A 72,089-nucleotide genomic window follows, 5' to 3' on the forward strand; every position below is an offset into this window, starting at 1 on the left:
CCCAGGATGATTTCACAAGTAAACACATTTAGTTCTGGAGGAATTTACTTAGCATTAATTTAGGAGTAGACTGTTACATGAATGTGTCTGGAATTTGATAATTAAGTGATGTTTGATCGTTTAATATTCCTAAGACAACAAAAAGGCGTGGCGCAGAAAGGATAGATAATGATGAATTGCATACTTTTCTCCCCGATCGCCTTATTTGTGTTAGCCATGGTAAATGTTGCTATATGCAAGCACGCAAGACATCGTATCACTTTTATCTTTTGCATTAAATATTCACTCGGATTTGCCGCTGTGTGTATTGGTGGGTGATGTAATCCGACTTCAGTCGGAAGACTGACTGGTGAACTTTCTTGAGTCATGGATTTGATTCAGGCTGAATGGATGTTTGTGAGCAGATGAGAAACTAAATTGACAAACTCACCCCTGTACTTTATTCAGTTGGTATTTTTTATTTGTAAAATTTAAAAATAATGTTTTAAGCAAATTCACCCACAACCAAGATTAAAAGGAAACAAGCACCAGGCAAGGAGTTCCAAATAGATGCGGACTTGAAAAACATTTTCTCCCTACCCCTCTCCCGCCTCTCTCTCTCTACATCACCTGTCACTTAAGAATGCCAACAGATGACCATCCCTTTAGCTTCTTGAATAATTGACCACATCCAAGTGCTGTTTGGTCAATACACGTTAAAAGTGTGTGCGTGTGCCGTCTCCCTCGAAAACATACGTCAATATAACGCTTGCAAGACGTGTCTACTCTTACACCTAACTGATGTCTATGGCACCAAGCACTGCATTGTTTACTACCAGTGTGGGGGTAAATTACCCCTGGGTGTCTACAGCATGTGCATTAGCACTGCATTGTTTACCCCCAGGGTGGGGGGACGATTACCCCTGGGTAGGGAATATGCAGTAGATAAATTCACACCTTCAACCAGTTTTGTAAGGGGTAGCCGTTTGTTTGATGATAAAGTATGGCTGTGGTGGATGTGATAAGGCTCACCATCCTTGAATTTGAAGTGTGAAGATTGCCTTGAGAGGAGACTAGAATTATCCAAATACAGTGGGGCGTTATAGATTATGAACTGAATTGTTTAAAGGGGAAGTGTACATTTGGTAAATACCCTTAAAATTAGTTGCAATAACAATTTATTAAGTTAGTTAGAATTACAGCAGCTCTAGATAGTATATAGCATTTTGAGAAACATTTTCACTTCGAAGTGATGTGGTCATGGAAAAGTTTTAATCATAGAATTTTTGTTTCTGTCGGATGCGTTTCTTAGATTGTGGATACAGTTTGCCAATTAGGGATTCATAAACCACTCCAGATTTCGGCAATATCACAAAATTGCTACTACCTTTTGAAATGAAATGTTGACAGGTTAGTTCATCAGCAGTTTTAACAATGTACCTTTTCAATATGATCATATACATTAAAAGCATCCCCAGGGATAAAGACTTCATAAAGAATAAGCTATAACCTTGTCGTTTTTGAACAAGCCTCGCTGCAGTAACACCATCTCTCACACGTTCAAAGGTCCCCGATAAGGTGCCAGAAACGGTGTCTAAATTAAAAATGATTTGGAAGTTGCTAAGATGAGTCACCATCCATCCGTCTCTACGTCAACTTTCACGCATCAACGAAGCATCTGCGGCCGGCGGACTGAAATGCAAATAGCAAATTTGATTTCTGGAGTTGATAACATACGAAGCCTCCAGTCTTATCTAGACATTCCGCGAAGCTGAAAACATTTAACCTTGGCGGAATTGCCTCGCACACTTTTAAGAAAGGGTGGATGCGTAATAATTTCCATGGTTTTTGGCGTGATATGGAATTGCGATAGATTTGTGTATGCTGCAAGGGAAAATTAAACAGAAACTCCAAGTGTAGAACTTGGGTTTTTACTCTACACTGAGGTGTGATAAGCTCAGCATACTCAGTGCTTTCTTGAGACCTGGGCGCAATTTCATAAAGCTGTTCAGTAAAAAATACTGCTTAGAAAATTTATTTGTTAAGCAAAAAAGTTAGTGGGGGACCAGTTGCAACAATTTTAACGTAATGATATTTGGCTGGTAACCTTGTTCTTTTGAGCAAAATATTTCTGTGCTAAGCAAGATGGTATGCTCCCCTTTGTTTTTAGGAGTAACAAATCCATCATTTAAATATATTTCATTTCCATCTCAAGAAAATTGCAATGGATCAGAAAGTCTCTCGGGCCGGACATCGAATCGATCTCCGCTTCATTTGAAATTCTTATAGAGTTATCCTCAATGAATATTGAGAGATTCTTCCAGCTTTATTTTCTGGGTGTATTGGAGCAAATTATAATAGATGTCATGAATGACAAATATTTTGTTTCGTTGAAGTGAGTGATGGCGTTCCATCTCAGAAAGACACCTCACCATGGTGGTCGAGCAAACTGACTACGATTAAGCTCTCGAATAAGGCTAATCGATCGTAAGACGGGAAAAGGTAGGAAGAAAAAAAAAAAATGCAAAGTTGGGTTAATACTTTTTTTCAGGTCAGGAGTAACATTGTGTCACCACATCAGGCGTGATGAGCAATGCCCTGATCAATAAATTACCCAGTTGTTTTTCCCCCCTGTCCATCCCGTCATTTCAACCGCTTTTCCGGGTTTGTTTCAACGTTTATTCACCGTACATTCCAGGACCCCATAGGCTTTTCCAGCATTAATGGTTCAACGAGCCCTCCGGATAGATAAAGGGAACCATGGATCTGAATGACTAATTTGTCGTTTTCTAAGTCAGCCTCAGAGCGGAGAGAGTGGGAAGATGAGAGAGAAAAAAAGAGGGAATTCTTGCTTTGCATATTGCCCAGACTCCTGAGATGTTTTCTTGCGAGAAGGTTGGATGCGAATCTTCCGTCATCTCGATAGATGTGAAGATGCTCCGATGAGGTGTTCCGAGACGCACTGAGGGCTGTCTCAACGGGACGGCTAGGGGGACGGACAATCCTCTTGTCCAATCTATTTGAAGTGGCGTGGACGACGTGACTTTGTGATCTTTTAAAGTTCCAAAGGGAAACGGCGAGCTGTGGCTTGTTTTGGAATTAACAATTATCCAGGCGATGTTTTGGCTGTCTTCAGGAAGAGTTGTTGTGGAGCTGGAGGTTTAGTCAATGGACATAAATGTGCTCTACAGGAGGAAGTTAATACAAATTAATCAATAACGTCTTCAAGAGGCTACATTATGTGACCTTTTTTTTGGGAGATTGATTCAGATTATAAAAGGCACAGTTTGACACGCTTCAGTGCAAAGTGCAGGTAAACTTCAGACTAGAAATCAACTTCAATGCAGGAGCATGTAGTAAGGGGTGTTAGTTGAGCAGTAGGAGAGAGTGAAAGCACTTTCCTTGTGTTAAGAGCACATCTTGTTCCAAAGATGGCAGACAAGAGAAATCAGCACTTACCTAAATCAGCACTGCTGTCTGCAAAATAACAGCGTTGACAAGAAACTAATCACAGTGTTGTAACAGTATCTTGTTGTAGCCTTCCAAGGGAGATCCAACTTATTGACAGATCGAAGTGGATTGAGAGAAAAAAACAATGAGTGTGGATAGAACTTAATCGCCGCAAGAGGCCCATTTTTGCTGTGAGGGAGAATTTTTCTGAAGTGGTGTCAGATAAAACTATTATTTGGAACTTCATGGATACCACACTCTAAAAGACTCTGTCCAATTTGTGTGGAATATTGCAGCTTTTAATATTGCTCTTCTCTATAGCTATGGATTTTGCTTGGGCCACTGCTCTCATGTGTACTCCGAAGAAAAAAGCAAGGTAGATTGATGTGATGTTGTTCTTGCTAAGTGTAGCAGTGAGTTTAATTTTTGATAGGTATTGTTTTGTTTTGTTGTTCATTCATCATTTGTAGGTGAGAAACTGACATTCCTTGATGTAAATTTACAGGTTGTGTAGATCCATCTTGAACAAAACAATTCATCTTAAAAATCAAAACATAAACCCCCCCCAAAAATAAATTAAAAATAAATTAATTAAAACTTAGTGATGAAAGCACTTTCAATAGAAGCTACACAAAAAATATTATACCTTATTATTACATTTAAAGTTGTTAATTACAGTTGTAAACAACTAAATCAAGCAACACTTAGAATTTCATTAAAAACTGCCACATCCTTGACTTGAGCATTTAAAGGGATTTGTTATGCATATCTGATTCACTGTGAATATCAATCCGCTGGCATGATTATTCAGTGCTGAGTTGAGTAATTTGCATATATATGCAAAATTCAGTAGTGGTATTTTGATTGGCTAGAAAAGTTTTTATCACTTTGCATATTAGGAGTCATTGTAAATTATTGTCAAAGGCAACCCAAAATGGCAGGGCTCAAATATCAAGTAATCTTGATTAGACCACATGAATTATACCTCAAATCTTTTATTTACTGGACCAGAAGTATATTTTGTTTTTTTGTCTAGATTTTACCTCTAAATTAAATATTTAGATTTCATCATCACCTGGAAAATATGTTGTGGAAATTTACTCTTGTACCTTTGAAGGACCGAGTTCAATTTCAGTGGTAATCCTGTCTATAGAAAATAAATTCTGTTCATAAATAAAATCCATTATCGTAGGATTAGTCTAGTATCATTGTGCATACATAAACATAAGCTTGCCAATATATAGACAGACACATTGGCATCAAATTAAATGAAAAATTGTCGAACGTTGCAATCTTCTTTGGTTTGAAGAAGTGAGCCCTCTTGTGTTAAGACAGTGTAATGCTTTCCTCATCAGTTGTCCTCTTGGAGGAGAATGAAATAATCAGATGAAGTTGCATCCACTGTGTTTCTGGAAGTGAGCCCTCTGTTGATTTGCAGTTCATCGTTGGTGTATTTCTGTGAAGATGAGATGGATTCTTGGTTGTGAGGGACATGATGACAGCTTTTCAGTCTTTCAAGAAATATTTTTTGAAGTTTTGTTTTTTAATCTTCAATGCAGATTTGGATTTGTTTGTTCATGTGGTGGACATTTAACATTCTTGTACACATTTCCTATTAGCATTGTTACAATGAAAAAGTCTACCACATAGAAGAATATGTATCTCCTCTGAGTAGTTTGTCAACGTAAAGCAAATAACCAACCCTGCTCCCAGAAAACCCTGAAACACCCCCCACCCTCCCCCCCAAAAAAAAAAATAAATAAATAAATAAAAATATCCAGAACACATATTTTAGTAATTCCTTTGCAACAGCCATAGCTGTATACACAAAGTGCAGATACGGCCTAATATTCAACTAGTGAGATTTGGTTACCTGACTTTGGGAAGATGTGATATAAAAGCTGATTTCCCAGATGAGATGTCTTAAAGATTTATGGCATGTAGCCATGGGATTATACCACATTATGCGATTAACAGCAGCTTGAATTACAGGCTCTTACCACAGTTGAAGGAGTCGGGGTGTGCATAGTAATGATACATTAATATCATTAAAAACAGTAACCCAAGGCAAAGATATTGATAATTATAAGGGATGACCAACATTAGAGTTAGATAACTAAGCGACCCAGAGATCGCCAGTTTATATCTTGCTTGAGTCAATTTTGCTTTGTTCAACCCAAAATTATAATTAAAAGAGATGAAAGCTAACAGTTTTTTATTTTTTTTATTTTATGTTTTATGTTTTTTTTTCCCTTTTCATATCATTTTGGTAACCAAGAACAACTTTAGTCAACAAGGTTTTTATTAAAAAGAAATTCAAAACATTTGTAGGGCATTCCTCCCCAAGGAGAAGGATGAAGAGAAAATAATAGATGATGAATTATTGATCAGTTTCCCAGGGTCGGAAGAAAGAACAAAAATGATAACACTAATGAGAAGCGCCTTGATCTAGTTTTGGGCAGTTATGTACGCTCTATATAAACCTAGGTCCAATTTCATAGCGCTGCTAAGCACAAAACTTTGCTTAGCATGAGATTTCTTCCTTGACAAAAACAGGATTGCCAACCAAATGTCCACGTGATTTTCAGGACAAGCAAACAACAGCTGAATACCAGTAAAGAGCAACATGCAATAACTGGAAATTTGGTTGGTAATCCTATTTTTATCAAGGAAGAAATTTCATGCTAAGCACATTTTTGCGCTTAGCACCTCTATGAAATTGGGCCCTGGTATTATTGTTGTCTCAGACAACAAGGCTTCCATTCCAAGCCAGTTTAACAGCCGGTTCATGGCTTGACTACTAATGGGGAGCTGCAGGCCCGAGGTGAGAATATTTACTCGGTGACCCAGATTGGAGTATGTTGGGATGGGGGGGGGTGAGGGGGGGGGGGCTGCTGACTTGAGGTGGAAATAAAAACATTCCAGATGAACTTTAAAGCTAGATGATTGAGATGAACTTTTGAATATTGCTTGCAAGGACAATTCGCTGTCATAAATTGAGAGATTTGACCATAGAGCACGGGCCAGGTCCCAATCTTATAGAGCTCGTTAAGCACAAAAAGTAGCTAAGCACAGCAAAAGTCAGCTTATACCGGAATAAGGTTACCAGCCAAATTACCATGTCACATGTACAATTTGTGATGGTATCCTGTTCATTTCTGCTTAACAGACAAATCTTAAGCAATACTTTCTTCTGCCAAGCAGCTCTATGAATTTGCTTTGTTTCTCCTATTATTGGGATATCCCCAATGTGTACACAAGATTGAACCGAGGACATTCCAGGTCTAGATGTTCAAGAATGCCACGGAAGCCCATGGCCTCTGTTGCCCTGGTCGTTGTCTTGTTCTTGATGCCCCTCACAAGTTTCCCAAAGACTTTTAAGATTTTCCAATGACAGCCCTTTGCAAAATAAAAATGGCCTTTCCCTTTCAAAGATGGATATCCAGGCCTGACGTTCTCATTCTGTCACACCATTGGGATGGATTCCTGGGATTAAAGTCCACTTTAATTATAGCTTGTACGAAGGAAAAACATTGCCTGGATTCAGTTGTTGTGTATTTTAATGATGTGGTATAGATTAGAACGCTCAAGGGCCAGCTCACTAATTACCTACAAGATGTACCTCATCTGTATGCAACCTTCACCTGACGGTCCAAAGGACAGACTAAATAAAATGAAAACTCCAAACGATTTTTATTCTTGCGGTCTTCCCTGGATGAGGAAGGATGGCGTTCTCTCGGCGTAGATTGCCCTTACCCGAGACGGATAAAGGAAGACAGTTGGATGCGTTTTTGATTTAAGGGTATTGATTTGAACGAGGCTGATGTGGAAGTTAAAAGAAGCCTGAGGCATTCTGGAATGGACTCTTGCACATTTTTTGTGTTGTGGGGAAACCGTCCATGTTCGTCGGAGTCTAAGGTTTTTTTTATTGAGGAAGTAAGGAGAGAATACAATTGGGGTAAATTGCTTCAGAGTGGAGTCATATTCTTTTTGAAAAAAGAGGGCAGATATGTGTTTACTGTTTGAGCGTGCTCTCATGTACTTTAAAACTTGTAAAACTTATTTTTCTCCTGAAGACGACTAGGGTAAGCTGGTTGAAATGTCAAGAAGAAACCAACCTGCTCTTTTCAGAGCCAACAGTCTGGGCCAAATTTCAGCCATGTATAATTTTTGTTTACTCGTCTTTGAAAACTTCTCAAAGACTAACTTTTCGATAAAAAAACAAAGGAGCTGCATCAACATTGGCTTTCTCGATGAGGAACAAAAGGTTTGCGTTTCTATAATGCTCTAATTGTCGAATTCAACTAAAAGTAGAAAAAATACGACACAAACAAGTCAACCTTCTCCTCGCACTGAGCATGTTTGCAACAATGCATGTTTTCCATTGTCATATGAGCCACATCAGCGAATTTACATGGAGGACACCCTGTATTTGTCATTGTGTTCTGACGGCATCCAGACATTGGTGACAAAATCCATGGCTCCGGCAGCCTTTGACGTCATTCGTGCCCTATACGTTGTTGTCAACATCTTTTGTTATCTTGAATTATGAAATAAATTTCAGAAATTGGTTGTTGTTTTTCTCCTTCCCCTTATAGGGCATATGTGAGCAGGCTACGTTGCCTGATAAGAGATATGACTGTTGTTCAACAAAAAATGATTTCTGGTCGGTGTTTTTGTGAGTAAATAAGGCTTTTAAGACCTTCACAAGAGAGATGACGTGTTTGAGTCTCCAGGCTCCCTGTGCAGTCAAAGACATTGAATTTCTAATCTCTAGCCATTGGATGTGTACAACCAATATATAGAACTTCTTGAGGAAAGACTATCCGGCATGCATTTTTTCAGCTGATCAGCTGATTTATTATTTTTTCTTTTCAAAACAGCTATAGAAAACACTTTGAGTGTGATCGGCCATTTCCGCTTTTTATTTTTTTAATTCGAAAGTTACATGTCTGAACTAAAGAGTAGAAGGAAAAACAAATCGCCAGTCTCATGATTATTAACATTGGCCAATATTTATTACTCTTTGGTTCAAATTCCGCTCTAGTAAAAATGTCTTTGTTTAACCCCAAATCATTTTAAATTTACCCAGTCAGTTTCCCTTGTGGTTTATTATTTGACAAGTGGTAGTTCAATTCAGTTTAGTTCCCTATATATTTTGCCTACACTATCGAGTTAAGGCTTATCTAGCAAAAACAATAAAATAATAGTAAATATAATTACAAGGCAGACAATTTAAATGCATGTGGAAGTAGTTTGGAAGTAGTGACTTACATTTGATTTATGAAAAACCCTTTGCAAATGATAACTACATTTTTAATATTACTCTTTGTAGAAATGAATTCTTCTTATGTCCGACATTTAGTCATTACAGACCACATTCAGGAAGCCGGTTTATATGATTTTCATTTTTTTTTTCATCTCAAGTTAATTTTAAGTACTTAGAGTCCAAACACCCAATGGACCAAAAAGAATTGAATGATCGTGCGTGGGAGTCAGGCCCCCTGATCTCCAACAATGGGAAAAACTAATTTACCATGGGCAAAAGGACGCGTGTACAGAGTCAATAATCAGACTTGGGGGGGGGGGGATGAATGCCGTTGCCGAGATGCAGACAAAGTCATTTATATCCCTCTCTAGTGCTTCCATCTAGTCCCATTTCAACTGGAGGGGAACAGAAAGCTCAAAGATTTCAATTTAATAGGAAGTTCTCTTTTCATCAACTGAATGGTAAACTCCCTCGTTGCAAGTTCACGTCCCCGTGAACAACAAAGACCTATTCAGCCTCATTTTTGTCGCTAGGGACTCCTGCAAAATTTTCTGACGTAATGAGTTATAATTTATTTGGATTTGTTGTTGAGAACGCAGTAGGAGCTATCAGAGATAAGAAACATCAATTTGAAGTTCATATTGACAGTTTCAACTTAATTGTTGTTTTTAATACATTTTTCGTGAAGTAGAGGAAATTGTTTCCCAAAGAAGAATTGCCCACAATTATAAGTAATCATAACTGATTCAGTAATTAAAGTATGTCCATATATGAAGAGGTTTCTAAGTCCCATTAAAAATAAAAATCTGGAAATAAGGGCAGTCAGGTTGATGTTCAGGTTTCTTTCATTGCTTTCTACTTATAAAGACCCTGTTTTGAATCCCACTGGGGCTTGGGTTTTCCCTGGAATAATTCTCTGGGGTTTTCCTCCCACATCTAAAACTGAAATTTCCTTTATTTTGTTCTTTCTAAAGGGTTCTTGGCTGTACAGTGATTAAGCTTGCTTTCTGAGAAGCCCTGGCTTAACAACCGGCATGAATAAATAAAATAAATAAATAAATATTTAATTTAAATTAAATCTAGAGTTCTGGATGAATCGCTTCAAGATGCAGAGTTCCAGACGCCTTCGCCATTTTCGGAGTTCACTCGTTCTCTTTTCCAAATCAATTTGACCAAATTGATGACACTTTTCCTCTAAGGCTGTTTTCTCAGAATAAAATGAGGAAGAAAAAGAGCAAGAGAAGTGAAAGTGACAAAACATGTTGCCCACACACCATAAAATGGAATTGGCTTGAAAGATCACGAAATTGTTTCCTTTTTTTCCTCCTGTAGCAGACGAAATTATATAGGACGCCATTCCCCAAGGTAGATGTCCATTTTACCAACTCATCTCCGCTAAAAACAAAAAATGGACAGCAATTCTCCCGAGGTGTATTTACCCGTCTCTTGCTTTCATCTTTTCGCAAATCATTTACAAATTGATATTCCTCTCTTGGAGTTGATGGGTTTTGGAAAGTTTTATTTTTAGAGAAGTGACTTCTCTTGTTACTTTTGTAGGGTTGGAGACTTGAGAGTAAAGACAACCCTGAGGCTAAAATATTGATTCTACTTTTTTTAAACTTCAATTGCTATTAGTGTGCTCAATTTGACATTATTGTTTACAGTCTCATATTTATCCATGTCTGTGGTGCCTGCTGTTTTTCACAGGTCTTCAAAAAGAGCGACCGCACCCCCACCCACAAAAATCTTCAAATATAATACTGGCAAGTGAGTGGACATAAATGTCAAGTTGAAAGAGGGAACAAAAAGTTTTGGGTTTTTCAATTAAAATAATTTCATTTATTGTTTACTCCTTCCTTGATAGTTTTTCTGAGATGAAAACTTTGCTTGGAATATGAATAATAACAAATATTAATATTATGCAATACTTTTATGAATATACTCTACTGCGCATGGTGTGCTTTTAGCTTTATGTTATGCATCTAAATCTTATGCATGGATGGCCAGAGGGAAAACATCGACCAGACTTTGATAACGTCATTAAAAAATTAATGTGCTAATAATGATAATGGTTGCTTAATGTTTTGTTAAAGCTCCTAAACGTCCTTTCTAAACTGTCTGGAGGGTAAACGTGGGAGATATTTCCACCATTATATGAAGTTTCTGATGTTCATATAATCCTATACTGACGATGCTTTTGAGAGTTGGAATGTGTGAGAGTAAACAACGCCCAATAATTTGTTTTTAATTCATCACTTTTACTCACTGAAAGGATGAACTCCCCTTGCCCTTGACTTTCCCAAATGGTAAAGGCTAAAAACAGATTGCGAAAAAGGTTACTATAGATAGCCGATGACGTATTTCTGTATGTAGTGTGTGAAGCATCAATTGTTGAAGGGTCAATGGGAAGAGCGGAATTATTGCTCTGTTTCCATAGCAACGCTGCATCGCAACTCTGGATGTCTCCATTATAACCCAGAGGGGTTTATCCTGGTGGAGTTAGAACTGCTGATATACGGGAAAAGTGTTTCTTTTATGACTGACATCCCTTCGTGATATGATTTGCACCATACACCCACGTTGTTTACAACGTTCGTGCCGTTGACGTTAGTGCTTCAACTTGTTTAGGAGCCGACAATTCAGGCACCGACTCTTGAAAGAGTTCTTCAGAGATTGCCACATTTTCCCTTGATAGAGGAACACTTTGTTGACACTTCTGCGTCTCCTTAAAAAGCAGCATCCAGCTTTTTGCAGACAACATCTTCAAAATATTCCATTTGGGTGCGGAAGATGTAAATTACACTAACGCTGTCTGCCGTTCAACTCTTTAAAATGCAAATCTATGGTTTGCACTCAGCGAACTTGAAATTGAACCTTAAAGTTTTTCAGTGGAGAAGGATATCTCTGAGATGATGTTTTCAGACAGCTGAAACAAACAGCCTATGTTTGCTTTTCAAGTTGTTTTGGAGGACATTGTGCAAACATTAAGCGGCTTTTCAAAGTTTGTGGTCATCGTATCAAACTCACGCCGAGCCGGCAAATGGAGTTCCAATCTGAGATGATTTGAATATCTGTGCATCAGTGGATTCAAGCTAATTAACCCAATTTAAGGAAAGTCACATGCGTATTTGGAAACCACATTTCTCGATTGTCGCTCTTACTTTCTTAAAGTGATTCGCCGCACGCTGGATGAAAGGTCGAGAGTCAATGGAACAAATGCATTTCTTAATGCCAAGTGATGATGTTCAATCAGTCCTGTGCTGAACAAAGTGAAGCCTCGTAAAGATACTCCAGCAGCTACACACGTACATCGCCAGCCTACACGATACCTTCGTCATCATTAAGAGAGAGAGAGAGAGAGAGAGAGAGAGAGAGAGAGAGAGAGAGAGATAGGAAGAAAAAAACAAAACACAAATGAATTTGAGATCAATGATCTATTAGGGGCATTTACGTTGTCTGAGCAAATTGCACCTAAGTGGTCCGGCTTCTGTGATTCATGCGAATATTAATGGATCCACGGAAGGAGAGCTTTCCACACTAACCAACACTCCACCAGTCTCGCTACAAACTAATCCCGACATAAGTGGGACTTTTTGACGGCGAAGAAGGGTATCATAGCTACATTTGTATCCGGGGGGAATTGTGCTCTTTCTCGGCGAAGCCATTAATTAGCTGTTTGAAGTCCTGTAATGGTATGTTTTAGCTGCCATTAAGAAGCTTCTTTTAGTGTCTTAGCGACTGAAGAGAGACCGTCTAAAGTGTGAAGACATACTTCAGATTTTACCCCCTGCATTTGACTTGTTCACCTGGGCACAGATTAGACTCTGTCCAATTTTCATCAGCCTCTGATGTTGTGCCGACAAATTCTCTGCTTTATAAGTGTGTCATCTCCAATAAATTCTTTCACTGGTCCCAACCGCTCGGCCAGACTTAGGAGCGCTCTGTTTCGGCTGGTTATTTTGTGCTGATATCTTGGACCATCTACTAAATCATCTTTATTGTTATTGGATCAGCATCTAGCTCGTCGACACGATCTGTTCAGTTAGAGACATCCATGATCAATACTTGTTAACCTGGGGTATTTCAGCACCTGCCCCTATCAATTAGTATTTGGATAGCCACTATTTTATAAACAATGTGGACTGACCATCAAACTTAAACAATTCTTATATCTGTCAGAGACCGTCTCTTACCATCATCTTGAAGCATCTACAAACAGTGGGACAGACAGACTGAGTAGTAGAAAGTTGAAGAAAAAAGACGATACCATTTTTTGAAATCACTCTGACGACTACAAAAGTGGCCCACCATTGATCTCAACTAACTTGACAATATATTACTGTTTTATATTGAATTGCCAAGTAAGGGGCCGCAGCCAGAAGCAAATTGAGCCTCAGTGCTTCACACTTCTCCAGTGCATTGAGGGTAACTTATCCTCTTCACATTTGAAAAGTGAGCCCCGCTGAATAGCAGTTACTCTTTCCTAAGAGAGCAATTGCCCCGATTGGATTCAGATCAGTGTGGAAGTGTTCAGGCCAGAAATAACTGAACTAAGCTGCTGGATTCGCTACTCGGGTTGACCTCTTGAACTTTTGTCCCACGGGGAGGTTTAAAGAGTTCACCATACAAGTCGTTTAACTGCCGTTTAGAAACTCAGAAACTATCTGCAGATACAGCTAGGGGTTGATGAGTGTTGCAGAAGTACAAGATTAACCAACTGGTAGCGGTAAATATTGACGTTCATCTTCGCCGCCGTTTATTCGTCCACTTCACTCTCTGCCTGGTTACAAATGTAACGGCTTCATTACACGGTTGAATCAATACTGTTATTGGAGTTGATTTTCCTGAAATCAATGCATGATGTAACTATATTGCATTAATGGACCAGCGAGTTGTTTTTTCTACGAAGATTTGTTCCGGGATCCTGTTGTAGTTACATATGAAACATTTACACAGTTGCTTTCAATTCGTGCATTAATGAGAGACAGGAGTTAATACTTAGTCTTACAACAAGATTTTAGTGTCGCACGTTTGTTTTGTCATCGTTGGAGGATAGATACTGAGTTTTGGATTTGAATTATTCATAAGGAATGAAGTATTTATGATAGTGAATTATTCATGAGGAAAACTATCCCCCATCTGTGAAAGGTCGTTCGGGTGGAGTTGACTCTCACCAGCCAACAGGATCTATGAATATTAATGAGCAGCTGGTTCTGAGAAGCCAATCAAGTGCCAGAGGTCAGACAATGCTCTGGAGTTGACTCTCACCAGCCAATGGGATCTATACATATTCATGAGTAGCTGGTTCTGAATAGCCAATCAAGCGGCAGAGGTCAAAGGTTGCTGGGATTGCTCCTGCACAGGTGTGTTGCATCATTGGGAGACAGCTGTAGACTGAGTGAGTCGAGAGAGAGAGAGAAACCTTCACGTCTGAGTGCTCGGACGACGAGGTATCACCAACAAGCTCTGCATGTAGGCTATACATCTCACCAGTCACTTTGATGCGGTGTCCTCTGTAGTTGGGCGTGTTATTTGTGAAACATCCCTTAATGAGCACAGACTACCAGGGTACTTTTTTTGTGACAGCTGTGGACGACGCCAATGATAAACTCTCATACTTCTTGCTTGTTGTCATGTCAGATGCATTTGCGGTGTAATTTGATCCTAGTGGTGTTTTAATGTGCAAAAAGGAAGCTAACTACACACCTGGTACTTCGAACACACTCATCAGAAGAATGTTCTCTTTTATAAGTCAGACTGGATTTCTGATATTTTTTTTCTTCTCTTTTCGTCGTCGCCAAATGATCTGCCCAGCTGTAGCCTGATGCATAGGGAGGCGTCGGTTTAATCAGAAACCATCTCAAAAATTGGCTGATAGAGTGCACAGATTGTCGAACACATAGAGCTAGAGGCATCATAATTTGTTATTACCATAACAACTCCCATACAATTGGGGCCTGGATAAAAACACACCATAAAGTAAGCCGTGTCTCAGTTCGTCCCCGAGCATTCGATGTGGACGCAACCTTTGTGTCATGGGCGACAAAATTGGGATATTGGACGTAAAATGTGCTGATAAATAAAGCTGAGCTAGAAGCATTTATTTGTTCTGCTTTTTACTCCAGAGACTCTTTTTCGTGTCTGATTTTACACTTTAAAAAGCGGGAAAGGAGAAGAAAGGAAAAAAAGGCGACAACGGTGCTGTTCTTGTTGAAGTGCTCGCTTAATGGAAAACTTCTGAAGGTGTTTTGTTCATAGTGAGTGCAGTGATATATTTCCAGGAACGCTGACGCATGGGATGTTTCAGTTGGCATAGAGATGGTTGGGGAGTGATGCTGAACTGATATGCATCCCTAAAACGGTGACATCTTAGTCGTTGCTTTTCTTCTATGATATGAAAATGGCCGCCACACTTGGATTGACAAACATTATTTGATTGACTAAATCCTACACCCTGTGTGCTGATTATTAAAAACCTGAAATTAATCTGGCTTCGGAGTTATTGGGTGGTGCATTCGCCGAAATTTGCATTTCCTTGTTTTCTGTAGCGTATTTAATCACTGCTAAGCTGACGGCTTATATTTGTTCTGGGACAGACGGAGCTGTTGTTGCCATTAATAGACTGTGGATTTGAATGTAGACATCGCTATACATCCTTGTCAACATTAGCTGAGTAACCGTTCATCAACGCAGACCCACAGCTTATGTGACTGACTGGATCCCAGTACTGGAGTAATCGTCTTTCATCGAGAACAAGAACATCAGAAGTTGTAATTTGATGTGCATCAACATTTGCTTGGTTTCCCCATAGCACTGCCTACTCATCTTGCCTTTGGCAAGACAGGGTTCCAGCTGTGGTTGAAGCCTGTGGTTTCTTATAACGCTGTCTCTTCGCCGAGAAAGGCTCGGTGAGAAAAACAGTCCAGGGCTGAGGAATTGATAGTGACACTGAGCTTACATTGTCACTGTGCTCCTTCATCGGAAAGATCCGATTCATTACAAACATCTGTCCGGACTTATTTCCCTGCTAAATATTAAGACGTTAAAGATCCCAGGGAACTCTATAGAACACTGGAAGAAAATTCTATACTGCTGTAGAAAAAAAGTACTTTTAAAATTTTTCAAAAACTGTGTGACAATGGACGGCTTTTCACCACTGAAGAAGTTCAGTCGTCGTTCTTGGCGAAGGGGTTCTGTTGCAAACTCCCCTCTACTTGAGCTGAGGAGGGATGCCAGCTATCAGGTGACAGCCATCGGCCCCCCGCGACCCAGAAAGAGGGCCCTCAGTCTGCCGGATGCCTTCAGCCCATGGAGGTGAAGTAACCATTTTATAGCTTTCTTTAAATTCCTTTCAGGTTTTAGTGTGAGTTTGTGTGTATTATAAAGTGAGATTAATTTTACAGTTGAAATATTCACTTGTGCTTTTTCATTCCGATTGCATTTTATGCCAATTGCAAGGTGCAAATGTTGGCAGCTTTGTTAATTTAGCAAACCCTTGAGATCTGGATCCAAGTTTATAACCTGCTGTTGTCACTTAGGGATGTAAAAAGACGACTCATACAGCGAAAACTCCCATTGTCTTTCAATAACCTGGTGGATTAAAGGCTCTTATTATTATCGCTATCAATTACCAAACACTCAGTGTGCCAGATAGCAAAGACTACAAAATACAGCTGCCCAGTTTATTGCTTAATCGTAGAAGTCACATCACACCAGTGTTATAGTCTTTATGTTGGCAACCTATACCTTCTAGAATTGTATTTAAGTTACTTTTGCTTGTTTTTCATTGCTTGCAAGGTTTGTTCATCAATATAATACTTATCTGTTCAAATATAATCCCTCTGGGAACATCTTTTTATATGGATTTTGGCGCATTACAGTTTCCTGGTATTATTATATTAAAGTTAAAACAAACTTTGGGCTGTTGGTTTCACTTTAATATTAAATAAACTGGCCTCTGCATTTCTGTGTATTCGTGTATGAAATATAACATGAGGTCGTCGGGAAAACAACTCAACCCAAAAGAGTGGTTCGATCGGCTAAGTAAACAGAAGATGAGAGAAAACAAGAATAATCAATGCGCTGTACGGAAAACTTCCATTAACCGTGATGCTAGGTTTCATCCTGTAAGGCTGTGTTCAAAACAAAATGAAAATATTAACATAGTAAGCTTTGCGGTAACACCATGTGATGATAATCTAGAACTGAGTGGTGGTGGTTTATTACCCACTATTTTTGTGTGACTTTTTAGATGACCGTTTGAGCTTAACAAACACAACGTTTGCTTATCTGAAATGCAGCTTAGGAATCGATGTTTGAATTAATTCTCTTCATCACAGGCCATAGAGGCCAACAGAAAAATAACAAGTAATAAACCAACCCATACTTCAAATTCATATTTTTCAATCATAAAGTGCTTTCCATTCTGTTTGTCAGCCCACTACTCGACCAATAATGGAAAGTGATATTTTGTCCGTTTCGGGAGCTAGCTTGAATTTTAATTTGACATTTAGACTGGAATTGATACAGCGTTTTTTGATAAGTTGGTACTTGTATAGATGTTATGCGTGCTCACTACACCTTCATACAGTCTAGGTATAATATGCAGCATCGGGGGGAGGGGGGGGGGTGTGGGGGGGGGTGTGGGGGGGGGGGGGTGTATCTAAAGGCCTCTTGAAATAAGTGGGCGTTGCAAGCCTCGTGTGTGGAATAGAACAAAGCCCTGGTATAAATCCTTGCATTACGTGAAGCAGCGTATAATTGTCTGTTTTGCCTCAGAATAAAGCGGAAGAAACTCGTTGCTAGATTTAATTTAAAGTAAGCTTAAACCTGTGTGTAGGTGGTGGGGGCGCTGTGTATAGTGTAGAAAAACAACCACAATATACAAAATATCATCTTGAAGAAAATGTCAGAGGTAAATCTCGATAAACCTCTGTTTTCAAGACATGACAGCAAAACTTCCAGAGTATGATTTTCCTCTTCTTCTCAAGATAATAATAAAAAAAAATTAAAAAATATTCAAGCAAGTAAACAAAGTGTTAAATATCTCACTTACTGAAATCCCAAACGCAGCTTTTTAAAAACTGTTTTCACTTGTCAATAGAAGAGTGGCTGTTGTTGTTATATATACACTTTAATACTTTGGCAGTGATCTTGCTTGATGATACAGAGGGTAATTCAAATCATCGAGGAAGAAACAAATATTCCTCTTTCCTTAAAATGTCCCAATCCCACATCTCCCAAGATGCTTTTAGTCGGATGAGCTTCTCCACTCGGAGTATTTCAATTTGAGGAAGTGTTGATCCGCTACGCTATCAGGAAGTTAAAAAACAACAACTCTCCAGCAACGGTCTATTTTGGGTATAAGCAAGTACTCTAATTTGTTTTGCAGTGCAGTTCTTGCACTTAGGGTTGGGGTCAGGTCTTTGTATGGTGGTGATGTCTCGATCGGGTTTGGTTTTCTTCTCGACGGGAGATTCGACTCCTCTTTCGTGTTGATCTGTCTGGGAGATGGTTTGACTTGTTAGATTGTTTTCTTTTTTTCTTGTTGGGTTTTTGGGGGGATGGTTTGTTTGCCCCCAGTCTGTGGTGTGCTCGGTATGAGGTTCATTGCTCAGTTCCATTAGGAGGGAAGCATCTGTCTGAATGGAGGACGTCTTAAAATGTTATGGCTCAGGTTTTTTTATATAAATATTTTTTAAACCATATCTCACGTTCACGTCTTTATTTCTGACGAACAAGTTCACAATAAACACAAAAGTGAGACACATAAAATTTTCCACCCCACTCTCTGGAAACTCTGAAAACCCCTTCTAGATAAAATATGTTTGTATAATTATCGGAATAAAAGATACTAACTGTCTATCATTCCAGTATAATTACACAGGACCACGTGACCTGTCTGTTCCCAAACCTAAGTTTATTGGCACAAAGCTAAAATGACTGGCCTAGGGCCAGGGCCCTATTTCATAGAGCTGCTAAGCACAGAAATTTGCTTAGCATGAAATTGCTTCCCCGATAAAAAACAGGGTTTCCAGCCAAATTTCCATTTGTTGCATAGTCAGTGCGTACTGGTATTCAGCTTTTGTTTGCTTATCCTGAAAATGACATGGAAATTTGGTTGGTAAACCTGTTTTTATCAAGGAAGAAATTTCTTGTTAAGCAATTCTTTTTGCTTAGCAGCTCTATGAAATTGGGCCCTGCTGTCCAGTGTAAATTTTGAGCCTTTTAGTAAGGCGTAATGCCATATCCATATTTGCCACTGTGGCAAGGATAGAGTGTTTTGTTTGTTTTCTAAAGGTCTTCTTTACCTGAGGATTTCTTCAAGTTTTTGACTGACCTAAAAACAAGTTGTCAAGAGTGGAATTTCAACCCACTTTGATTTCTAGAATTAGTTTGAGTTGTAATCCAGAAGCTGTTCAACTTTTAATGTGAAAAGAAGGACGGATATATTTCACGAGCTTGGTGATTTTAGAAGCTTATGGGTTTGTCATGTAGTCTTAATGTAGGTGGATACATTTCATGGTTTGTAAAAAAAATTGTTTGTCATTGAGGGGATCGGGGGGGGGGGGTGAAGTTTTTTCTGTACATTAAGATCTGATGATGGGGTGGAAGGGGATAAAAGAAGATGGGGGAAGCTTGGAGTTTTTGTAACCAAAGGTTGTGGTTTGTGGATGAATCAAAGAGTAGGTGAAAGTTACACCTCTCTGCGATTTCAAGTTTGCTTAGTGGTTTCGCCTCTACCTTTCAACCCTGTGAAATCGATTTACCCATTTGGTGCTTGGTATGGGTCATGTTGTTAAACACCCCACCCCCCTCTATTGTGTCTTTTGTATGCTTGAAATCTAAGGATATCTTCTGAGGGTTTTAGGGGGGGGGGCTTCTTTTAAAAAGGTAAAATAGTGTGTTAAACAATGTTTAGTACATTTTCTGTACTCATGGAAGTCTGGGCTGATGCAAACAGAAGTCAGTAAATCATTTTTAGAGTTATTTAATTTTTCTTGTGTTTGAATTCGCAAATTGTCAGAATTTTTTTTTTCTATACACAGCTGATTGTTCTATAAATAGACAAAGAGGCAATGTTTGCATAGTCATTAGGAAAAGTACGCAATTTGTTAAGACTTTCTGGTGAACCTCTTCATTAATGAAGGCTAAGCATACATAGTCAATTGTAACCAGCACTTGTATATAAATAGCAAACGTGGTAATTAGCAAATAGCAATTAATTCAGCGTAGGCACTCTCGCAACCTTCTCTAGTTTCTATGTACGATCGTCGTGTTTCCAAACACACCCGTATCGCATTCACTTGTGATCACTTAGCGCAATCATCTAAGCCCCCTAGCGATTAGAATGCAAAGGTCTTGTAACTTAGACCCAGGTGAAGACACCACCGCATCTGGATTCCTTACATCAATTAATTTCTCCACGGAGCGCAGTCGACGATAACTTTCTAAGCGGAATTCATGACATGGACCAGGACTTGTTCGTGGAATATTTTAAAATGATTTATCAATTAGGAGGCTTGCCCAGAGCAAGTAACCTTAGACATTGTTGGGAAATGCTTCGGCTTGACATTGAGAAACATTCTTTCTAATTAATGTCTCTCACACATGGAATGCAATGTTGTTGAGATCTGGAAGTAATTAGGGATGCATGCTCAACTTTGCACATGTACCGTGGGACTGTGTTACCACTAAACCCTTGCAGTGCACTGCGATAAATACATTTAATTCCTTGCATTTTGAGCTGTAAGTGTAAGTTACACACAAATTTTTTAAGTTAATAAAAAAATGGAAAAAAATATCATTGTAGTTATGGACGCGCTAGTTTTTTGCCGGACTTGTCCTGTCATAAGACAACTGGCCCGGGACTAAAACTACTGGCCACTGGCCGACACTAAGGCCACTGGCCTCAGTCCAGTGTAAAACAAATTCAAGCCCTGACCTGATGTAGTACATGCTCTTTGACAGCAATGGTATCGAAGGAAGATGGTGAAGATCTTCAGTAAGAGGATTAAAGGGACATTAAGTCTCCGAGCTTATCCTTTATTAACACTAAGAAAAGATACAGGATCTCTTTCCTCAAGTTCTGCACATTTTTCTGGCCCTACTTCCTGATTAAATACGCACATTTTATTTTAAGGATTCATAAGTTTTGTCTCCAGAACGATGTACAAGAAATAAACAAATGCAAAGCTGAGGAATAATTTTAGAGAGTGGATGTAGAAGGGGCACAGCAATTTTTCTCTGGTAAAGGGCACTGTTGGAACTTTGCAAAGGGCACCACAGCAAAAGCATGGGGCATCACAGCCCGAACTCCAGTGTATAATTTGTGCCCAGTGATGCAATAATGAACATTGAACCAATGGCATTCAGTTTTACGCTTCAAAAATACCCATTGTATCAAAGGTCTACAATTTGCATTTTGCTGTGCCACTTTTATCAATGCCCATATTAACCCAATTTTTTCAAATCTCGTGAAAAAAACTAAGTGGTCGAAACTTGTCAAGAATGCATTGCTCTCTCCTTCTGAACAGCAATTTATGTCAGGGAATCAATTCTTCATACAACAATACCCTCAATTTTCTCCTGTCTCCTTCCGACTCCGATATAAAAAGATTGACATCGGCAAATAGGACATCGTAAATGTCATCAGCGAGACAAAAAAGTAAAGAGAGAATCAAATGAAATCCCACGCACATGGCAGACTAAACATGAAGAGGGGGCACACTGTCAGAACCCGCGCAAACTCGTCATTTTCCTTCGTAGAATCTGCTGTTTGCAGAGCTTGCGTCGCTGAAAAATTCTATACCGGAATTGGTCGCACGTTGCACGTGTGTAAACACCCGAGGTGCTGGCTTTATGGTGACTATAACTTTACATCACGAATGCCCTCGAGATAGTTATATACGTGTCGGCCATGTTTTGCCATTTTGAGAAAGATAGATGGTTTTGTAGAATAGTGGGATCGTTTGTGTCTTTATTACTGTATTACAATAATACAAGGATAGATTAGAACTTTGTATGAGGCTCCAAAAACGTGACTCAATAGGTAGACGCAAATTGTTCAGGTTTTATACAAATTTAACTTTATTTATACTTCAAAGTGAGTATTCACAAAAAAATAGGAGCCACGAGCAGGGATGCAAAGTTCAGAGACCAGCTGGGAATGAATTTTTGTTTTTAGCCCCCCCCCCCTCCTCTTGCTTTCAGAAGCCTTGTTCAAATATTTTAGAGTGAAGAATTACCTCCTACTCAAAAAAACTTGAGGGAGTCGTTTCTCACAATGTTTTACACTATCAACAGCTCTCCATTGCTCGTTACCAAGTGAGTTATGCTAATATATATTTTGAGTAATTACCGAACGAGTCCAGTGCGCGCCTTTTAAAACGCACTATAATGAACCAATAGATGCTGTACTTAAAGGGTGATCATGACACAAAAATTATTTTAGCATGTTAAAACGTATTTTCATGACATTGTTTTACTCATTTTTCAAAAACTACAGCACCTCAGCAACTAATATTTTAAGGTATGCTTTCTACTATCATTATCTTCAAACGGTGTAAGTTTAATGTAAATCAGTGGACATTGTGTTTTGTGTTACAGAAAGTACCCAAATCCTTTAACGGATTGTTAGAAACTCAATCTACTGCACCATTGAGGCTTGATTATTACAAGCTTGTCAGGATCCCGCTGGTTTGATTAGTAAATTGTTACAGAATCATTCAAACCGTTGATGATGAATAGGTGATCATCTTGGTGTGGTTAAGCTCTAATGACTACATGCAATGCCCCTCATAAAAATACCAAAAACCAATTTATAAGCAGAAGTAAATGTGGTGTTGAAAACATGTAATTGTCCGATGGTGTAATTTTTACAGTGTCATTAACATATCTCAGAAAAGCAATTTATTTCTGGTGAGGGAAGTTATTTCTGCACGAAGTAAATTTTTGGGGCTTGCTGACAGCTTAATTATGTTGTCTTCATGACCGTTGTATCACCTTTATGGTCCAGTTAGCAGGTGATGTTTATGAAATGTAGTTATTGCAGAGAAATGGTTTAAAGTGCAGTAGAAGGGATTATTTTAGAAATTAAGGAAGTTTTGAGTTGTATGATTGCCCAAAACCTTCATCTTGAATTCTAGAACAAAAATTTGCAAACTAAGGGTTGCGACCCTACAGTGGGTGTGTCTGGAACAAATTTGTGACCATCCACCACAAATGGGCTGTAAAGTCGCACTTGCACATTGCAGAGCCTATTAAATTGTTTGGGTTTTCAAGAAAACTTTGAGAAATCTGAATAAAAAAATATGTGGCTTTGAGAAATCATAACTTTGTCAAGAAATATCTGATTTAAATGTGGATGGTATCATTTTGAAGCTGATTACACACTCTCTCAAAAAATGCATTAATCCCATAACAGTGAAAGTGTCAACTTTACAGCCCATTGGTGGTGGATGATCACATTTAGGGTTGTCACCAACTTTGTCAGAAGTGCTGAAAATGTATCGAGGAATTGGTGACAATCCCCAAAAGATTGTTTACAATCAATCTATCATCAAAATTTTATTTTTTCCCTCATCTCAAGTTTTATCATCAATTAAATGCATTTACTGACATAATATCAAACAAAATGTTTCAATAAATAATTTATGTTGTGGAGATTAGCCTCTTCATGACATTACTTTTCAATTGCTTCTCTAAGGGGGGATGGGGGTGGATCACAGTAGAAAGCCTTAATTTTTGATGGAGTCGCCGGCCTAACATTTATTGGACCTATCTGTCCCACAGGCTAAAATACATTCTCTGCTCATGTCCTGAATTGTTGAATTGTTAAGGTGTTATCTATCTTGATTAGGATATAACCTTTCCAGTGCTATCTTTGGTTTTCATTAGATCACGAATCAGACTCCAATTTTAGCGTTACTATAGTAATATGTGCCCCTCCTCAGTGTGAATTCACTCCAGAAAGTCCAGCGTATCCGGGATATTCTGAGGTATTCCATTAAGCGGAGCCTGTCACCGAGTCATGCAGTAATCCCCAATCCAAAAAGAGAGAAGGTCTCTGAATACGACACTGCTGATATTAACCTAGCAGGAATGTGATTTCTAAATTTTTACAAGAAATCCGTTTTTTTTTAAGCCACCACCCCCAAAAAAATTAATATTAAAAAAAAAGTAAAATAAGTTTTTATTATTTTTTATTAAAATATTTGAAATAATTTATAAATAAGATCAAACTCATAAGAAAATAAAGATAAAACCAAATGGAACACGCCAGATCGCAGCGTAGGGTTTTCAAAGCCAAAAATAAAAGTATCAGAAACTTTCGCGCTTGCAAGCATTCACGCTTTGCGATCATAGTTCAGATTTTTTGGTCAACAGCCTCTGTTAAAGACTGTCTCCGAATATTACACCATTACCCGGGGGAGAGTAAAAAGAAGAAGTAAGGGTTAAGAAGTATCGCATTGTATAATTTGTTAGACCTAGGGTCCCCTCACTTCAAAAATAAATAAATAAATAAAATGAAATACGAGGAAGGCTTTATTGCAGCTGGATCAATATGCACTGTGGATGCTCTGGAAAAGAAAGTTGCAATTAAATCACGTATCGAATCGTCAAACGTGTACTGTAATTCTGTGGAACTATATCCTGGTAGACTAATTAGCTTTTTTTCCTGAGGGAGGGTAAATATATATCATCGTTGTAAACGGCCAATTTGGAATTTTAACTTGGAAGGTATCGATCGGGTATGCCGAGATAATTGAGACATAGTAAATGTGTACACAGGTACTTTTGGGGGATGAGGGGGTGGGGAGAGAAACAGAGAGGGCGGGGGGTGAATGATGGAGGTGGAATGAAGTCTGGTTCCCTAAGGGTGAATACAAAGTAACTCTCATGAAATATTCATTTGAGAAATACCAGTCTGCTTTCCATTTGACCATTATACAAATATGGGAATTTTCATAGAGTTTTCGTTTATTTTGTTGGAAGTTGCCATATGTTGGTGTTTCAGTCTTCTGCCAGGAAAAGACCCTTTTTATATCCTGTCATAGTTGAAACAGCGCCCTCAATGAGTTCAAAGGAAGACCTATCATTGGGTGAGAGTTGTGCGTGGCGCGCACAGGCTTGCACATATTCATTGTTTTACCTCAGTGATGGCAGCCTTTGCAAAGGTTTATTACAACCAAAAAAGCTGCTTTGCTTTATTTAGTCAGCAGAATTTTTTTTTTTTAATTATGTGTAACTTCTGCTTATAAGCGCTGTAAGGAGAAAATATTTGCTGACCGGCTTGAGGAAATAGCCTTCTAGTGCTCTTACCGCTAAGTACACTGCCCTTGTACTGTCTTTAATCAGTCACAACATTATCATGTTTAGTAACAGTTCAACAAAGGTCAATGTCTCATAATTCAAATGAGTCCCACCTACCAGGAGTGCGTTTCGGCGACCCCAACCAAAGCCCAACCGAGTCATCAAGTCTGTTACCGGTTGGTCTGAACAGCATCGTCACCGCGCTCAACTGAACACTCAAAAACGCTCAACCAACGACCAATGTTTCTGGTTTGGTTGCCAAAATGCACTCCTTGCACGAATACTGTTTGTTACAGCGCCTTGAGCGTCACTGAATGACGGATCTGCGCACTATATAAGAAGCCACTATTTTTATTATTATAAGGTGAACTTTTTTCAATTCAAAGTACATAATCTACTGGAAGAATTAAAGACAATATTTGCATAGAATGATGTTAATTATTCATCCCTGAAGGTCAATAATCTGACCTTGCAATTTATTTTGTATTTTTGCTGGTTGGTCTTTTGCCATGCAAGTCATTAAAGGGTCAGTCATAGTTGATGGGTATTGTTAACTCTCGATGAATAAGAGACAATAACAACTCAGGTTTAAGCTTATTTCTATATCACTACAGACAATGAGAACAGCTACTTTGTAAGTATTCTTGGTTCTTTTGACTTGATGTTTGACTGTACATTGTAAATACAATCTTATTTTGTAGGAATCTAAACAACTATAAAGGATATTTAAATGTTTATGGCTCTATAGGAGTGTTTACTGTCTTTAGAAATATTCAACCTCAAACACTGCAATGCCAGTACGGGTGATGGAATCTTGAAGTTTAGGGTAAAATAGTCACATAATACTTTTTTCAGAAAAAATATTAGAGAAAAACAGTCAAAAGCATTTGTTTTTTGAATGGTACATATCATTACAAATTGGCTCTGTAGGGATAAGTTTTGTGTCTGTAGAAATAACTGTATACAACCAGAGACAATGCAATGCCATGGTGTGTGATGGAACTGTGAAGATCAAGGTAAAATAACCGATTTTTGTTTTGTTCAGAAGGATTATTAGAGAAAAACATTCGACAACATTTGTCTTTGGACAGGTACATGTTTGTGTAATTTGTTTTGCTTAAAGACACTGGACATTATGGTAACCATCAAATACCAGTATTCTCACTCGATGTATTTTAACACATGTATAAAATAGCTCTTAATTGCTCATGACCAAGTAAGTTTTTATGGCAACAATTATTTTGAGTAATTACCAATAGTGTCCTGTGCATTTTAAGGTATTTAAAAGGAATGGTAGAGCTGACAAAGTAGTAGCAGTGTTCATGTTTCATGTGGTCAAGTAAATAACAACTTGTAATAATGATCAACTGGTGTATAGTTTTACTCGGTCGAAAAAGCCAAGTACAAACTCACTGGATCCCAGCTACAGAAACACTCCAGTTGGCATCAGTCCAAACTATAGTTGGGACAATTCTATAATTGGGACTAAACATAGTCACTCGGTATAACCTAGTACCCTTTTATCTCTGACACTCTCATCCAATATTGTTTCCTGGAGTTGCCTTTTCCTTCCTGGTCTTTTGTTTCTGTTTGTGGTGTTTGGTCGGTAGGAAGGCCTAATAATACCGGAAAAATACATCAGGAAATGCTCTCTATTTTAATGGAAGTGGCTTTGTAGTTATTTTGCTTGTTCTGAAACCCCTGATGTATCTACCTAATGCTAAACCTAATCTAAACGTTAAGATTACAAGGGATTTTGGGAACATAGGGTTGTCTGAATATAGAGCAGTCACCATTTTTTTGGTAGAGATAGTCAAATGCCTCATTATTCAACAGGACATTGATACTGGAAACTTCGTTTTGAAAATAATTGTTTTAATTTTTAAATTTTTTGTATTACTGTAATTAACTTTAATTTGATAAATTTCATCGTCATAATGTGTATTTTAATCGGCATAGTATTTCTTTTGTAAGAGGGGAAAATTTTCGTGTTTGCCCCCCCCCCCCCCCAAAAAAAAAAAGATTGAAAAAGTCAAGTAGAGTAAGAACTATTTTTAACCATTTTCAGACCCCTTTTTTCAGGGAACAAAGCTTTCGTATAAATTATTTTAGGGGGGGGGGGCTGAAATTTTTATGAAATAAAAAACCTGTAAATAGAAAGTCTTGCTTCGTGTTAAAATTGCCATTAATTTTTTATTGGCAATAAAAAAAACTGTCAAGTCTACATCCGTGCATGAGTACATTGGTGTTTTGTCATTCCGCTTTCATAATTCATAATTCATAGTGAATTTCATACATTGATGATGTTTAGATCCAAAATCATTACTCATGTTCTGCTTTCAAGCCTAGTGAAGCCTTACGTTTGCGGCCATTCATGCCTTTCAATTTGGCTGCATGATTAATGGCACCCAGGAAACCCATTTTTAACACTCCCAGTTTTAACACTCCCAGTTGACTGAATAACAACTTAGAACCACAGCATTCAGTCAATGTCATCACAAGCCTGTGCCCCCCCCCCATACTCTTTTATAAAAACCTTTTATGTGGTCCCTGAAGTCCCTGAAATGTGGTTTTTAATGCTGAAATTGTGTTGATGATGTTTTGTGGTAAAGCAACACAGGTACAATGCAGTAGGGATAATTTTTAAGACCACAGACAAAAGTAAACACCCAAGTGAATGCAGCCGCAGCTATAGGAAAATATTAACGGGCTCTGTATTTATTTGGTAATTACTCTGAACATTAGGCTTAAAGGAACATTACAGAATTTGTTTTTGCTAACAAAACAGTTGGTGGCAGTGTAAGCACTTTATGTAATCCACCATATATATAAACTGACAAACCTGCAGAAGTTTGAGATCAATCGGCTATCTGGGTCACAAGAAAATAGGGAAAAACCGATTACCAATTTTGCATTGCATTGATGCCAAAATAAAAATGAATAAAACGCTCACTGAGCGGTAAACTCAAAACGCGAAGTTAGATTATTTATTTCTCATCAAATATGACATTTCAGACCGAAATATTTCAAGGGATGTTTTCAACTATCATCATCATTAGACCGTGTAAGTTTTACGTAAATCTGTGATCTTCACGATTTTTGTTTTTTACCAATTCTGTAACGTTCCTTTCATGGAAATGAAAACTTAATTGGTAAGAAGTACAGCAGCCTTGGATTGTAGTATGTAATTTGAGAAAATTTTCTCTTCAAAAAACTGTGGTTATGGTAAAAGATATAAATTTTAAAAACATTTGAGTCTTAGAAGCGTTGCTGAATCAGCGCTTACGGAAGCAGGGGATTACACACTTATGTTAAGCGTATTTCACGGGTTAGCAGGGAATGTTTGCTTTTGCGCGCGTACTCCACGATACTAGGCATTCTTAGCTTACACAGCTAGCGCAGCCATTTTGGTGATTGTGCAGTACGTGGAGTATGCTGATCATAACCCCATAATTCAAAGGTAGGCAGAGCCATGAAATAAGGCCCTGTTCATCAAACCCAGGCAACTTTATGGGATGTTATTTATGAGATCATCATTAAGTCATCTCTCAAATTGATGAGTCACTGAGAACTACTGGCTTTCTTCCTTTGATGCAGACAAAGATATTTCAATTGGCTGTCACTTGACGTCCATCGGACACTAAAAATACAAAAGAAAAAAGCTGCAAAAGTCCTTGACTGTTCCAATTGGTCCAGAAGACCATTTCATTGTATAAAGTGGTCATGATAAATTCTTTACATCTCCAGCAGTGCATGACTCGATGTTTTTTTTTTTGGGTAGCCTTCCGAATTCCGCACAGGAAAATGGCTGGGCTTGATGATTTCATTATCTCGATGATTGTGTCGTTAATATAGAAATACAGGAACCGGCTTCCCCACTTGACGTGTGTGCGCTGTGTTCACCCTGGGCCACGCTGTCTGGGTGCCTGTTATCGTAATTCTTGTAGATGACTTAACTGTTTTTGTGGTTTTGGTTTTGGTGTGGCCGTGTTTATGCACTAGGAGTTTCTTAGCGTGCCCTGTGCGTGACTAATTAGGAGTTACGAATGTGGTTTAGAAATTGTTTTGTGACAAACAAAGTTATGTGGGTGATCCTTTATTAGGGTAGAAGGGAATTTTGTTCATGTAAAGTTTTCATTTCTTCCCTTTTTTGCCAGCATTTGCTTTAACTTTGTCTTGACAGTTTATCTATCCCATAGTTGATGTAGATATTGATTTTAAGATTTTCAGCAACCCTTCTTTATCCCTTCATCCCAATGCTTGAACCTAACTTCAGAAGTTTTGACAAAGTACCAATGCTGTAACCTGTATGAACTTTGGCTAGATTTCATCACACTATAAACTTTACTTCCTTTATTAAAAATAAAATGTTGAAAGAAAAATCCTGATTTATTCTGATCCAAGCTTGAAAATCAACTCTCTCCGTTTGTTTCCCTTTTTACTTCTGTTACTTTAAACTTCAGTGACACTTTGTGGCTGTGAAGTCTGTCAAAGGCTTATCACAAAAATATCATAAAATGGCATTTTAATCCAGCTTTTCTTACCTCTAAATGTTTGATTAATTCCCCACTTCCTGAAAACAACTTGTCCTTTTGTTTTCGGGGAAGTTTGCGCAGCATCTACGTAAATAATTAACTCATCCTTGGGGGGTTCATGATATTAGAGATAAAACCTCGATGAATCTGGGCTAGGCTTTTTGTCTTTGAGGATACTTACCAGTCTCTCATGGTCAGTTATGTAATAATAGGCACACAACAACCCCCAATAATCTGTTAATGATCAACTGGATAACAATGTTTATGTATATTGTCACGAAGTACACAGTTGTATTCCAGCGATTATTGGCCTGTGATGCACTTCCTATTTGTGATGTCATTGGTTCGGATAAGAGCCCAATTCTATACTTGGAATTTGATTGACTGTTAGGGCACCATGGTTGGGCTTCTCCCAAAGAGTGACTCATAGTACAGTGTTGACGATCAGTCAGTGTATACTACTACTTAGCGTGGTTGTGGTCTCCCCACTGATCTCAATGACCTGTTCACCCTGTAGCGAGCGGTATACATGGTTCAATACCCAGGATTTCTTTAGTCATCATATGAGATTTCGTAGTAACAGGTAGTTTTTTTTTTTGTTGGAGTGGTAGTAGTACGTCCTTCCCGACAGAGAGTCCGTTTTTCATTCATAGAGTGGATGTGTCAACAGAAGCATTTTTATCAAAGTGTTTGAAAAACTTTGATAAAAGTTGTATGCATTGGATTGTTAGGGCGTTTATCAAATCATGAAGTTGAAGCACGGGCATAAAGCAAGGTACGATTCTGAATTAAGAATATTTCTCCTTCAAATCTTGTCCATTAACTTGTTATCTTTTTTTTCAGGGATTCTCTTTTTGTTAAAAAGAAAAGATAAGTGTCTGTGATGCTGTTTTTCCCTTTTCTTGCTTCTTAAAAGTTGTGGTCAAAACAACTTTGTTTGCATGAAAGGTACTTGACAGAAATTTCCAGCTTGACACTGCACAGGTTGCTTGAATTTTATTTCAGCAGAGTGTTTTAAACAATTTCTTCCACTTTTGTTTATCTTTGCTACAGGAGGCGGGAGATGGACGGACAGTTATTCTGTGAGGAACATGCTCCGAAAGACAAAGAGAAGGCGGTCAATGGAGAGGTAAGAAGTCATTTCTTTAATTGTATTTGATGATTTGTTTTAAGGTAAACTACACTTGATTAGTTTCAAATTAAGTCACTTTTGATGAAACTTGGATCACAGGTTTGAATCAGTCATTACCATTTTTTTAAAATAGCAAAATGAAAATGATTGAACCCTCACAAATTTCTTTTATACCACTTCACAATTCAGATAAAATGTGTTGATTCAAAAGTTCAAACAATTTTGGACATTTTTAAAAACAGCCAAAAAAAAAAAACAGGTTGTTGCTATTTTGAAAACATGCAGCAAAATGAAATCAAAGTTAAGATTCTGATCGAGTGTGAATACATATTAGAACAAGTTGTTTTTTGCCATTTTTGAAAACAGAAGAATGAAATAGTTTACTTTCAAAGTGTTGTGTCTTGTGTTCCCAAGATACACATAAAGTATTTACTGCTTAGATTTGAAAACTTTTGTCAAAGCTGGGGAGCTCCATTAGGAAACGAGAAACCTAAAGTGAAAGATGGACAACCACATATGTCATGAATCATCCATGAATATATTTTGCAACAACTGGGAATAATTAAAAAGACCTAACCCTAAGTCAGATAGGATGAATTAGCACTAAGCACATGATGGCCTAACCCACAGCACATGATTTCCTAAACCAAAATTGTAACCCCTATAAATAGTCGCACAGAAGTATTTATTTCAGAAGGTGTGAAGTGTTTAAAACCATGTGATTTACCTGAATCTCTTCAGTCGGAAACATTAATTGATTGAACTTGCTGCCTTTATTTTTCTCTGGGATCAAAATGCGACGACGGTTGTTTTCTCGCAAGCGTTTACGCCGAGTGAAGGTTAACATTTTTGTTTGTCTCTATAAGAAAGCTTAATTGAACTTCTTTTATGCTGATGTGTCTTAGGATTATTAATTTTTTTTTTTTTTTACCCATATACATGTAAACCGATGTGTGTTAGCACTGTTTACTTAGTACTTTCCTGAGCTCTTTGAGAAAAAAAACCCACACAGGCAAACTACTCAGGTGGGGTTCGAACCAACTTTTTCTTCACAGAGCTGGGGAAAGTACTGAGTATACAGTGCTACCACACATAGTGTATATGGGTAAAAATAAGTAGTATTCTTTATCCCTGATGCAAATTTCCATCTATCCTAGGATTGTTACCAGATTTGGGGTCTAAGCAGAAAATAAAACAAAATCACACTGGAAACTACTTTACAATTGGCAAGTTTGAAAAAGTTTTCAGAATCTGTCTGACTTTAATAGTCAGACACCTTATAAGGCTAAGTGCAAACAACGTAACAACATACCAAATTGCTTCTTCTTTTTTCTCAGGGAGATGTGCCTGTATTTGTGTCGTTGACACTCGTCAATTTATATTGAAGGTGTTTGCCTTCTCTGATTATGTTTGACTTTCTTGGAAAGCATATTTACTCTTCAGCTTTCAATCAGTATCTGATAAGGGACTGTAAACATGGCTGTCCTGATTATGCCACTTTGAGGGTTTGTATTTTATTTATTTTACCTTTTTTTGTCTCAGAGCGCCCAGGACCTTGACTTCTTTGAGCTTTTGCAGAAAATACAGGTATGTTGTCTTTTAAATTTTTGTCAAATAATAATCGTGTCTCTTTATTTTTTCAAATAATAATCTTTAATCTTTTACACAAGTTCAGAAGTTCAATGTCACAGTTTGTCAACACTTCAAAAATTATAGGCTTTAGAAGAAAACAAACAACAAAACTCTACTGGAACACTGCAACAAAAGTTTAAAGGTAGTACACTCCAGGATTGGTAGATATGACAAAATAGTCACAGACAGTGTTCATGTTTTTTTCTGTGATCAACCATTTACATGAAATGATAAGTGATAACTTGTGCTAAATCCGTTGTGTGAGATTAAATGATGATGTATTTTGAAATCCTGATAAGGTATAACACCTTTAAAACAGGAGTGAATGTGCACTGAACACCCAGCAGGGTGGATATGTGCTTATTACAAGTCTTTATTATTATTATTTATATATATATCCTATTTTTAACTTAAAGACCTGTTTGAACGAAAATGTCAAGTCGTGAACTTTGCTGAATTCCACTTAAAATGTTTTCGATGAGTAAGGAAATCGAGTCATATGATTATGAATAGGTTTCAATTGTGTAAAAAACAATCTTTTTGTATGCCCTTGTCCAGAGCTTTTCTGCGAGATTTGCGAAAAGCCCCGTTACGTAATCACTCTCAAAACGTCATAAGTAGATAAAGCCGCTTTGTTGCAGCGTGGATGTATGAAAAAGCAAACTCCCACAAATGACGTCAGCGGCATTGTCCTTTGACGCCCGCTCTCAACGGCAGAAGTGTTTTTAGTTTTTCAAAAAACCTTTAGGTAGGGGCCTGATTTTTTAGTCGATAATTACGAAAAGTTCAGAAGTGTACACATATCAAAATTACATTAAAATGGTGAACAAGTGCATTATAAACAAGTAAAAATACAATTTCTGTTGAAAACATTCCGCTCAGGTAGCTGTTTAAGAAATCATTTGTAATTTTATTACAGAGTGATCGATTAGATGAGCAAAGATGTTCCCTTCCCTTGGTACTACAGGTAAGACGATAAATATCTTGATCTTTTCCCCCAACTTCCTCTTTGCCGATAAAGAAAGTCTTCTAGAAAATTTATTTTGAGAGATTCTAGAGAGACATTGTTATTGACAAAGTAGATCAGTTTGTAAAGCACTAGCAAATTAATGTTGCAGGTCCAAATCCTGCTCTAGCGCCTTTTATTTTTTTATTTTTTTATTTTTTAGAAACCAACCATTCCATTCTAGAGCAGATAGGTGCACAATGTTGCAGTTGTCAGAATTAACATCCCCACCCTTACACAGGTTCAAATCCTGCTCTAGCGCCTTTTATTTTTTTATTTTTTATTTTTTAGAAACCAACCATTCCATTCTAGAGCAGATAGGTGCACAATGTTGCAGTTGTCACAATTAACATCCCCACCCTTACACAGGTTCAAATCCTGCTCTAGCGTCTTTTATTTTTTTATTTTTTTATTTTTTAGAAACCAACCATTCCATTCTAGAGCAGATAGGTGCACAATGTTGCAGTTGTCACAATTAACATCCCCACCCTTACACAGGTTCAAATCCTGCTCTAGCGCCTTTTATTTTTTTATTTTTTTATTTTTTAGAAACCAACCATTCCATTCTAGAGCAGATAGGTGCACAATGTTGCAGTTGTCACAATTAACATCCCCACCCTTACACAGGTTCAAATCCTGCTCTAGCGCCTTTTATTTTTTCATTTTATTATTTTTTAGAAACCAACCATTCCATTCTAGAGCAGATAGGTGCACAATGTTGCAGTTGTCACAATTAACATCCCCACCCTTACACAGGTTCAAATCCTGCTCTAGCGCCTTTTATTTTTTTATTTTTTTATTTTTTAGAAACCAACCATTCCATTCTAGAGCAGATAGGTGCACAATGTTGCAGTTGTCACAATTAACATCCCCACCCTTACACTTCCCCCTCGCCCCCGCCCTCCAGCAGGGGGGATAAGACAGTTAGCATGACCCATTAGTAGAAGTTGAATGTCCTGACACGCCCCTTTCCCTAATCCGAGGTCGCCCTAATCAGATCAGGATGCTTCGTTAGAAACAATAGAGATGTAATTAGGTCGGGTCTTTAGTGGTTACCTTTTAAAGTACTAATAAGATGAATGGTGGAAATACTTCATTATGTGCGTGCCATGGCTCTTTATCTTTACCTGTCAGTGATAGAGGGTTTGAAGTCATGAGATGTTACCATTTATTTTGTCATCAAGTACCCTGTGTGAAATAGCATAAACTAATGCTACTTCTTTTTATACCACAGAGGGATCAGACCATTTTATCCTGAGCCTCAGTTTGATTTGATTGGTATAAACAGGCAGAAAATACTGAAGTCATGATAATTTTGACTCTGAAAAAAAAAAAAAAAAAAAAAAAAAAAAAAATTGTTTCATTTAGAAAAACTGTGTCTCAGGTGCTCTCTTTGGTGGTTCCCTTATGTTTCATTCACAACTGTGTCTTTGAGTTGTGTTTTATATTTGTATGCATCCCAGTGAAAGAAAATCTCTTGGTTATAATAAACAAATAATATTCTCCAATTTGTTTATTTCTCCATCAAGATTTCTTGGGCTCTGAGGGTCGAAATCACCATAGTGTAATTCAATGTACAATGTGAATATTTTGTAGAGAGTCTATTCTGTGCAGATGTGTGTCTAAATAAACAGAGAGATATTTCAGAGGATATCCCAACAAAAAAGCAGCAGGAATTCCGAAGCCTTAAAGCTCACCTGATTACCCAAATAAGGAGATGATTTTTGCAAGGCTTGGAAAGGTACACAAACAATCGCTGATGCAATGAGCTCACCCAGCACCAGGGTTTCCAATATCAAGGCAGCGTGTTCGATGCGTGACAGCTGCGTCAACACAGGGGTGCCTGAGAAACCAAGAATTATTGTTAAGACGCGCACGCTTCTTAAAGTTCACCCTAGAGCTCTTGTCAAATGTTACGGAAAGTGAAATAGATTTTCACCTGGTTGAATGTTTTGCTTAGATTTGGCCTCGTCAGGTTCATATACCGCTGTTTCATGTGGTTTTTATTCGCTGTTGTAACTGATCATCATTATGCCAAGTCTCAGTCATGGGTTTATTTTTGTCTTGGCTATGGCCAGTCACAAGTTATTTTGGGTCTTGAGTTTTGTAGAGTCAACAAGTTATGTCAGCTCATGTCAAGTTAAAAGTCACATTAGCACATAAAGTCAAGTCTTTTGACTTGTATGCCCTTGAGGTCATTGCTAGGCCAGCCTCAATAAATTGTTCAGCTTCTTAAGCTAAGATGTACTCAAGGGAACGCTACAAATTGTGTTCCTGAAAATTGTTTTGTATATATTTTTTTTTTCGCCGAAGGCAATCTCAGAGACTTATTGCTGTCGAATCAAGTCAAGGTATGTTTTTGTTCATAGCACAGAATCAACTCAACAACCCAGAGACACTGTTTAAAACTTAAGTCATTGGGTTTTAGACTTAAGCAGGGTTAATCTGTTTATGTGACTAACTTTCTGTCTGTTTTTCAGAGCGCTGGTTCGTCCCCGGCTGCCATTAAAGAAAGACTCAAGACCAAAAACTCAAACACCTACAGGATAAAAGAGGTAATTACAAGCCATGGATGAGAGTTGACAAATGTGAAAATTCTTTAAAAAATTTCTAGCGGGATTTGGTTTCCCCTTATTCAAGACAAGAACCTCCCAGATTCTGCAGCATGCGGTTTGAAGACTCTGTGCATCACCAGAAACACACAACTACAGGTTCAAATAATGGACCCGGGGTGGATTTCACTAAGATTTAATAAAACTAGTCTTATCTCCAGTCACTCATCCTAACTTAGGACTAGCCTCGAGTTTGTTATAACCATTTAGAGAATCCCAGAACTAGTCCTAAGTTAAGATTATCTTTGTGAAATCGGCCCCCTGTTCCCTTCTCCCTTAATGACTGCTCTACTTCTTTCAAGAAAATTTGAAGGCACCAGGAGATTTTGAGAGTATCCTAAAAATAATATTTAAAAACTATTTCTTTTTTTCTTTTGCAGCTTTTAAAGAAAAATGGTCCCCATCCCAACATCATCCAGCCCCACAACGGCGGTTTCTGGATTGATGGTTTGGACATTGACCCATCAGGCGCTAACGACATTGTACCCGACCACTGCCCATTTACGTCAGATCGACTGGTACTCGAGTATGATGATACCAATGAAATGTACAGGAGACATTTCTATGGGAAGGTTAGTAATAGAACGGTTGAAAAAAAATACAAGGCAATCACAAAAGTAGATTTCTGATTTTCTCTCACTCACACTTCCTCCACACAATTTCATTTTTTTTTTTTGGGGGGGGGGGGTTGAGATATTGGTGAAAAACAAACAAGCTTGGTTAAGATTTTCACAAATAGGTTTTTCAAAATAAGTGACAAAATTGGAAAAAAAAACAATGTTTAGATTTTCAATCAAGTTTCTCAGGTAATTCTTCTTTTCCCAACCCATTAGTCCCCTCCCCCGGATCACCTTCGTTTTTTGTTTCCGCTTTCTTGTCGCATCTTTCACCTACTTGGAAAACTCATCACTTCTCTTTCTTAGTAATTAAAAACCCACAATGCCTGTAGCAATTTCCTTTGCAAGTCAAAACGAGCCGGGCCGTGGCGTTATTGCATTACTGCCCAGGCATTGTTCGCATAGAGAGGCATTCACAGATGGCTTGAGCCTGAAGTTACAGGACACGGCAAACCTTTACTCTGTTTTTTTCCCCTTTCGTTTCTTTGGCGTCATGACCTGTTTACTCTGGAGATGTACTACGGGGGCGGGAAGCTACAGTACAATGCCTCTTGAAGTCAGATCACAGGGTTCAGTTGCAATCGAATAGAAAAAAAAAAAAAAATTGACAAAATGTGACCTTTCCTTATAAAGTAGAAACAATTTTCGTTTGGAAGGTTTTGCTTAATGATGTCAAATTTAATGATACGAAACAATTAAATAGAAATTAAAAATAGAAGAGTGAATGTTCTTGCTTCCATTGACTGAGCTCCAAGACACTTTGTGAATTTAGAAAGAGACTTTGTGAATTTAGAAAGAGGCTTTGTGAATTTAGAAAGAGACTTTGTGAATTTAGAAAGACACTTTGTGACTTTAATTAAACACTTTGAGAATTCCATTTATTGAGCTTCAAGACACTTTGGGAATTAGTTTGCAAGAAAATTTATGAGTTTATGAAGTTCATTTGTGAATTTAACAAATCACTGTGTATTTAGAAAAAAATTGTGAATTAAGCAAATCACTTAGTAAATGAGAAGAATCGGCAAATGGACTTTTGAGAGTGTCATGAACATTATGATTATACATCCTTCTTCAACTGCAGGAGCATTTTAACTACATAGCCCAGGATGAGTCCATGGGTCCAATAGTACTGTCTGTCAGGCAGGAGACCAGCAGTGGAGAAGAACAAATCAGAATACTACTCAGGTCAGTCACTCATCATGGTAGGGAATGTTAAAGGGGGTAACTGTAACAGGGGTAACCCTGTTTCGGCCCCAGAAGTAGGTGGCAACGGCCTCTGTAAAAAAAGAAAAGAGTTGTAGCCCACACCTTGTGTGTCTGGCGACTTGCATACAAAATTTTAAAAAAGGTAACCCCAATACTTACCAGATCCCATACACCTGCTTAACCAGAAAATATTGCTTAGCAAATTTCTATGCTAAGCAAAAAAATTAGGTCGGGGCACCAGTCACAACAATGTAAGCTGAATGTAATTTCGGCTAGTATACTCTTTCTGTTAAGCAACACTTTTCATTGCTTAGCAAGTTTTTGTGCTCACAGGCAGCTCAAGCAAAAAATATTGCTTAACGATGTTCTGCCTAGCAAAAATAAGCAGGTTACCAGTTACAGAGCATGATATTTTGTCTGGCAACTTTATTCTGGTAAGCAAGATATTGTTGTGCTTAGCTACTGTTTGAGCTTAAGTCGCTCTAAGCAGCTATATGACTGTAGAGCAGAGCATCAGACAGCTGACCACATCATCTCTGAGCGCCTTGTCTATTGCCCACTAAATGTCTGCATGACTTGATTGATGCAGATGTAGCAACTCCAGAGCACCCAGAGATCCAACTGTTCCCTATGTGTTTCTTAGCTTCACATGAAAGAAGAAAACAAATTCTCTTCACCTGGGAGTATATCTTAACTATGTAGACATGACTCCTACAGTGCAGTTTAGAAGACTTATTACTAATTACTAATTTGTTTTTGTTTATTTCATCAGACATCGGAGTGGTACCATCCATGATCTCCTTCCGTTGACCACATTTGGAAACTCACTTGTGCCATCCAAACTAGCCAAAGTATGAAACTGTTTTATCATTGTAGTTATTGGCTTGTCATGGTTGAGTGGTCAAGAACACTGAACTCAAGCTCTAGTTTTTCTGACTAGCAGAGTGTGGGTTTAAGTTGTGGTCTTGACATTTGTGTCATAAAGCTTGGTGGTTAACAGGCATGACATTCTTCCTACTTAAGTCCGTTTTCCAATTGTTTTTCCCTCAGAAAAACCAGTAAAATTGTTAATAACTAGGCCTGGTAAGTCAATCTTTTATTGACTTATTTTGTGCCAATGGAAACTAAATTTGTGTATATTTATGATGCGGACAATAAACTTCTACTTCTAAATTCTAAAATGCTAATCCTCTAATAGAGCCTATACACTATGTGTACAAGGTCAGCCCTTGTACTTGGAAAAAATTCCTGAATCTTGTCCAAGGACCAAATACCATGCCTGAGTTAACCATTAATGGTAATTGGGACGTAAAGCTGTTTGTCCCATGTGTTGTGTAATGCACATGAAATAACCAAGTAGACTTGTCTTACAGAGAAGGTGTTTTCCACAGGTGTTTTCTGGTATGGTTGACCGAGTCTCCCAGCCCCATCAAATAAAAACACTTTTCGTTGAGGAAAAAAGAGCCGGAAATAAGTTGTTTCTGTTTTTCTCTTTGAAGGTACTTTGTGAAACTATCACAACAGAAAGATTCCAGCCTGTACTCTTTCCAAAGGTAGGGGTCAAAAACTGTTAAGTAATTTTATTTTTTATTTTTGTGGTGTTTCGTGGCCGAGTGGTCTTATACACCAGACCTAAGCTTTGGTGTTGTCAGCACAAGTGTGTGGGTTCAAACCCTGGTCATGAAACTTGTGTCCTTGAGCAAACTTCTTAAGATCTGAGATGTTTTAAAGATGAAAAACTTCAGGATGTTTTCAGAACTAAAATTGTTTTTAAAAGTCTACCTAGTAAACAAAAAAAGTTGTACTTTGCTCCAGGTCAAATAAGTCAGGCTTTTTGATCTTCTTCTCTCCAGCACTGAATATACCGTTCCTAAAAACTCCTTTGAATCTATAACTCCAGGGGTTAGCATAAGGTGGAAATGCCATCATTTCAAATTACCTCAAGGATCTGGATGCCAGCCTTAGACTTGTTTTGTCAGAAATCACTCTCACCCCTGATATTTACAATTTACAGCATGCTGTTTTGACATCGATGTCATTTAATTCTTGGAAATGACTTGTCTGGCTTTAGTTTCCAATACTATAAACACACACATGGAAACATTGTGTTTATGTTTTCGTCTAGTCATTTTGAGACGGTCATCAACTTACAGGCTTCAGAACTCATAGTAGCCAATGAGGGAATGAGATATTTATAACATGCTGTTTTTGCATCTGATGAAATATTTGTTGCTACGAAAACTTATGCATTTTTATAAATATAAAATTAGTTGGTTCTCAATCGTTACTACTATACCTTTCTTGGTTGGAATTTACCTATCTGTCATTTAGTAGTTTTCAATACAGCAATGTTTTAGTATTATGTTTACAGATATCAAATAAAACCACAAGGGAAACTGACTGGGTAACTTTTAAATGATTTTGGCGTGAACAAAAACAAAATTGACTAGTATATGTTTTCGTCTACCAAGTCTGCCGAGGTTAGTAATTACAAGAAACCGTATTGATATAAACACTTATATCAATCAACAGGCTTCGGAGCTCATAGTAACCTATGATGAACACACGTGCGTCAAGAACTTTAAGTTTGGTGTGATCTACGAGAGGTATGGACAGACGACGGAAGAGGAACTCTTTGGAAATGTCAACAGCAGCGCCGCCTTTGATGAATTCCTTGAACTCCTCGGCGAGAAAACAGAACTGAAAGATTTTTCAGGGTAAATCTTAGTAATAATAACAATAATAATAATAACGATAACAATAACAAAATTTCTATAACGCCATTCCATCTACTTCCCGGCCATATCATAGGGGGCCCCCATGCCCCCTTTCAATGTAGTTTCTAATTTTTTATGTCTGGTCTCTTTCTGCGTTCCAGTCAACATTGAGCGGGGGGGGGGGACGGGGGAAAGAATGTTTATTGTCAGGGGAAGTGGACAGGGGGTGGCCCAAGCATTTTCGCCGGGTCTGTGGATTATGGTGTTCATTGATCTGATGAAGGGATATTGTTCAAAAGTTTAGGGCCTAGGTTTCGACAGCGGGGTACTATCACATCCTTATGTCTGACTTGACTCTGACTTGACACTTGACAACTTTTCTTTTGGTGGTGTTAGGTTTCGAGGAGGTCTCGACGTCCAGCACGGACAGACAGGTGCACATTCCATCGTTGCCCAGCACCTTGATAGAGACATCATGTTCCATGTGTCTACGTTATTACCACACACAGAAGGAGACAAACAACAGGTGAGTTCAACTTTTAATTTGATAAAATAAAATTATTTACAAAGCACCTTTTACAAAAGTTTCAAAGCACTGATTAAGAGCATCTTCTAATAAACAAGTTACAATTACTAAGAAAATGAGTTTTTAACATGACATTGATGAAGGATTCAAGAGATGATGCCTGACAGATGTGAAGAGGTAGATTGTTCCGTAATGTAGGTGCGCCGACTTTAAATATTTGTCAAAAATAGTCAATTTGAGACTTTGGAATGCTAGGTGGCAGGTAAATTTGTGTCGTTTTCATATTTCTAAGCCTGCGCACTAAAGGAAGAACAATAAGTTTACCTGGTCAGTCTGCTGCCACCTATTGTCCCAAAGTCCCCAGTTGGTATCGATCTTCGTTAAACGTCTTATTTTCTGATTGTAGTTGCAGAGGAAGAGGCACATAGGCAACGACATCGTCGCTATTGTATTCCAAGAAGAGAATACGCCGTTTGTTCCTGACATGATCGCGTCTAACTTCCTTCATTCCTTTATTGTGGTGCAGGCCATCGAGCCCAATACAGAAAACACCAGATACAAGGTCAGTATACCAACGCTAAGAAGAATTGTTTGCTTAGAGCATGTTACAGGATATGGCTTATTTTTACGCAAAAGCCATAGCAACGAGTGTACCGAACTTATAGCACCAGTTATTTCTCTGTACATAAGGGATGTTTCGGCCAGGGTCAGATCTGACATTTGTTGTATGACGAATTATGACTGCTACTCATGCTATGATTAAAGCTACGACTCCCTTAGAGTGTTCTATTTTCCCTTTTGGGAAAGTAGAAGCATCAAGGATCACCTTAGTTTAAACCATAGCAATCACTGCTGAAATGTTAACTGGTTAGGTTTGCACTGTTCTTGAAAAAACAGTTTATTTGTAACAATATTATCTTCCACAAATTGATGTTGAGCCTCTTTAATGAGTATATTATTTCTTTCCATAGGTTGCTGTAACAGCTAGAGATGACGTTCCTTTCTACGGCCCAGCCTTGCCGAGTCCTTCAGTGTTTAAGAAGGGACCAGAGCTGAAGGAATTCCTGCTCACTAAGCTTCTTAACGGAGAGAATGCTTGCTACAAAGCAGACAAATTCAGCAGCATACAGGTAAGCCTTACACAACCTCTTCTCCCTTTTTTACACAGATTTCTAGAACTGAACAAGTCCATATTTTGTTCAAACCATTTGTCCAAACCATAATATTTCATAGGGAATCCTTCCCGACAATAGTTTACACTATCAGTAGTTTTTATGTAGAGTTTGGCGATGAATGCCCGTGTCATAAATTAATTGAGTACTCACAATCTATGACCCTACCTTTAAATCTTACGATTGAGCAGCTTTTACCAATGTTTGCAACTTACCCTTGCAGGAGAGAACAAGGGCGGCTCTACTAGACTCCCTCTACGCTGAACTCAACACCAAAAACGAGGAGATATTCTGCTCAGTGACGTGTATAGACGCCTCAACAAGTCCAAGCATATTGGGCAAGGCAGACGTCAGCGCCGGGGGCCTGTGGCCATCGTTCAAGAAGGCCTTCAGAGGAAGGAGTCAGTCTGTAGACACCAGCACCAGCCCAAGTCATAATAAGATGAATGGAAATATGATGTTTGCGCCTGAGATACCGGAAGAAGGCGAGGCTACAAGTCCACTGGTAAGTGTGAAATCGATTCATTTTTGAAGAGGTATCGCAAAACTCACGGCGTGAGGGCTACACTTAACTGATTTGAGCAGCCAACCCAAATCAACTGTCGCCAGGGACACATTGCTACCTACTCCTGGGGCTGTACCAGGGTTACGTTCTTCACAGTCCAAACGGTTGTAGGCGTCCACTAGGAGCCTGGTTGGGTGTGCAGTCTGCAATACCTTCCCAACTTTAATGAATCCTTTTTTGTATTGACCTACAGCAATCCAAGGGTAGTCGGAACCTAAGACTAAGCACAAGAAGTACAAGCAGTAACCAAAGCTATGGCAGTACTGGAGACAAGAAAGAACCAAAGAGAAAAAGGTAACTACAAATCCCAACAAAGATTGTTTGTGTGTGTGTGTGGATTGTCATGGCAGACTGGTCTAGCGCACTGAATTCAAGTTGTGGTGGTTGAGTCTCATCACATTGTTCCTTAAGCAAGACACTTAACGGTAATTCTGAAAAAGGCCTGTGGTTGATAACTCTGTCATGAACTTCATGAAGTCAGTTGTCAACCACCGTTTTTTTCCTGAACCAACATTACTAGAAAGAGATTTTTTACATGGTGTTACCACAAACCTCACCTAATTATACTTCCACCATGCAAAGTTTTAAAACCAACTTAAAATGTTATTCCCACTACTACAGAGACAGCATGATGAGTCGGTCATCACATTCCTCAGAAAGTATCAATGGCAGCCAGGAATCGCACAAATCGTCCTCCAACTCTCTCAATAGCTCTCCTGATGTTGCACACTCGAGGACAACAAGGTACGTCCTTAAAACCAAACTTTCTGGCTCATCATCCCCACTCCCTAAAGCCCTCTTTCATTTTAACCTCCACCTGTGACCTCATACAGTTGTTACAATGTGATGGGTACATGTTGAACAATACCGCACCATTCGTGCAAAATAATGGGATGCTGTAATAACTTCATGAAGTCACAGGTGGAGGTTAAGTTGCGTTATGCCCTTGCCGTACGCGCCATTCCTACCCATTAGTGATGCGCACCTTGGGCATTATCCTATACATAAAGACACTCAGCCAATAACTGTAAGCAATGCTTAATGTTGTCTTTACTCTTCCAATTTGTTGTCCGTGTTCAGAATCTACACATGTCGAGTATCACCGAGCAATTCCTTGGACAGCTTCAACAGTGACGAGGAGCCGCATGAACATGAAGACTCGGATACAGGCATGGTGAGACACCTTGTAAATATGCCTTTTGCAATTCTTAAATATTTTTAAAGTTACTAACTTTAAAAGAGCTACATTGTAAATATGCCCTCTGCCGTTATTTATTTTTGAAATAAAACATAGACCCTACAAGTCGAAGGCGTCATCTGAACAGCCATGCTACATGGGGAACTTTACAGTGGACAGTTACAAGCAATCTCAAAGAATACAACCATCCACTCTTTCATCCTTCACAAGTATCTCGGTGACAGTAAGATACTGTCAGTAAAATGTCTCTTGTACTCCCAAAGTTTGTCCTTTAACTTGCAGTTTATTTGGTTGGCTCTGCCTGTAAAACTTACCCAGTGTGGCATGGACTTAATTAAGAATATAGCAACCACTTCCAGGCAATCTCCAAGAAGACAAGACATTCACATGTTTCTACCCAAATGCTTGGGACATTAAGATACTGTTTGGAAAATGTATGTTGTGCTACCAAACTGTTCTTTGTGCATGCATTGCAGTTGGTTGCCTCCAAGTTGACTCAACGTTGCCTGTGTGTCAGGTCTTCGTATACAGCAGGAACATGGTTCATGGGGTCCAACAAATTATTGTGACCCTTTTGATCCCTTTCCATTGTTGGTCCTGATAGAGTGTCCTGGCCGAGTAGTTAAGAGCATCAAATTCAAGTTCTGGTGCAGTCACCGGAGTGTGGGTTCAAATCCCGGTCATGACACTTGTGTCCTTGAGCAAGATACTTTACTAGAATTGCTTCTCTTCACCCAGGGGTATAAATGGGTACCTGCGAGAGGAAGAGGTTGATATTAAGTAAAAAAAGCAACAAGCGCCTTACAGGCAGCTCAGGGCTGTATACTCCCAAGGGAGCTGAGAAACATTACAGGGATGTTATTATGTTATTGGCCCTATGACCAGGGCACTAGTGTAAATCGCATTGCTACGGTTATTGTGAAATGCGCTATATAAGAATGTGTTGTTATTATTATTATTATTACAGGGAAGTATGTCATCAGGTTGTATACCAAGCAGTAAAGCCAGTCCACTCAACCCTTGTCTATGTCCTGAAGGAAAGTGTACCACAGCCTTGGAAATAGAAAGTAAGAACTACACAACACCCCCAGCTTGACCAAAGCAAAACATGTAGAATTTCCTAGAAATTTTTGACCTTGTTTTAACTATCAATTATTTATTTTTTATAATGTTTAATTGACAGGTCCATTTCAATGAAAAGGCATTAGTTTTAGCCTGCTGCACCATTTTAGAGCTTAAACATGTACCACTTTTTCAGCCTTGTACACTTTTTCAGCTAAAATTGTGAACTTTTTCAGCCAAAATTTTTTAAAGTTTCAGCCAAATTTGATGAAAAACCCTCCCTTGTAATTATGCTATTTATTGCACTGTTATTAACTATCAAACTCATCAAAATAAATCCTATATCCTAATAAAAAGGCCATGTACCCTTCTTCAGCCAAAAATTCACAAGTTCACAAGGCTATTTTATTTACGGCACTTTTATTAAAGGAACATTACAGAATTGGTTTTGCTAGCAAAAAAGTTGCTGGCAGTATAAGTACATTATGTATCCACCATAAACATAAACCCGACAAGTTTCAGCCAAAATTTGACAAGTTCACAAGGCCTTGTGAACTTTTTCAGCTAAAATTTGACAAGTTTCAACCAAAACTTTACAAATTCACAAGGCTATAGCCTTGTGAACTTTTTCAGCTAAAATTTGACAAATTCACAAGGCTATATATAGCCTTGTGAACTTTTTCAGCCAGAATTTGACAAGTTTCAGGCAAAACTTTACAAATTCACAAGGCTATATATAGCCTTGTGAACTTTTTCAGCCAAAATTTGACAAATTCACAAGGCTATAGCCTTGTGAACTTTTTCAGCCAGAATTTGGCAAGTTTCAGGCAAAACTTTACAAATTCACAAGGCTATGTACACTTTTCAGCCAAAATTTGACAAATTCACAAGGCTATAGCCTTGTGAACTTTTTCAGCCAGAATTTGGCAAGTTTCAGGCAAAACTTTACAAATTCACAAGGCTATGTACACTTTTCAGCCAAAATTTGACAAATTCACAAGACTATAGCCTTGTGAACTTTTTCAGCCAAAATTTAACAAATTCACAAGGCTATAGCCTTGTGAACTTTTTCAGCAAAAATTTGACAAATTCACCTTGTGAATTCCAGCCAAAATTTGAAAAGTTTCAGGCAAAACTTTACAAATTCACAAGGCTATAGCCTTGTACACTTTTCAGCCAAAATTTGACAAATTCACAAGGCTATAGCCTTGTGAACTTTTTCAGCCAAAATTTGACAAGTTTCAGGCAAAACTTTACAAATTCACAAGGCTATAAGCCTTGTACACTTTTTCAGCCAAAATTTGACAAATTCACAAGACTATAGCCTTGTGAACTTTTTCAGCAAAAATTTGACAAATTCACCTTGTGAATTCCAGCCAAAATTTGAAAAGTTTCAGGCAAAACTTTACAAATTCACAAGGCTATAGCCTTGTACACTTTTCCAGCCAAAATTTGACAAATTCACAAGACTATAGCCTTGTGAACTTTTTCAGCCAAAATTTAACAAATTCACAAGGCTATAGCCTTGTGAACTTTTTCAGCAAAAATTTGACAAATTCACCTTGTGAATTCCAGCCAAAATTTGAAAAGTTTCAGGCAAAACTTTACAAATTCACAAGGCTATAGCCTTGTACACTTTTCAGCCAAAATTTGACAAATTCACAAGGCTATAGCCTTGTGAACTTTTTCAGCCTAAATTTGACAAATTCACAAGGGTATAGCCTTGTGAACTTTTTCAGCCAAAATTTGACAAGTTTCAGGCAAAACTTTACAAATTCACAAGGCTATAGCCTTGTACACTTTTCAGCCAAAATTTGACAAATTCACAAGGCTATAGCCTTGTACACTTTTCAGCCAAATTTTGACAAGTTTTCAGCCAAATTTTGACAAGTTCACAAGGCTATAGCCTTGTGAACTTTTTCAGCTAAAATTTGACAAGTTTCAGCCAAAACTTTACAAATTCACAAGGCTATAGCCTTGTACACTTTTCCAGCCAAAATTTGACAAATTCACAAGACTATAGCCTTGTGAACTTTTTCAGCCAAAATTTAACAAATTCACAAGGCTGTAGCCTTGTGAACTTTTTCAGCAAAAATTTGACAAATTCACAAGGCTATAGCCTTGTGAATTCCAGCCAAAATTTGACAAGTTTCAGGCAAAACTTTACAAATTCACAAGGCTATAGCCTTGTACACTTTTCAGCCAAAATTTGACAAATTCACAAGGCTATAGCCTTGTGAACTTTTTCAGCCAAAATTTGACAAATTCACAAGGCTATAGCCTTGTGAACTTTTTCAGCCAAAATTTGACAAATTCACAAGGGTATAAGCCAAAATTTGACAAGTTTCAGGCAAAACTTTACAAATTCACAAGGCTATAGCCTTGTGAACTTTTTCAGCAAAAATTTGACAAATTCACAAGGCTATAGCCTTGTGAACTTTTTCAGCCAAAATTTGACAAGTTTCAGGCAAAACTTTACAAATTCACAAGGCTATAGCCTTGTACACTTTTTCAGCCAAAATTTGACAAATTCACAAGGCTATAGCCTTGTGAACTTTTTCAGCCAAAATTTGACAAAATCACAAGGCTATATATAGCCTTGAACACTTTTCAGCTAAAATTTGACAAGTTTCAGGCAAAACTATAGCCTTGTACACTTTTTCAGCCAAAATTTGACAAATTCACAAGGCTATAGCCTTGTGAACTTTTTCAGCAAAAATTTGACAAATTCACAAGGAGCCTTGTACACTTTTTCAGCCAAAATTTGACAAATTCACAAGGCTATAGCCTTGTACACTTTTTCAGCAAAAATTTGACAAATTCACAAGGCTATAGCCTTGTGAACTTTTTCAGCAAAAATTTGACAAATTCACAAGGCTATAGCCTTGTGAATTCCAGCCAAAATTTGACAAGTTTCAGGCAAAACTTTACAAATTCACAAGGCTATAGCCTTGTGAACTTTTTCAGCCAAAATTTGACAAATTCACAAGGGTATAGCCTTGTGAACTTTTTCAGCCAAAATTTGACAAGTTTCAGGCAAAACTTTACAAATTCACAAGGCTATAGCCTTGTGAACTTTTTCAGCCAAAATTTGACAAATTCACAAGGGTATAGCCTTGTGAACTTTTTCAGCCAAAATTTGACAAGTTTCAGGCAAAACTTTACAAATTCACAAGGCTATAGCCTTGTGAACTTTTTCAGCTAAAATTTGACAAGTTTCAGGCAAAACTTTACAAATTCACAAGGCTATAGCCTTGTGAACTTTTTCAGCAAAAATTTGACAAATTCACAAGGCTATAGCCTTGTGAACTTTTTCAGCCAAAATTTGACAAGTTTCAGGCAAAACTTTACAAATTCACAAGGCTATAGCCTTGTACACTTTTTCAGCCAAAATTTGACAAATTCACAAGGAGCCTTGTACACTTTTTCAGCCAAAATTTGACAAATTCACAAGGCTATAGCCTTGTGAACTTTTTCAGCCAAGATTTAAAAGTTTCACAAGGCTATAGCCTTGTGAACTTTTTCAGCCAAAATTTGACAAATTCACAAGGCTATAGCCTTGTGAACTTTTTCAGCCAAAATTTGACAAAATCTTAAGGCTATATAGCCTTGAACACTTTTCAGCTAAAATTTGACAAGTTTCAGGCAAAACTTTACAAATTCACAAGGCTATAGCCTTGTGAACTTTTCAGCCAAAATTTGACAAATTCACAAGGCTATATATATAGCCTTGTGAACTTTTCCAGCCAAAATTTGACAAATTCACAAGGCTATAATATAAGCCTTGTGAAATTTTTCAGCAAAACTTTACAAATTCACAAGGCTATAGCCTTGTGAACTTTTTCAGCCAAAATTTGACAAATTCACAAGGCTATAGCCTTGTACACCTTTTCAGCAAAAATTTGACAAGTTTTAGCCAAAACTTTACAAATTCACAAGGCTATAGCCTTGTACACTTTTTCAGCCAAAATTTGACAAATTCACAAGGCTATAGCCTTGTGAACTTTTTCAGCCAAAATTTGACAAAATCACAAGGCTATATATAGCCTTGAACACTTTTCAGCTAAAATTTGACAAGTTTCAGGCAAAACTATAGCCTTGTACACTTTTTCAGCCAAAATTTGACAAATTCACAAGGCTATAGCCTTGTGAACTTTTTCAGCCAAAATTTGACAAAATCACAAGGCTATATAGCCTTGAACACTTTTCAGCTAAAATTTGACAAGTTTCAGGCAAAAATTTACAAATTCACAAGGCTATAGCCTTGTGAACTTTTCAGCCAAAATTTGACAAATTCACAAGGCTATATATATAGCCTTGTGAACTTTTCCAGCCAAAATTTGACAAATTCACAAGGCTATAATATAAGCCTTGTGAAATTTTTCAGCAAAACTTTACAAATTCACAAGGCTATAGCCTTGTGAACTTTTTCAGCCAAAATTTAACAAATTCACAAGGCTATATAATGTGAACTTTTTCAGCCAAAATTTAATAAATTCACAAGGCTATAATGTGAACTTTTCCAGCCAAAATTTGACAAATTCACAAGGCTATAATGTGAACTTTTTCAGCCAAAATTTGACAAGTTTCAGGCAAAACTTTACAAATTCACAAGGCTATAGCCTTGTACACTTTTTCAGCCACAGTTTTACAAATTCACAAGGCTCGTGTACATGTTTCAGCAAAAATTTGAAAACTACACAAGGTTATGCCTTTGTATACATTTTCAGCCAAAATTTGACGATTACAAGTTTAACCATTTTTGTTTTTACAGATACCTTGTCCCAGCAGTTAGAGTTCATGAGAGCTGAGATTAACAAGTTAAAATCAGAGAAGCTCGATCTCATCAGAACAAACGTGGTAAGCATTGAATCTTTCCTTTCACTTTCTTTTCTCATCCATGCTGCTCTTCATCTGTCGTAAAATCACGCTCCATTTGCAAAGAGAACGGTCATGTACGATTGTTTACTTATGGGGCAGTGTAACACCGGGAAGTACTTCATGAATTCTGTATTTAGGGTTGAACAAAGACAAATTTATTGTAGCTGGATTTAAACCAACGACCTCCCGATTAACATGCTGGCTCAGCTAGAGGAGTGCTGGCACCAATAATCCACAGGTCGTTGGTTCAAGTAAATTTGTCTTGATTCAAACCCCAAATCAACTGGACCTACTATTTAATTGTGGTGCCGTTGCTGAGCCACAAGCTGGGTCCGAGATCAGCATTGATGAGGAGAGATGATGGCTCAAACTCTGCCATAAAGATTTCAGCTAGGACTGGGGATGCAGGAGATCCCATGGAGGTCCCAGCTGTCTGCTTGTGGATCTTGTCCTGAGGTGGAAAACAACGAGAAGAAAAATAAGTTTGAAGAAAGTTTGATTATTGATGACAAATCAATGAATCTATGTCCAATATCATGGCTCTGCTTACTGCCGAGTTCAGCGCTAACAAGCACCATTCTCCGCGTACTGTGCAAGCGCCCAAATTCTGCACTAGCTGTGTAAGCGGGACTCTCTACATAAAGTAGGCAAAAACACAAGCATAAATCCCTAACCTTAAAAATATGCTATACTTTAGTGCAGAATTCGCTGCTTCCATAAGCGCCAAATCTTTGCTTACAGAGGAGCCGTGAACTTGAGCCCCGATCTCAGTCCATTTTGTGGTTACTTATAAATTCTACCTCTTTTTTTTCCAGAGCTGGCAACATGACATCAAGAAGTTAAAAGAGAAGGAAACCCGCCACATTGCTGAATTGTCCAGTGCTCAGAAGGAGATCAGCAAACTACGAGAAATCCAAACTATTCAGAATACTGGGTACATTGAGGCACTGTCGAGTGTCTAAAAAGCCCTACACATACACCCCCTTGGGTTATAGAACCACTGGGAACACTTCATGAAATACTCGCAGACATTTTACGAGAAGGAGTAACTCTTACCTGACAATCCGTTCACTTCAAGGAAGGATCATATACTGGCAAAAGGATCATAAAGGATAACGAACTGGCAAAAGACAGCGACTTCACGAAATGATTTCACGGACTGCTGCGTCTTTCTGGAAGAACACCCTTTCAAGATCCACATGATGTGCCTGCAAAGGGGTACGTTTATCAATCTAAGAATAGTTAAAACACCTTTAACTAGGTAAGATTGTCCAAGATATGGAGAGAAACACCCTTGACATCACACTGAGCGAGGAAACTTCTGGAAACACTAGAAACATTCTACAATCAGCTCTAACGATTCTCATAAGAACCAAGTTGCAGTGGTGCTCTCTACTTCACTCTCTACGTTTTAAAGCTTTGCAAGGTGCATAGGGTCAAAGAAATACAAATATTTGGATGGTTAAACGTTGTAATATTCTTGCCTCAAAGAGGCGGTGGTTCTGAAAAGTTGAGTGGGTGTAGAAGTAGGTATCAGGTTTGAAGTCGTTCACTCAGCTTGTGTTAAGCCCCTATCACACAAGAGCAAGTTTACAAGGGTCCCTTGCTAAATTGTAGCACGATTGTAAATTTTTCGTGAAAGGACAACAATTTGTTCTACTGTCCAAGTTCTCTTGCAAAGTCTTGTCAAACATTGCTACATTTTACAACCATGCTAAAATTAAGCAAGGGACCCCAGTTAAATTGCTGTCGTGTGAATAACACTTAAAGGAGGTGATTCTTACTTACTATCTGCCGTCTATGCTTCTGTTGGCATGTAGGGCAGCTATGAAGTTGCTCCACTCTTGTCTGTTTAGGCCCAGTATGGTTCAAGGTCCTCATTTCACCTTCCACAGTTCAACGACAGGTTGTTTTGGGTCTTCCTCTATGCCTTCTGGCATCCACTCGAGAGCTGTCTGGGTGACGTTAGGTTCTCTTCTGAGGACGTGGCCAATCCATTTTCAACTTCTTTTCTGTGAATCTGTTGATTTTGAAAGAGATTGCAAGATGGGAAGAGACTCAGTGTCAGACCACTCGTGTATACAGAAGGAATAGCATTATTATCTAAATAAAAATTCTGATCTATTACCGTCAGTTTTGTTTTTCCTTGTTTAATGGTCCTTTTATCTTCATCCATTTGCTTCCTTTAAAATGTACATAAACATTCGCCCCTGGGAAGGCTTGTAAAGAAAACCTGCATTTGATTAAATCGTGCAGCCTGTACAAATACCTGTATTTATGATTGGAAGAGAAGTACACAGTTTTACCGTTAGATACAGAGTACTATTTAAGTTTTAAAGTAATGACCAAGTTATTTTTGTTTTGTCTTCAATAATAATGTAAAGAAAACCAGCCAAAACAGTGTTTAATTTTTTATAGAATTGGTGATTTCAAAGCAGAATTTCTTTAATAATTTGTCATAATTTTTGTATGATGTTCAGTTGTAAATAAATTTGTATGTCTATTGTAATTCGTGAGAAAATCAATGAACAGCGCCCCCCTTTGTTTTGAAGGAAGAGAGTTCCATGAACTGGGGATAATTGAACTGGAGTGTGTTTTGGCGACCCTAACCAGAAACATTGGTTATCGGTTGAGCGTTTTTTTTGTTTGCGTATTCGGTTGAATGCGGTGATGATGCTGTTTAGACCAATCGGTAACAGACTTGTTGAGTCAGTTAGAATTGGTTGGGGTCGCCAAAATGCACTCCTGAACATGAATGAACAAGAACAGGCTGCGGCCATCTTTGTATAGTACCCCAATTGCCAATACTGCTGACAATCAATGCATATGAAGGGACCAGCCTACTTTCTAGACTGATTTGGTTTGATGACATTCAAAGAACACGAATGATGTATAAGTAACAACTGTTATAACCTTAAAAGTAATAAACCTTTTTTTGCAGTGTGGACCACTTGAAATATTACTTCTAGAAACGCTGTCTGCATTATGGACAACTTAGTTTTTAAATTAGATAAATACTTAAATAGGCTGCAAGAAAATCAAACAATCAATGCAGCTTGTGTTGAGGTAGACCAAGGTGTTGTCAAAGTTTAGATTAACGTCTTTTGAAATGATGGTGTTAAATTTTTACTGGAGACTTAAACATAAACTGTGTTTGCTATAATGCAAAAACAAATAGTTAAAGTTTATTTAAATAATACATGATCTGAAGTGTGATGTAAAATTAATCCAGGGTATTGAGTTTATTGTACATTGTTTTTTTTTTTTCCTTTTGTTTTTCGAAATGGAGTGTAAATATTTTCATGGAATTATAAAACAAAATCTTGTGAGGTGTGTGCGTGTAAATAGAAATGTAAAAAATAATGGGATTGTTTAATTAGCTTCACAGATTGTATCTGACATAAATATAGTTGTGAATAAAAAGAACAAAGTTTGTTTGGGAATGGTAAAACCAAAAACAACCCTTAGTTACTTCTTTCCCTTTTTTTTTTGAATCTATTTAAACTTTTAATGCTACAGTCATAGTATAGGAGACTTACCACTTGATCAGCACAACTCCTTTTGCTCTCATGTTCCAAAGTACATCTATCTGCTGGTGGAATCGACAATCAATAGTGAATTTTTAAACGTCGCTAGACTATTTTTAGGGTGAACAAAAAAGAAAATTGGCGTAGACATGTACCTAGCTTTACCATTCGTGTAAAAGCTGCAAATGACTGTAAATAAATGGGCTGAATTGCAATGCGGGCATTTGCTTAGGTTCTTGTATCGAGTGGTCTAGTGGTTAGACTGCAGGACTTGCAACCAAAAGGTTGTGGGTTTGAAGCCTACCCAAGTTAAAGTTTCACAGTGACTAGAATAATTGTAGTCACCATGGTCAAGTGATTAGACTGCAGGACTAGAAATCACAAGGTTGTTGGTTTGAATCCTACCCAAGGTATGTTTCACAATGACTAGAGTAAGTATTGGCAGCATATTGCGCCACAGCACCTAGTAAACCATTACATGGTACTATGTCAAAGGAGTAGATCTCATAATTCAAATGTAGTCCCACATACAAGTACCTTGCAAGAAATGCTGTATGTTACAGCGCCTTGAGCATCACTGAGAGACAGATATGACGTCTTACAAGAAACCACTATTTATTGTCATATTTTGTAAAGATATTCTGAATGATGGATTTATCGAATAGAATTTTGTGAATGGTTTCGGTTGTTTTATTACACTATCCTATTTAGCCTCTTGACCTAAAAGCTATTAAATTGTATTAATGTATGCCGACATTCAAATGAGCACATTCTTCATGGTTGACTAATCTATAGAGAAATGCCTTGGATTTAAAGTAATACTTACATTATATCGATTAGCCTACAACTAAGTACGCAAAGCCCTGTGTACCATGAAGGATGGACGGACTTATGAGTTTGTAAGTTTGGATTGTTTTACAACTACTGTTAATGGCTCTTGACCCCAAAAGTTATAAATTTGAATCAATGTATGCCAACTTTTAAACGAGCACATTCTTTATGGATGAGTCATCAGTACAAGAAATGCTTTGGCCTTAAAGTATAGGCTTGTCAAAATATTGTACAATTTCTCAATGTTTTTGGGGGTTATTTGGTTAGTTATAAAGTGCTGTGTACTTACCATTATTCATCTTGCCCTACACAAAAGTATGACAAGGGCTGCAGGATCCAAAGGCACCTTGGTGGAGTTCCAACCCACAACCTTCCTCACTTGAAGCAGTACTTTTACCGCTAGACCATCGAGCTCAACACCTGTTGACAAAGAGACAAATTGGAATCATTTAATAGCAATGGGTTAATTTGAAGCATATAATTAGCAATGGATTTCATTATCAAACTTAATTGATTGCAAGTAGAGATATTTTACTGAGGTGAACATAAAATAATAACTTAGCTTTGTTATGTAAACAAAGGTTCATTGTCAAAGACCACGTAACCGATATTTACAACAAGAATTACCTTGTACATTCGTGAGGCCTTCTGGCCGGCAAGAAACGACACTGGTCATAATTTCCACATAAATTCAAAAGTTGTTCAAAATAATGACGACTGGGGTCAATTTTACAAAGATAGTTCTAACTATAAGGACTAGTCCTAGGACTCTTGAAGGTTTATTAAAAACTTAAGGCTAGTCCTAAGTTAGGGTGAGTAACCCGTCCTAACTCCAGATAAGCCTAGTCTTAAACTCTTTGTGAAATCAACAACTCGTCTTGTTAGAGCAATTCTGAGGCAGTAATCATTTTGAGCAACATGCCCTTTGAAATTGTGTGGTTTTCCCCCAAATCCAAAATCTGCTTAACATAATTTTACATAAAATCTGACTCCACAAAATGGTAAGCATGTCAGATATTAGAAGCTTGTGGAGTTTTTAGTGCAAGGGGTGTATGGTATAGTGACATACTACTAATGTAAAACTTGACTTCTACTGTGCATTCATTGTATGTCGTACTTTGCAGACATAATGTAGGGTTACTTAAACCTTAATAAAACCCTTGTGAAATTTGTGATAATTTTGTAAGATGAAGATTATTTTCTAACCTAAACTTTTAAAAACTGCAGAGTACCTTTGCATTAAATCAGTGTTGCAAATTGAAATACAATGTCAGCTTGAACTCCAGCTGTTAAGGGCAGCAAATAAAAAATAAAGCGAAACTTAAGCTCTGTGTCATTTCTGAGTATAGTATTTGAAGAATTTAGATGAAACACATAATATATGTGTCCATTGTTCTGTTATAGTCTGGTGTCTGACTCGAGACTAACAAATTAAGAATGACAGCTTTCAAATAAAAATGTATTACCCAGCATTGACATTCATACTAATGTAATAAATACGATTATGTGAACTCTTAAGTCTTAACACTAAAAGTATACTTGCCTTTCGGATAATCTGTTTGACCTAAAGCTCCTGACAATTTCTGTAAAGGGTTTCATGATGTCATTGGGGTCAGATTGACGCGTGAAGGTGAACAATATTGGTGTCTGCAAGAAGACTGCCACTGTCTGGATTCATACAAAGATCTGAAAGGGGAAAACAAGGCAAAATAAAAACATTGTTGAGAATTGTATTACCTCAATGTTCTGACGCCATCAGGTATCAACATAATAGTAAAATCAAGGGAGAATACTTTTAAAGGAACACGTTGCCTTGGATCGGTCGAGTTGGTCTTTGAAAAATGTTCTTTAACTGTTTGTTATAAAATCGATATGGTTAGAAAGATGTTGTAAAGGTAGAATACAATGATCCACACAAATATGCCTCAAAATTGCACGGTTTTCTTTTTACCTCGTCGACTAACGCGGTCGGCCATTTATGGGAGTCAAAAATTTGACTCCCATAAATGGCCGATCGTGTTAGTTCGCGACGTAAAATGAAAACCGTGCAATTTTGAGTAATAATTGTGTGGATCATTTTATTCTACTTTTAAAACATCTTTCCAACCATATGCATTTCATAACAAACGGTTTCAAACGCTTTTTCAAGACTAACTCGTCCGATCCAAGGCAACGTGTTCCTTTAAGAAACAGTCCCCTTTTCAACCGCATTATATAAATCAGTTCAAAGTCCCTGCAACATCATTTCATACTCACACATGAGCCATATTTCCTATCCGGTTCAATGAACAGAACTTTTCTTGAAAACCACTTTTCTTGAAACAGTTTGAAGGACATGACCCAAGGGATCCCCAACCAAAGCCAAGAGTAATAAAACTCGCCCCCCCCCCCCCCAATAATAAAAGGTGAAAAAAAGAAACACTCACCCGATCACTATAGATTTTGAACACGCCAATTCAATACTTTCCAAAAATACTAAAGTAGATTTCCCACATAAATCAGCTACACATCGACCAATTTTCTTGATCAATTCATAGGCATTTTTCCAAGAAGAAGTTTATGTTACCTTTGGGGGTAGAGTATCACCCTGGCCTGGCGACCCGGAAGTCCGTCTCCTTAAAGTGCCACATCTCACGAAGAAACACACAGCTCGTCTTGGGATGAAAAATAAATGACATCCAACTTTCTTGAAATTCTCGTACCTGCAACATCGGCATAGAAATGTAAACAATGAAGTATGTTGGTGGTAACATACTCATACTCCGAGACCCTGGTGTATTTTCCTATTCCCCACTCTTACCCTCCCCTAACCTTACCCCAGCACTACCATGCACATCACGAATTGGGGGTCACGGTCGGAACATAGGAGTGTCGGAGCATAGGGGCGTCGGAATTTAAAGCATTCCCCATTCTGATTTAGGGTCAAACCATTATAAACAAATATAAACAAATGGAAATTATCCAGAATACGCATATAAAATTAATGAGTATTGGCGAATCTTAGCCACTTTTTGTACTCGCATTTTTAACATACCTATTTAAGGTTCATTTTCCCGGAAATTTTTGTTTCCAAATTATCCACTTGCCCCCCCCCCCCCCCCCCCCCCCCCTTACCAACATGCTCCCCTAGTCAGGACATGTTTCCCGTGCATGTTTCTTCTAAGGAAGTCAACTTTTATTACGAAAACAAAGTACGAGGAGCAACTCCGAAAAGATAAATTCAGCCCAGTTGTCTCGTGAAACACACCACCAAAGCATAATGTGTGTGTCTGGTAAATTGCGTGAATCGGGGCACCAGCCACAACAAAACTTCTTGTACTTATGTTAAGCATTACTATTATGTGCTTAGCAAGATTTGTGGAAATGGGCCCTGCTTACCACATACTCTGCGCTTACGGCCAATGGAGTTATTTGCTTTTAGTCACTAAAGATATGCACGAGTATAATTCCCAAGTTTATTTTTATAACACAAAGAAATAAAAAAGAAATGGAATCTGGTATCAGTTTGATTAAACTTGTTTACCACTACCTTTATTCACATTGACATAATAATTTACATGTTTTATCCAGCTCTAAACTTCTGCGTTTTCAATTAGTTTTTATAAAGGAGTTACTGGTCGCGGAATGAGAAAGTACAGAAATAATATTTACAGACAATAATCACATAAAGGTTTGGTTGTTGACAGAAACTGATCACCGCATTGTTAATAGCATTGTAATAGTGTAGCTCGATGTTAAGGGGCACTGGGGTCGATTTCACAAAGAGTTAGGACTAGTCCTAACTTAGGACTAGTCCTAGGAGATATACAAATTGCATGGATAGTCCTAAGTTAGGACGAGTAACTGGTCCTAACTCGAGATAAGACTAGTCCTAACTCTTTGTGAAATTCACCCCAGGACACGTTTGGTTAAAATGTCAAAGACGAGTTTCCTCACTTTGGATCCCAAAATATTAATAAAATGTTAAATCTGTGAAAATTTGGACTCCAGTGCCATCAAAGTTGCAAAAGAATAATTAACGAAAAAACACAATTATTGCACAAATGGGTGAGCTAATAAAGTGCTTCAGGACTGAGATCTTTTAGCATTTGAGTGCGAAATTACCTCTTTCTCAAAAACTATACGTTACTTCAGAGGGAGCCGTTTTCACGATGTTTAGTGCTATAAACAGCTCCCCATTGCATGTTACTAAGTTGTTACGCAAAAAGTTATCTTTTAGTAATTGACAATGAAGTCTTTTAAAAACGACCAAAGGTTTCTTTTAATAATAATATTTTATGGAAGTAAACTTGACCACAAACTTGAAGCTGGTAAAAGTAACTGGTAAGCGGTTTGTGGTGCACCACATGTGGTTCGCGGGATACAACACCAACCTCAAACCGACCAAAAGCTAAACAAACAAGCCTCAAATCTACATTACGCGATCATCAAAATAAATAATTGACTTTAAAAAAATAATTGACTTTAATAAACAAATTGCTTGAAAGTTAATGTTGAAGACTGATGACACTCTCATGTTTGAATAATTTACATTATTATAATTTATACAAAAGTCTATCAAAAATTACTGCAGACTGTTTTTTGTTGAAGATTATTCCTCCTACTAAGTTCGTAATTAGATCCTTTTCTTTTTTAAAGGCACATCAAATCGGAGAGATTGCCGATACGTATATTATTCTCGGTTGTTTGTGATGGGTGTGGTCGACCACACCCACCCGGGAGGTCGACTTCTTAATAAACATCACTATAATAATAAATGACATTACAGTAAACAAAACGGTCGCCCCGAACCAAGGAAAGTCACCATCAGATGGTTTTTGATGAGTATGAAACGGCAAGAAACTGGTTGTCGACGAAGCTGCAGTGACTGGGCTCTCATCCTGGGAAGTGACTGACTCGATGGTCGGCAAACTGGTAGGCGAAGGGGCATGGGAATTGGTCGGCAAGAAGGCAGACACGACAGCGTTTGGCATTACGGTAGGCGAGTCTGTAGGCAAGATGGTGGTAGGCAATATGGTAGGCGAGTTGGTCGGCGAGTCTGCAGGCAAGATGGTGTTCGGCAAAACGGTAGGCGAGTCGGTAGGCGAGTTGGAAGGCGAGACGGTAGGCGAGTTGGTAGGCAATATGGCGGTAGGCAAGACGGTAGGCGAGTTGGTAGGCAAGATGGCGGCCGGTAAGACGGTAGGCGAGTTTGTAGGCGAGTCGGTAGGTAAGATGATGGTAGGCAAGACGGCAGGCGAGTTGGTTGGCAAGACGGCGCTCAACAAGACGGTAGGCGAGTTTGTAGGCGGGTCGGTAGCCAAGATGGCGTTTGGCAAGGTGGTAGGTGAGTTGGTAGGCGAGTTGGTAGGCAAGATGGTAGGCGAGTTGGTAGGCGAGATGGTAGGCGAGTTGGTTGGCAATATGGTAGGCGAGTTGGTAGGCAAGATGGTGGTAGGCAAGACGGTGGTAGGCAAGACGATAGGTGAGTTGGTAGGCGAGTCGGTAGGCAAGATGGCGGTAGGCAAGTCGGTAGGCGAGTTGGTAGGCGAGTTGGTAGGCAAGATGGCGGTCGGAAAGTCTGTAGAATCGGTAGTGGTTGATTCTACAGGGTTGAAATGAATCCTGCTGTTGAGCCGAGTTGTAAGAGTTTGCATTAAAGATACCGGTTTCTGTCGTACCGAAATCGGAGCAAAGACGCAGGACCGTTTTCTTGAGGGATAGCGAATGCTCGTGATATTGCATGATATAACTACCCCGTCATAGGCAAGGCTGGCCGTCAAGTTCAAGCTCCGAACAATCCTACCATCGGTACCGATCTCAGTGTTCCATAGCTCGTCTCGAACTTCCTCATTCATTGAAGTAATCATCAGATTTACCTCGGGGTAACCCAGCGACGATTCGCACCTAAGGGACAGGACATCGCCGGTGAAAATAGTTGTGTCTTTTCCCGGTGTACACTCCGGGTTGGTGTCGTCTGGAAAGGTATACACCGTAACTGTTACCTCCATTGTCTCAACTACGAGATATTCATACGCCGAGGTGTGCTGGGCGACAAGGCAGTGGTAGACTCCTCTATCACGCCCCTGGACGGACGAAATACTCAGGGCGTTCTGCTTGTTCGGCGAACCATCACCCCGGCTGACCAAGTCTTCGGGCTCGACTAAGAACCTGCCTCCCGTTGTCAGTGTTTCGTTGTTCGAGTTGCGCCAGATTATAGACATATCAGAGCTTAAACCTTCACCCTGACAGTTCAGGTAAATGCTGTCCCCTTCTTCTACTTCGATGTTTTTCTGCAGCGGTAGATGGAGCACATTTAGCATCAATCCTTCTACACTAGAAGTGTACATGTACAACACACATAATATGAGAAACACTCCACAAACTTTCGTGTTCGATGCCATAATACTGTTAAAATCTGATTTGCGTTTACACTATCTTTTGAGAAATTGCCTCACAACAGAATTAAACTCTTCTACCGCAGAGTAAATTTATCGGAATTCGGGAAACTGCTCTGCGACTTTGATACATGCGGTGGCTCAAATCACATAACACTATTTCAATACAAGCTCAAAGTAGTAACGTCTCTTCCTGATCAAAACTTTGCGAAGTTGTGATTGTACAGCCAAGCATCATGGTTTTATAACCCTTCCGTGTTAAGAGGAACTTGATAACCCGTGTTTCCCGGTATTCACGCTACTGCAGGTACAGCGTCTTAAAGATAGAGGGGATTTCCCTCGAAGAATATAGCAGTGACTCAGCCAGAGTCACGTGCTTTGATCTGAGACGCAGAGTCAAGTGGTTGGCCAATGAGCTTTCACCACCAATGGTGAAACTTAAGACACGGGTGGAGGTATACGGTAACACTATGTGTAATACTCTATTTGATTGGTTCTGAAAGGAACTGGGTGTCGTAAATCTTGTAATTCTTCAGAACGCCACCCAGAGAGATGTTTAACATATGGCGCTACCGTAAACCTCGCCTGATTTCAAATTCTACTTTATATATATGTTTCCCCGTATTCACACTGGGATTTTTGAAAGATGGGGGGGGGGGATTTCCTGCGAAGGATATTTTAGAAAGTACATATCTTAATAAAGCAAGATACAAATATCATGCTATTTATTTTTAACTTGCCTCTGCTGCATGCTCTTGTAGTGCAATTGTTTATTTCGTGCTTCTATTTATGATCTTTTAAAATATTAAATGAATAGTAGCACTTAACAGAGTTTATAGCAAGAGGTGTTATGCCTCCCTAATGGATTTTTTTTTGTATTTTAGTCTTTGAATATCTTGTATTTTATATTTGTACTTAAATAAATATATTTATATCCTAACGTTTTTGCGTAATTTAAAAAAATAGTATATATATTTTCTTATTCTCTGTAATTTTAAACGTAATTTAGCCTCTGGAATAATAATAATATATAATAGATGTTAAATTTGCATCGGGGATAAAGAATATATTAATTTTGGTTTTTACCCATACACCGATGTGTGTTAGCACTGTATACTCAGTACTTTCCCGAGTCCTGTGAACAAATATCACAGGCATGTTACTCGGGTGGGATTCGAACCCACGACCCTTGCAATTCTAGAGCAGTGTCTTACCAACTAGACTATCGATAATAATACAGTCAAGTGACCATAATCACGTGCTTTTCTCTGAGATGCATGCAGGACCAGTTGACCAATAAGCCTTCAACAAAAGTGGTGTATATATGGTGGTGGGGGGGGGGGGGGGGGGGGGGGGCTATAGTGAGGACCTTGAGAAAATATGTGCTGGGGCCAAGAACAAACATTTGCAAGTCTGAGATATGCGTTTGTACTGAACAATTTATGTATTTTCCAAACACTCATAATAGGTTCATAAAGGAAGATGTTTTAAAAGTTGAAAACCATTTCTTGATTATTGAATTACATTTCTAACCAATTTCAGAAGATGTTTCTACCTTGACCCATTGCATCAGCCCCAAACACTAGAATTCGGTTAACCTTATCAACAAGTTACAAATTGTCATAAAAAAGGTGTCTTCCAAAGGCCGCTGTTGTATAGATTATGCCAATGTTCGTCTCGCATTAAGCAAAATTTTCTTATTTCCCAATTTTAACGAAACCTACTGACAGAAATGCCATTCTATTAGACTAAACATTTCTTGGGAATTCCCAAGACATTTCGATTGACATTTGTACGACCCGGAAACAACTATATTTGAACAGGGTTAAGCTACATGTCCCGGGGTTCACATACCCCGGGGGAGGGGCTAATTTTGTTGTGAGTGTAAAGCCAGTATGGGGTGGTAGTAAAAGTCCCCAGCATTTTCCCCCGATAAACGGCTCAAAATTTAGAAATAACTAATTGACAGGGTGTGTTTTGGGGGGTCACGATGAAAGACGTCTTCTGAAGGGGAAATTTATGACTGACTGTAACCCTGCTTATAGTCAAGTATTATTTACCGTAATATGTACTAGAACTCAGGTTTCATGGAAGATCATTTTAACATGAAGTTCGGTTAGACAGCACATCTCTAATATCAAAATCCCCCCCTCAAAAAAAGAAGAAGAAAACCGCCCCCCCCCCCGAAAAAAAAAAACCCCCAAAAAACCCATAAATGTGTACAAAAAACCACACAATTTTTTTAACAATTTTCTTGCCGTCCGTATGGGATGGTTGTTTTTATTTAAGTTATATCATTACTTTCATACTTTAAACAATAACTCATTTATTTATATCCAACGCCGTCATACACAAGTAAAACATAATATTATAAAATAACGTATTAAACAAAATAATAGCCACAGCAGAAACGTCTCAAGAATGGGGTGGGGTGTCTTTGGGATGCCAGTATTTTAAAACGCAAAATTTTCCTGCATGGCCCGAGTTTAGCAGCAAGAAGTTTTCTCTCAACGTTTTCTCTTCTGACAGATTAAGCTATTTCAAAACACACACAAATTTTCGCTGATGACACAGACAATGCACACGATACATGTAACGTGCAACCTTAATTGCACTTGGCTAAAAACTGAGAGATAACGTCACAGGGCCCCCGTCAAGAATTCATCTTTTAGTTTCCCACTGATCATCACTGTTTTCCGTGCAATACCTTAAAATGAAATCATTCTCGAATAGCCTACAAAACAAGCCATTTAAAAATCTAAGTCTAAAGCACCCAGGCTTGATACTTCACAGAAGCATCGAAGGCGATTGCCTCCATGCCCCTGGTCATTCTTGCCTTGGTGCCCTTGAAATGCTCCAATAGAAATTTAAAGTTTCCTGACCAATGATAACATACCTTCGAGTGCTGGAAAAAAGAAAACAATACCAGGCCTACTCCGAGAGGTATGAAACCAGGAGAGGCAAATTTCAAACTTTTGTTGCGAGTAAATTATTTACATGACTCAACTCACAAAAATAATGCCTCTTGAATTGGCCCTCAGTTTGATGACTTGACAAACAAATAATAAACAAGTTTCAATAAAGAAATAATAAAACATTCAAATATACATGTATTTCATCATAAGTGTCCACCTTTTACTACAGAGTCATGTCACAGAGGAGAACTGCTCGATATAGTAACAACTGTCTCTGGATAAAACTGAGTGTTATCAATCCCATTCAGTCTCAAGTTCCCGTTTTTCGATTTCTGTTTCTCGATGAAGGCTTCTTGGGCCTTTGTCACCTTGTAAATGTCTCGGGCCTTTTTATATTTGAGGACTACCGCACACGTGATGATGTTGATGGCAATAGCGAGGGCCAGCAGAGCAGCACAAACCAAGAACGCGTACAGCCAGGGGAAGCCTGCTGAGATTTGTTGCATGGTTGGTTTGGGAGGTAAAGTAGAGAATTCTTCGGGACGAACGGGGACCATGGTGCTGAGGAGGCGAGTCGTGGGTGGTTGCGGTGCGATAGACGGTGTAGATACCGGCCTCTCGTTGACGGTTATCGGTCCGATGACGCAAGTTCTTGTGTTTGACGGAAAGCGTGTGCTTGTTATACTGCACTGAATCACTGCCCCATCTTGGGCAAGTCTTGCCTCCCAGTTTAAACTACGTACGATTGTTCCTTCGTTACTTGTCACCGTGTTCCACTGCGTGTCACGAAATGTCACGTCGGACGGTGCAATGGTGACATTCACTGCGGGGTGACCCGGGTAGGTTGAACAAGTCATCGCCAACACATCGCCGCTATTTAAGGTTGTCGGCCCGCTCGGTGAACACTGCGGGTTGGTGTCGTTCGGAAAGGTGAATACAGTCAAAGTTACCTCTTCTGTTTCAATCACACGCTCCCCAAACTCCGGGTTGTTCTCGACGATCCGGCATCGGTACAGACCCCTGTCCTCCTCCACCACCGGTGAGATGGCCAACGTACAAGCCTTGTCTAGAGACGTATCACCCCGTCCTCCAAGCTCTTCGGCGGTGATGGTGAACCGGTCCGAAGTGGCAAGGTTCACGGTGCCGTGTTGCCAGATAACGTAGCTATCTGCTCCCAAGTCCCTGCACTCACACCTCATGGTCACATTGTCCCCTTCTTCAAGATTGTCAACGTCGCCATCCTCAATAAAGATTTCAAGTGTCGTCTCTCCACTTGTACATGCTAGAAGATGTAACAGTACAATCACCAAACAATTCACTACCGATGCTCTTGATGCCATTTTGTGTACAGTCACAGCCGGTCTCAAAAACAACTTGAAACCTCAAAACCTCAATTATAGACTTCTGAAGCTTTTGGCTGAAAAACAATTTCTGAAGCGAGCCAAATCTGTGGCCGGATATTTAAAGGCTCCGTCAAGTGTTTACATTTCGACTCAATATTTCTTGGTATTTCCCAATGTCATTTGTAATCTGTTAAAGTTCCAGTTGCCCAGTATCCTTATCGCAGCCAGTAGCATAATATTTGATGATTAACTCGAACAGTCTGCATGGATTGTCTGCCCCTGAACCTTGACCCCAAACCGTAACCTCGCTCCTTATGGTCGCGTCCCCCGTCGGTGCCTACATGCACTTTGTATCGTGTTGGTGTGTCGTCATACCTGTTGAACTTTAAAGGGGCAGTCGGTTATGGATTTGTCCTTCATATTTCGAAGTTTGTCTGAATCAAAAAACATTACAGCAAGGCCTTTAGCTCCAGAACCATTCAGTGATATTATCGATTCATTTCGTTTCAACCATGGCCATGTTTGTTTCAACTTATTAATGTTTAATAAAAAACTCAATCGCGGCATCAGCCGAATTTAAGATATATTTACAATAAAAGTATACAAACAAAAATTAAGAAAGCACAATGGAGTAGCAGCAAATCGTATAAAACAACAGAACAATATAAATTTCCTTTTAGTTGTTGTCAAAATTTCTGCTTCACTACAGACGAAAATATCATCATGAAAAGGCCACACATCAGTTTGGCTGGCTTAGTAACGAAATGCACAAACTCACACAATCCACTGTTTTGCCATTCCTTTAAGAAATCACCCTCTACAACAATACCTCCAAGTTTTTAGTTCAAAGTCTATGGGCCCCACTGATTCTTTTCAATCAAGGGCCTAACCCACATGTATGCTTCTAAAAGAAAATCAAAAGGGTGTGTATTGAAACGGAGTTGTCGCCCCAGAACAAAATTAGTTATTTTTATGACTACTATTCAAAAAGCCGTGCGTAGGTTTGTATTTTGTCTGGACTCAATGACTGCTCAGTCGTGCATGTATTCGTCAGAAAGCCCTAGTCTGGGGCTACGACCAGTCAACTTATTTTACACAATAGCATGCATTCACACATGACATTTTACAAATAGAGGTTCAGGAATTCCTTTTTAAGGTGTTCAACAACAGTTTAGTTCATGTGTTTTACTAGTCAAGGAAAAGTAAAATAAATATCTTTACAATGGCGACCTAAGCAATTGAGGTGTGTACAGGTACCGCGCCTAGTCTGAATGCTTTACACGACTAGCAAAGGGGGGGGGGGGGTGCCTGTCACGTGTTTGAAGAAGAGAAGTGTTGTTTACTGTGTATTTGTTTTTGTTCACACATATGCTGTTTCTATTGTTTCCATCACACTATCCAGTTGGCCTAAATAATTATATCAGAGACTCATTAAACAAAATTTAACGCCATGAGAAAGCTATCATCAATTTATGGTCTCAAAATTCAACAGTGCAGTAACCTATCTTTCTGAAAGTTTGTGTATACTCAGCGCCTTGAGTACCTTGTGTGGTAGATACGTGCGCTATATAAGACTTCGTTATTATTATTATTAACCAGAACACAAGTATACCCATATTATGAACAACTCTACCAATGCTAGACAGGACAGGTATACCGTATAAATACATAGGTATTGTGTCATCAATTGAGTATTCGAGTAGTTGGCTATTGGAATAAGGCCCAACTTAATTTATAACAAGTTTTTAACTCGTGTAAAAATTTCAAAGAACTGTTCCTTAACATGTTTTATGATCAAAACCTTTGTATTGTCCTTTGGGTGCAATTCCGGGATTCGCCTGCCGTGTGGCAGCTGGGGGACAGGGTCAAATTCTAAGAATGAGCGGTATAAAACATCGCGAGAGGAGGGCAGACCGTCGTAGTGTTGTGTAAAATAAAGTAAATCAACTCGATGGAAATGGCTCCCCTTGAACTTTGAGGGCAAACATGTTGTCATCGCTCTCAGACAAACTTTGATTTATTATTCAAATAAACGCAAATGAAGTTGTCAATTTTCGACACAGTGTGTGCGCGTGTCCTTGTGTGAGTTAAATTGTGTAGAACTGTTCATATTGACGATGGGTCTATATCCCCCTGTTGAATAAAGAATGACAAAGGGCATAGGTGCCTCACGTTCCTCACCCCATCACTGAAACATCACGTATTCTTCTGAAACATCACGTAGTCTTCTGAAGACGAGCTGAGTATACTGTTCGAAACGTAAAGACCAAACCGGCTCTTCTCAGAGCCAACAATCATAGGTGCCTCACGTTCCTCACCCCATCACTGAAACATCACGTGTTCTTCTGAAGACGAGCATAGTATACTGTTCAAAACGTAAAGACCAAACCGGCTCTTCTCAGAGCCAACAATCATAGGTGCCTCACGTTCCTCACCCCATCACTGAAACATCACGTATTCTTCTGAAACATCACGTAGTCTTCTGAAGACGAGCTGAGTATACTGTTCGAAACGTAAAGACCAAACCGGCTCTTCTCAGAGCCAACAATCATAGGTGCCTCACGTTCCTCACCCCATCACTGAAACATCACGTGTTCTTCTGAAGACGAGCATAGTATACTGTTCAAAACGTAAAGACCAAACCGGCTCTTCTCAGAGCCAACAATCATAGGTGCCTCACGTTCCTCACCCCATCACTGAAACATCACGCATTCTTCTGAAGACGAGCAGAGAATATACTGTTCGAAACGTAAAGACCAAACCGGCTCTTCTCAGAGCCAACAATCATAGGTGCCTCACGTTCCTCACCCCATCACTGAAACATCACGCATTCTTCTGAAGACGAGCAGAGAATATACTGTTCGAAACGTAAAGACCAAACCGGCTCTTCTCAGAGCCAACAATCATAGGTGCCTCACGTTCCTCACCCCATCACTGAAACATCACGCATTCTTCTGAAGACGAGCAGAGAATATACTGTTTAAAACGTAAAGACCAAACCGGTTCTTTTCAGAGCCAACAGTCACACAAAAGAGATTCACACATGGTTGTACCCGCAAGTTTACTATTTATTTATATAGTTTCTTCCTATTTCTCCACACCATACAATGCTTCAAACAATACTTATCACATTTTCACAACAAAGTACTTCACCGTGGATACTACCGTCTCACTCCTGAGTTTACACCTAAAAGACTTTTGCATGCAATACATTTTGGAGAACACAAAGCTAACCGAATAATAGTTGGTGTTGCAGTTGTAGTCGTTGCAAACAATGTCATTTACGATTCGACTCTAGCACTAATAAAATCTAAATGACAACACAACATACATGACAACTAACGTGATTAAAATACCTGTTCATATGTGTTGTGTAGTGTTATGTTGTCATCTAGTTTCAATACAATGATGTACAATAGGTCCTTTGGGTTGGTAAGCTAATTTTATTTTCTCAGTTTTAGCTGTTATTAGTCGTTGTTGTTAAAGGTTATAACAATTACAGTAAATCTTTGAAACAAAGATAAATTGGTGGAGTGCGATGTGATGAAGGGTACCCTCATAGACAAGGGCACACTGTCACCTCACAACATACCCCTCCCGCGTCAGAAAAAAACGACACATTCTTTCGGTTACAAAACAGCTCTTTGAGATAAGCAACTTAACTAGGGTTGTTTTCAATATATGTAGATGTGTCATTTTTACTGAGAAATATGCCACTATAGAAGCTGATATTTGTTTATTTGCTAAATACTTCAAAATGTTTTGCCAAAAGTCCAAAGGCCAGTGGTGTACGGTGGTCCATGAAAGGGATCCATGACGCATACTTTTCAGCCGCTATAGTGTTATCTTGAGATAACTCAAACATGCATTATGATAATAAATGGAAATATGGTATGTTTGCAAAGCGTTTCAATTCAAGGTTTCACAATAATTTCTCTGAATCTGTAAATCTCTCTGATTCGAGTGAATCGATTCAAACAACATTTTGTTGACGAGTTGAGAGACAGAATGTTTACGCACAGGCTTAAATGTATTATACAATATTGGAAATGATTAAAAAACATAATTGTATAAGTCTGAAAGCTTACTGATTTATATGAAGACAATATTCATAATCATTTTCTGGGAAATGTTTCCCTCTCCCTCAGAGACAAGAAGTCATATTGTGAGAAACCTAAACACGCATCAGTCGATTTCTGTTGTTTACAACTTTTAACCTGAAATACAGATAATAATGTTTGCATGCTAAAAAATGTGCATGTTATTCCACTATTTTTTTTTTCCGACTCACAAAACGGTTTAGACTAAAATTTCACAGGTTGGTCATTCCATGTTTAGTTGACCACACTATACACGGACACTCTCTATGACCATTAATGAAAGCTCTACCAATCCAGATTGAATCATGATTCCCCTAGAATAGTCACAATGGCGTGTTGTTTGCGGCTCGATTTAAAATCCCCCGCAGATTCAGTATAAGTGTATTTCTTCGAAGAAGGATGGAAAGACCCCAAAATATACCCGGATTTCGAAGGAGCTGGTCATTAGACAACGAAATTTTCAGTGTAAAGATAACTTTCACTTTCATTTGTCTGCAAGTAAGAAGGGACTTCCCCCTTTTGCAAGACCCCACTTCAACACGGCGGGGGGTGTACCCGTATTGCGATACCACACTCCGTTATCATGCAAGGTGACACGCTGTTTGGATCTAAAACAGCATAATAGGTTATTTTTGGTTCAGGTGAGAGCGATATTGGAGAATGGCACAGAGGAGCTTTAAAGGGCAGGTATACCTTTGGTGTCCACTCTTAAAATTCATGGCAATACAAACATTGGTTACTAAAATAATAGTAACGTGCATTTATATAGCGCTTAATACCGGGTTTCTAAGCGCTGAAACAAGAAGTGTACGATAACAAAATAAAAAAAACCCAATTTGGTAAGAAGCCTACAGAAGCTCTTGAGCTAAAAAAAATAAAGCATTTTGAGAAGCATTTCACTTCGAAGTAATGTGGTTATCTAAAATTTGAATCTGAGAAGCGTCACCACGTGACGCTTCTCAGATTGTGTTTTTCTATTAGGAAGGGTTTCTTCCTGCATTATTCATTATCTGTACGGGATAGCCACACAAGGCGTTTGTACAGTACTTAACAGATGCAGATGGAAATATCAATGCGCATTTTATTATTATTATCCTATCAGCAGGCTTGAGTGTTTTCAGTCTGAGCCCGTTTTATAAACAAACAAACAAAAAATACATCATTAGAACTTTCCCACTATGTTTTTACCATAAATTAAGTGCAAGTATGTACACATTTCCATTTGCAATCTCTTCATTGTGGAACATTCTTAATGAGTAAGCAACGTTAGCTTTTTAAAAGTATTTCTTTCTTCAAAAGACCATTCTATTTAACTTATTGTATACACCTTTTTTATTAATATAAAATCAGCCACGAATATACAAAAATAACACCAAATTAAACAAAAGGAAGTAACGTTTCTGTAAATTCATCTCCTATCGGTAGCCATGCTTTTAATTAGCTGAAATGCAATAAGTGATTTAGTTTTATGAACTACTAACTCAATTAGAGATTATCATTACATGGTGTTACCGCAAACCTCAGTAGATAATAATTTCCTCCATACAAAGTTTCAAGTCCTATTTAGTTTGGTAGACAAAAATTACAAAATACAAAAATAAAACTGAAATCTTTCCGGACGAGTACAGTTGTTCGTGATTCATCGTTCATCCCTTTGGGCATCTCTTTGCATCGGTTTCAATTACCATGGCGTCTATTTGACACCAATCAATGCGAATTTACACCACTAGGCCAAGTGTCGTACCTTGAGGCACACCCTAGCTACTCACTAATAATACATGTTTGATACTTCTTGTCTAGAAACGACACTAATTTATGTTGCACAAAGAACACCGATGAAAATGTAGGTGGTTTGACTTCAATGAAGCAGGTTCCTAATAATAACAACTCTGGGAAAAAAAATACAAAAGTGACGCTGGCGAACTATTTCTGGCGTAAATAACATAGCAGTGAACATTAGAACTATCATATAAAGTACGTCGTGAAAGAAAACAGTCCAGATCTAAAAATGTTTAGAACTTGGCAATTTACAGTTTGAGCCAGCACTGGGGGCTATAGTCCTGTTACATTCAGCAAGAATGTTTTACTCTGATGAGAGAGCCACGTTAGCGTAGGCCCCCTGCTCTGCATCGGGCACTTTTGCCCCTTCCTTGGGCATTTCAACAAGACTAAGTCCTTTTACTTTTCGCCTTTTCATCTTCTCACGGTCCTCCTCCATTCGTCTGCTTGTCACGAGGGCAATGATGATGACTATGGACAAAGTAGCGATCCCTGTGGACACCAAGAAGGCAATCAACCAGCCTCGACAAGCCTCACTGGGAATGGGAGGAAGGTCGGGTCTAGTGGACACGGGTGGTAGAATGGGGTTATTTGGAGCCGGTGAGGCAACACCGAGGGTCGGGTTGACTACTCTAGGGATTACAGTTAATGGGCCGAGTTGGCATGATCGACGGAAAGCAGGGAAAATCGGGCTCTCTATGGTGCAGATGAAGAGCAACCCGTCGCCAGAGGGCGTCACATTGTTAATCAAGAGCTCTTTGGATACAGTATCTCTGTCTTGAATGGTGGACCATGGATTTGTTCCGATGTTACTCAATGTTAGTTTAACTTCAGGGTTACCCTTCTCCGAGGAGCACCGTAGCAATAGTGCCTCACCCTCGGTGACATCCACGGGACCATCCGGTAGACACGTGGGACTGCCTTGGTTTGGGAAATACACCACAGACAAGGAAACAGTTTGGACAGCAACTATATTGAATGACATCGAATCACCCGGAACCTGGGTCTCAATGAGGCATGAAAAGTCCCCACCATCACCTCTTTGAACCGGGGAGATGGTGAGATCGTAGGCAATGTCTTTGGTTGAGTCGCCCCGACCGGGTAGCGATGCAAGCTCGATGGCAAACCTCGGGGTGTCGTACGGGGCCTTTAGAACCGTATCGCGGGCGACTACCTCCACCCCGTGCTGCCAAGAGACCACGTAGTCCGAAGAGGACGCCATCAGACCAGTAACCTCACATCGCAGGGTTAGGTTATCGCCTTCCTGGTAGCTAGTAAGATCTGAGAGTGTTCCACTCAAAACGACGATGTCAACCGTTTCACCTGTTGCATGTACCGCTCGGA

At 38.7% G+C, this 72,089-nt stretch overlaps 2 protein-coding genes across 5 annotated transcripts; one reads left to right on the forward strand and one right to left on the reverse strand.

Annotated features, from left to right (window-relative positions):
* Positions 1-2,835: 2,835 nt before the first annotated feature.
* Positions 2,836-51,539, forward strand: LOC117302100 (rap1 GTPase-activating protein 1-like). 4 transcript variants are annotated; one of them, XM_033785896.1, is made up of 20 exons: positions 2,836-3,805; positions 30,601-30,676; positions 32,222-32,266; positions 33,231-33,278; positions 35,798-35,872; positions 36,310-36,501; positions 37,628-37,731; positions 38,525-38,603; positions 39,252-39,305; positions 40,285-40,469; positions 40,866-40,995; positions 41,402-41,557; positions 41,967-42,125; positions 42,391-42,672; positions 42,926-43,026; positions 43,354-43,476; positions 43,813-43,918; positions 44,898-44,997; positions 49,767-49,852; positions 50,689-51,539. In XM_033785896.1, exons 1-20 carry the CDS (start codon positions 3,753-3,755, stop codon positions 50,833-50,835), a joined length of 2,301 nt encoding a protein of 766 aa, XP_033641787.1. In that variant the 5' UTR covers positions 2,836-3,752; the 3' UTR covers positions 50,836-51,539. The 4 variants fall into 4 exon arrangements, with proteins under 4 accessions (XP_033641787.1, XP_033641785.1, XP_033641786.1 ...); XM_033785894.1 differs by lacking the exon at positions 2,836-3,805 and adding an exon at positions 14,127-16,012; XM_033785895.1 differs by lacking the exon at positions 2,836-3,805 and adding an exon at positions 14,132-16,012 and having other exon boundaries at positions 43,813-43,906.
* Positions 51,540-63,749: 12,210 nt separating this feature from the next.
* On the reverse strand, positions 63,750-65,104 carry LOC117302109. The gene has a single exon (XM_033785908.1). It carries the CDS (start codon positions 64,861-64,863, stop codon positions 63,760-63,762), a length of 1,104 nt encoding a protein of 367 aa, XP_033641799.1. The 5' UTR covers positions 64,864-65,104; the 3' UTR covers positions 63,750-63,759.
* Between the last annotated feature and the right edge of the window lie 6,985 nt (positions 65,105-72,089).

Source organism: Asterias rubens, chromosome 18 (genome assembly GCF_902459465.1).
Source record: "Asterias rubens chromosome 18, eAstRub1.3, whole genome shotgun sequence".
NCBI classification, from domain to species: domain Eukaryota; kingdom Metazoa; phylum Echinodermata; class Asteroidea; order Forcipulatida; family Asteriidae; genus Asterias; species Asterias rubens.

Excerpts from the sequence above, each read along its gene's own strand:
- LOC117302109 (XM_033785908.1), bottom strand. The coding sequence starts at position 64,863 with ATGGCATCAAGAGCATCGGTAGTGAATTGTTTGGTGATTGTACTGTTA.
- LOC117302100 (XM_033785894.1), top strand. The coding sequence starts at position 15,837 with ATGGACGGCTTTTCACCACTGAAGAAGTTCAGTCGTCGTTCTTGGCGA. Across the intron at positions 30,677-32,221 it reads AGAAGGCGGTCAATGGAGAG|AGCGCCCAGGACCTTGACTT; the intron begins GTAAGAAGTCAT and ends TTTTTGTCTCAG. Across the intron at positions 37,732-38,524 it reads CAAATCAGAATACTACTCAG|ACATCGGAGTGGTACCATCC; the intron begins GTCAGTCACTCA and ends TTATTTCATCAG.